Genomic DNA, 72,089 nt, shown 5'->3' with positions numbered 1-72,089 from the left:
GAGAAAGGGTGTTTTTTAAAATACATAAAATATATCTATATACCTATACAACAGTTCTATAATAATCTCCATCTATTAGTCTGTCAGATTCATGATAACTTAGTATTAGTAGGAAATAACTGAAATATATCTTAATTATTATAATTTTGTTTTCTATTTTTTATCCTACCTCAGACAGAATTCAGATTCTATTTACAAAATAGAGTATCTCTAAGGAGAATTGATTGTGTTTTCTGAGAAAAATTTTGGATAAAGTTATCAAAGAAATATATTTGCCTTTCAAATAATAACTATAATAGTAATTATAATTTCTCAAAGAATTTATCTAGTCTCAATTCCACAACTGCCAATAAGTGAATAAGTTGATATAAATAGTTGCATTAACTTATCAGTACTGTGCTCACTAAAATAGTCATACATCCTTTTTTCACTAAAACTAATGAATTTTATTTTTGTACTCATATAGCGAATTATGGAAAGCTTTTTAAAAAGACATAGCAAAATGAAAGTGAGATGCTACCGGGGAAGTCACGGACACACTCAGTAGCCGTCTCCCAGTCCTCTTTTCCTTTGAGTAAAGGTATTTCAGTGTTTCCATTTCACAGCCAAGGGGGAGGCGTTAGATCAAATGGAATGGGCTGACTGTATCTTGAACCTGAAACCCTAACAAGCAGTTCTAGAAGCGTATCGGGGAAAGAACTCTGCACAAAAGTTGTTTGATGTATGCCTTTTGCTCATGGCAGGGCCCCCTTTTCCTGAGTTGAATAAATACCCCTTTTCCACATCACAGATGTCCCTCAACTACAATGCAAAACGGTTCACCCACCTTGGCAATGAAGTTGGCTTCCCTGGGAGACTGGCAATGATGGCCCCTGCTCTGTTGGATCTTTTGGGCTGCGTAAGTAATAAAGAATCTCTGTTGTGTCTGAGCCTGTGTTCTTATGACACATCATATAGCAATGCACTCCACAAATTCAATGGGGAAAATGTATTGCAAAATATTTTTTAAATGCAATACAGGGTGCTGAAAATTTCAGAAACAAAAACTACTAGTTTGTCTTTCTGAGCACAGGGGTGATGGCCAGACACTGGGCACACCAAGGCACAGTCCCCACCATCTCTGGGCATTGGGGTGGGCAGTTCTCCCCTTGAACAAAGGGGTGAAAGTCCTGCACCTTCCAAGCTCCAGGGCAGACCCTCCCTTTCCACACACATAGGTGGGCTTGCTCTCTTAGCCTGAAAGAATATATTCTAAAGGGATATGTTCTATCCAGACCTCAGCTTCCATGGTTCCTCCCTTGAAGTCATTCTTTCTTAGATTTTCCTTCTCTGTTCCTTTTAGTCCATGCTGGCTGAAGTTCTGTTCATATAAATTCCATAACAAACCTCTTGGGCTTGCATTTAGTTTACAATGACCCAAAACATCAGACAATGGAGCCTTCCATAACTGTATTTCCTATCCTGATTTACCCTGAAATGACCGAATGATTCCCTGCTCAATTGAACCCTCACATGGGGTGCTGTTCTCTGGGGGTTCACTTTCCAGAAGCTCAGAATTTTCCAAACCATCAAGTACTGGTTTCTCTGTGCCCAGGAGTTCAGTTCTCAGCTATTCTTTCCTCTCACATTTTATTCTAAGCTGCAAGGAGAAACTAGGCTGTATTTCCGACATTTGCTTGGAAATCTCCTCAACTAAATATGCAAGCTAAATTTATCTCTTTCAAGTCCTGCCTTCATCTGACATCAGAACACAATTTTGCCAAGTTCTCTGCTACATTATAAGAAATGTATTCCCTCCAGTTTCCAATAGCATATTCTTCATTTCTGTCTAAGACTTCATTGAAAGTACCTTTAGCATCCCTATTTCTACCTACAGTCTCAAAGCAATTTAGGCTTTTTCTATCAAGCACTTCACAAGTCTTCCAGCCTCTAACCACTACCAATTGCAAAGCCATTTCCACATTTCTTTTGTATTTGCAATAGCACCATGCTACTCTCCAGGTACCAAACTCTGTTTTAGTTTCCTGGCTGGCTTAAACAAATACCATGAAATGAGTCTGGTTAAACAATGGGAATTTATTCCTGAAGTTAGGAAAAAGTCCAAATTCATGATGATGCTTTCTCCAAAAGAATGTAGCATTTTGGGGCTGGCTGCTGGCAACCCTCAATCCTCAGCTCGGCATGGCACATAGCACTGTCTCCTGTTTTTTCTGTTCTCTCCGGTTTACTTTGATGGTCAGCTTCTGACTGCTCCTTTTGGCTTTCTCTCTCTGATCTGAATTTCATTCCCCTTTTAAAGGACTTCAGCAATCAGATTAAGGTCATCCTAACTAAACTGAGCTGCTCATAAACTGAAGTAATCTCATTAAAATGGTCTTTCTCACAATAGGGACACACTCTCAGAAATGGATTAAGTTTAAGATCATGCTTTTCTTGTGTACCTACAGCTTCAAACCACCACACAACCTAAACAGTATATGATGTTTGAAACCTTCAGTGTCTTCAGCAAGCAACAATTCAGAATTTTATTCTCACCCACATTCTGAGGCAGTTCACTGCTGGACGATTTTATTGGCTAAAGGATTTCTTTTATAACCCCCTGTAACATCCCCCCATTAATTCTTGTTCTCACCTATGAATCCTTATATAAAAATAGTAATGCCCCATCTGTATGTTATATATACTATAACGTAATGCAATGTAATATAATGCACTATAATATGTAACATATTAGAAATATAATTCAGACTGTTATCAAGAACCCTTAGTTTCACTCTCTCCACTTCGTGTGATGCTGCATACCTCTTAGTTTGCATTTTCTCTTATGTTAATTTCACTTTGATTTATTTTTATAATGCTTTATACATATTCTTAGTGGAACTGAATGCAGTGTTCTAGTCAAGGGAACTTAGAATGAAATAATTACATATTACTTAACTCTCCATGAACTACCTAACACTACATGCAAAATATTATTTTCATGAAAAATTATTTTGGGAATGAAGTGCATGATTTTTGCCAGACTCCAAAAATACCAGATCCCTCCAACCCCAAATTGAACTGATTTCTAGGAGAGTAATCACCACCTACTAGATCTTCTACTGGAAAAACAAAATTAAACAAAAAACAAAAGGCATATACCTGTGAGCTATTTGTTTTCCTGGACCCTACATTATGCAGAATAGACTTTCTAAAACTAAATTATACTTAGTAAAATTGCCTATTATTATGTAATCACATCATTTTACATATAGTTGTACAAATTACTTGTACTTATAATTTATTTTTCATAAATTTTAATATAGAATTAAATATGTGGATACAAATACATACATATTGTGCTGGTTTGAAAGGATGCATATCCCCTAGAAAACCCATGTTTTCATCTAAATCCCATTTCATAAAGGCAAAATAATCCCTATTCAAATCTGTATGTTTGAAACTGTAATCAGATCATCTCCCTGGAGATGTGATTTCATCATAAGTGGTTGTTAATCTGGATTAGGTGATGACATGTCTCCACCCATTTGAGTGGGTCTTGATTTCTGGAGTCTTACAAAAGAGCAAACATTTTGAAGAATGAAGGAGATTTGGAGAGAGCAGAGAATGCAGCAGTACCATGAAGCAGAGAGTCCATGAGCCAGCGACCTTTTCAGATGAAGAAGAAAAACACCTCCTAGGGAGCTTCATGAAACCAGAAGCCAGGAGAGAGCTAGCAGATGACACCGTGTTTGCCATATGCCCTTCCAGCTGAGAAAGAAACTCTAACTGTGCTCGCCATATCCCATGTGCCCTTCCAATTGAGAGAGAAGCCCTGAACTTCATCGGCCTTCTTGAACTGAGGTATCTTTCCCTGGACACCTTTGATTGGATATTTCTGTAGACATGCTTTAATCGGGACATTTTCTCAGCCTTAGAACTGTAAAGTAGTAGCTCATTAAATTCTTCCTTTTAAAAGCCATTCCATTTCTGGCATATTGCATTCTGGCAGTAAGCAAACTAGAACACATATATATTAAAGGAACTAATATTCTTAAATATTATCACACATTACCATATCATATTTTCTTATCTCTTATTGTAAGTGGTTACTATTTTAGAACTACCTGTAAAAACTTGACATTTATTCCTATTATTCCATCCTTCCAGCATATCAGAAACTATTTAGAACAGTTAGTTATAATTCCCTGTTGTTGTCCATCCGCCTGAATAAATACGGCTACAAGAACTATATGGCCCTATTTTTTTATCATATTTAATGGGATATCATTAATAATATCATTCTGTATGAAGAACAAATCAATTACTTATAAATGCATAGTTATTCAGGATCTATTTCAAAGTATATATTGTTTGCTTTGGAGGATATAAAGAAAAATAATGCCAACAGGTTGATTTACCAAAGGGTTTACAGTCAATTTGAATAATATGGTAGGATGAGATGAATTATTGCATATTAAAAAATGAGTGGAAGTTTTATAGGCAGAAAATTGAAATTCAAGGACAGTTCTTTAACTTAATAGCTGTGTGGCCTTAGTCAAATTATTTAATGTATTTCAGCCTTAGTTTCCTCAGCTATGCAATGAGGATAATAATATCTTCCTAACACAGCTATAGTCAGGAGTAAATGAGTTCATCTAGGGGAAGACATTTTATGGCATTATAACATTATAACATTTTATAAAGTACTATGTCAATGTTAGTATCATTTTTAAGAAAAGTTCACAGATACATTTAATAAAAAATCATGAATGCTGTAAAACAGTTATACAATTCTTGTTTCAATATTGGATGGGCTTAAGTCTGTTTAGATAATTATGAATAGCTGAACAAATGATGTTTCTATCATTGGAGTTAACCCAGATGTGATGTTTTGATTGGTGAAATAAATATTAATGTATTTGGGGCATAGGCTTCTGTTTGACTGTAAAAGGTAATAGTAGAAGAGTAGGTTAGAAAGTTTAACATCTCACTTACAACATTATGGATATTATGTAAACATTTTAAAGTAATTTTGTAAGCCATAAAGAGAAGTCATCAGTTTTTAAGTTGGATTATACAAAGATCAATCTAGGATTGACTGAAATAAGATGTGAAGAATGGGAGAACAACTATGTATTAGGTCAAGGATAAAGTAATTCTAGGCTGAGTTAAGAGGTAATAACTTGAATGGAAATGATAAAAAAAAAAAACTCGAGACATTTTCGTTTGTTTGTATTGGATGATCTTCCAATAATAAAAATTATGTCCAAATTTTAGAAATAATATTCCAGTCGAATGAAGGCATAACAAAAAGTTTGAGTTAAAATACAATTTTAAAAGCATTAAATGGGACATAATATCTTAAATTTTGTCTATAAAATGTGTAGTCTATGGTAAGTAGGGGCATATCATGAAACTGTTTGCTCCAAATAAATAGCAAAATTCAGTTTAAAACAAAAACATGGCAGGCCACAGTGTCTCAGGAAGCAGAGTTCTCGCCTGCTATGCTGGAGACCTGGGTTCGATTCCCAGTGCCTGCCCAAGCAAAAAAAACACAATTAGAATCAAATTAAGCAATTAATAGGAACACAAAGGTAGCAGGAGATTGTAACACATCCTTCATTTTGGTTTGGGTAAATTAAGAAATTGAGGGTATGCAATATGGTGACATAAGTAGGTGTATAGACATGTAGAAATGAATACAAATAAATGTTCCTTCTTTCCAAAGTCTATTAAACGCTTGGAAAAATCTACCACATATCAGATAGCAGAAGTCATCAAATTAAAAAAAAAACAAAACACCTAATACAAACAACAAGGAAGCATAATAGAAGTAAAAATAAACACTCATACATTTGGAAATTTAAAAAAATAGTTTTGAAATGTTTTTTAAATATATTTATTGTGAAATCTTCACAGATAGACAGTTCATATGCTGAAGACAATCAGTGGCTCAAATACCATCTCATGGTTGTGTATTCATCACCATGATCATTTTCAGAACATTTGTATCACTCCAGAAAAAGAAATAAAAAGAGAAAAGAAAAACTCATACATTCCATACCCCTTACCCTTCCCTCTCTTTGACCACCAGTATTTCAATCTACCCATTTTTAACCCTTTATCCCCTCCCCATTATTTATTTATTTTTTAATCCTTATTTTTTTTACTCATCTGTCCATATCCTGGATAAAAAAAAGCATCAGACACAAGGTTTTCACAATTACATCCCAAATGTTTTTTGAAACAAAATATAAATTATATAATGCTGAACTATCTATGGCATAGTGATAATAATAAAATAAAAAATAAAGCAATAGGCTGCTACCAAATTTCCTTCAGCAGAATATATACAACCTGAAATACCTTTGTTTTATCTAGAAAAAATAAAAATAAATTAAAAAAAACTATTGACTGATGATAAAAATATAAGGGAATTAGAAATTATAAAGTAAGATACAAGAAGATAATTAATATCAAGAATAGTTTAAAAAGTCAAGCCACAAGAAGTACAATCAAAAAAAGAAGGGATAACACCCACAGCTATTGTGGTTGATGACTTGAATTAGTTTTAAGATAATTAGCACAATTCTTAAATAAGTAAATTAGAAAAAAATCTCAAAAATGTGTATTTTAGGAAAATACGAATAACTGAATTTGACTATAAAAGAAAAAAATACTTTATGTAGGTATCTGTATGGAGTTAAACAACAAAGTTTTTGGAGAAGTAGCTCCCAATTTATTGGAACAAGATATATTCACAGTTTAATTATCTTAATCCTTCAAGAATAAGATGAGGGCATATTTTATAAAATGCCCTGTTTTATGGAAATAGCTAAGTTGGTAAATCTTTTTTAAAGGGCAGCATAACCCTCATGTTAGCAGCTAATAAACTACCCTGAAAACAATAATAAAAAGTCCCTTTATAACGTAGGAAAATTTGCATGACACAAAATTCAGAAGTCATAAAAGAAATGATTGATATATTTATTACAAATTTTAGTATCATTCATAAAATATGCATAAACATGTAACATCTGCACATTACATTATATTTATCCTCTGCTTTAAAAAGGAAAGTAAATTTATAGAAAGATAAAACTGAGGCATTTGATATATATTCATGTCATGTATTGGATCCAACTTAATTTCAAGTTGTAATGGAACCTTAGACATCATCTAGTATAAAAAATACTTTACTTTGCAACTGTTAACACTGAGATGATGAAATGTTTTTTAAATACTCTCCCATGAAGATAATGGGAAATAAGAGTCTAAATGCAGAAGCAGGAACACTGATGCCAGGATTAGCCAGGTAGCCAGTTCACGTGGCCTATAGTAATCCAAGGTGAAAAGACACTGCTTAAAAGAAATACTTGAATCTTAGGTATATGATAATATCTTTTAAACATGCCTGTTTGCTTAAGACAAACTTATATTATGGACTGAATTCTTTTATTCTTACAAGGTAATTATGGCAGTCCTTAATCTCTTGGAATGCTGCTTCTGGTATTTGCCAAAATCCATCTGATCAGTCACCTAAACTTTCAGGTGGAATCCCCCTATTTATACACCAACTTATTCTATCACACAAAAAATGAGTTTTATGTGTTGAATATTGCTGGGTACAATACAAATTCAGCCCTCAGGGAGAACTGCACCTAAATGCACCATCTTCCTAAACCATGGGTTACAGAGTCAGAAAATCAATGGTTATACCAACATTAAGAATGTGGCTGCCTAGGTGATTTCCTATTGAATTTTGTCAGTACTAGCTTGTGTGGCATTCGTTGTACCTGGGAATATATATTCTTCTGCATGCTCTTTCCTAATCACAATTCACAAGTACTTATTTAAGTAGTTCAGCTATCGTAAAATAATTGTTCATAATACCACAGCATCAAATCCCTGAACTTTCTGAATGGGATATACCTCATTTATGTCAAAAAATTCCGGGACTTGTCTATTTGAAAATTTTAACACTTTTTTAAATTGTGAAATGTGACATATATGCAGAAAGGTGATAAATTCCAAAGTATAGTTTAATCAGTAGTTATACAGCAAATTTCAAAATATGGTATGAGTTAACAGCTCCACAATTTCAGGTATTTCCTTCTAGTTATTCTAATATATTTACAGACTAACAAGAAATATCAAAACAATGATTCAGTAGTCACAATCATTTGTAAAATCCTATCTTCTCTGTTACAACTTCTTCTTATTTGATCTTTCTCCCTCTTCAGAAATATTTGGGCAATGACCATTCTAACATTTTCTAAAAAAGATGTCAACACATTATAGGGTAAGGGGATGCAATTAGTTGATGTTCTTGAAGAGACTGGTGCTTCTGGGTTTCAGGGCTTATCTGGCAAAGGAACAATTTGTAGGTTTCAAGTTTCTGAAAAATAAATGTAGTGAGTGAAACTTTTAAAGAGCCTCAGATAGAGTCCTGGGTATTTTTTAGGGTTCTCAGGAAATTGAGCATTTGGTATATAGTACAACTTGCAGTATCTAGGTGAAGCTTGCATAAGAGTAACCTCCAGAATAGCCTCTCAACTCTATGTGAAATCTCTTAGCCATTAATATCTCATTTGTTATATTTCTTTTCCCACTTTTGGTCAGAAAGGCATTGCTGATCCCATAATGTCAGGGCCAGACTCAAAACTGGCAATCATATCCCACATTGCCAGGGAGATTTACACCCCCAGAAATCACATCCAACATTGAGGGTAGTGTAATGAGTTAGTTGCAGAGTTGGGTTTAGTGAGAAGCCACATTTGAGCAACAAAGGAGGTTCTCTAGAGTTGACCCAGGAATAATTATAGGTAGGCTTACTTTCCTTGTTAATAGAAATGTTTCATGAGAGCATGCCTCAAGATCTAGGGCTTGCCTATTAACTTGGGAGACCTTAATGCTTAAGAGAAGATCAAGAATTTCCTAGGTGGGGAAGTTTAATAGTTCCATATTTTTTCTCCAGATTCTCAAGGGACTTTGCCAATACCTTTTAATTATCTACCAACACATTCTGGAATGTGTCAGGGTATTACATTCCATATTCTACACTCTAGGTGTTTAGAACTGGACATGCAGGTTAAGTTAGATTGTGTGCTACAGAAAATTTAAGTTTTGAATAAAATGAACATCTCTTTCTTTGGTCTCACACTGAAAGTGAAATTCTAAAATACAGATAACATTCAGATTTACCTAGTCCCAACAACATCAGCTTAATTTTATCTCTAATTGAAGTCTGATTTCTTTTTTGGCTTCTTTAACAGCTGCTGTGTGGAGTAATGCTAACTTTCAGAGCTGCAGAAATCTACCTGTGAGTCTTAGGTATCACACAGTTATCAAAAGTTCCAAGGGAATACCAGATTATATCCACAAGGCACAGCATCTCAGAATTTAGAAATGACAAAGCTCAGGAATAAATGTGGCTGCTATAAAATCTTTCAATCTTGGCCCTAATTTTCTTACAAGTATTTTCTAAAAGAGACCATGTAATATTTATTCTTTTGTTTCTGACTTATTTTACTCAACATAATGTCCTCAAGTTTCATTCACCTCATTGCATACCTCCCAACTTCTTCCCTTTCTGTAGCTGCACAATATTCCATCATATGCATATACTGCAGTTCGCCCTTCTACTTCTCAGTCAATGTACCCTTCAGTCACCTCCATCTATTAGATAAAATGAATAATGCCCACATAAACATCAGTGTCCATATGTTCTTTGAGCCCTTACTTTTAGTTCTTCCAAATATATTCCTAGTAACATGATTGCCTAATCATATGGTGACTCTTCATATGGTGACTCTACATATAGCCTCCTGTGGATCCATTAAACTACCCTCTGGAGGGGCTGCACCATTATGCTACACTTCCAACACTGAATGGGCACACCGTTCTCTCCACATTTTCTCTAGCCCTTGAATCTTTCTGCTTATGTGTTTATTTTGAATCTGCAGATTCTGTTGAGATATATTCACATAGCATATATTCTATCCATTAAAAAATAAATCCCTCACAGCATCCTCAGTTGCACAATTATCATCACTTTCAATTTTAGACATTTTTCATTGCTCCAAAAACAAAAGTGAACATAGACAAACCCATGCCAAAAGGAAAACCCAAAACACTCCATAACTCTATCCTCCACCCCTTTATTTACCCAGGGTATTACTATGGTTCTAATGAGGTATTCCTGTTAAATACAGTCCACAGCATGCGAACTAGGTAGTTTTTTCCTATATACCACTCAATTATTAACTTTTTGTAAAAGTATCATACCTTTGAAGGAGTTCATGTGAGAACTTACTTTTATTTGTGGTGCTCACTGATGAGATATATGATTTTTAAACAACCCCTTTTAATCATATTCACCTTGCATATGTCACTATTGCTTATAATCTCACTAATATACTACAGACCCCTCTATCTATTCCCATACATTTAAGTTCAACCTCATAAACAAGTCTGCACATATTAGGTAACTGCTCTCCTGACTCTAGCTTCTGTCCATGTTTAGGTCCCTTGTATTCAACATTTTAAGACTCTGAATTTACATTTTCTCCTAAATGCTAGTAAAAATTTCTAGTAAATTCTAGTAACTCTAGTAATAGTTAGTGAAGTCATACAGTATTGATCCCTTTGCATCAATCTTATTTCCTCAGCATTATGTCCTCAAGGTTCATCCATGTTGTCATGTGCATTAGAACCTCATTTCCTCTTACTGCTGCTTCTGCATTTTGTCTATCCACTCATCTGTTGATGAGTACCTCATTGTTTCCATCTTTTGGCAATTGTATATAATGTTTTTATGAGCATCAGTGTGCAAATGTCTGTTTGTGTCATTGCTTTCAGCTCTTTTCAATATATACTGAGTAGTGGCATTGCCATGCCAAAGGAAAACTCAATATTTAATTTTCTAAGGAACTGCTAAACTTCCATATGGGGTGTACCATAATACGCTCCACTTCCATAGTAAATGTACCATAATACATTCCCATCAGCAGTGTATAAGTGTTCCAATTTCTCCCCATCCTCTCCAACACTTATAGTTTCCTGTTTGTTTAATAGCAGCCATTCTTATAGGTGTGAAGGGATATCTCATTGTAGTCTTGATCTGCATTTCCCTTTTAGCTAATGTAAATGAGCTCTTCATGTACTGTTTAGCCATCTGTATTTGCTCTTTTGGAAAATGTCTATTTGTATCTTTAGCCCATTTTATTGTTAGGTCATTGGTTCTTTTGTTGTTGAGTTGCTAATATGAACATCTCATAAACAGCATATAGATGGATCATACTTTTGAATCCATTCTGCCAACCTGTATCTGTTAATTGGAGAGTTAATCCATCCACATTAAAAGTTATTACTTTAAATGCAGTACTTGTACCAATCATCTTATCCTGTGGGTATTTATTTGTCAGATCTACTTTTCCCACTTCCTCTGTTTATCCTTTACATTACCTTTACTAATACTCACCAATTCTGTGCCCAGAACTCCCTTTAATATTTCTTGCAGGGAAGATTTCTTGTTAACATATTCTCTCAGCATTTGTTTGCTTGTGAAAATTTTAAACTCCCACTCACTTTTGAAGGACAGCTCTGCTGGATGATGCATTCTTGGGTGAAAATTTTTCTTTTTCAGAACCTTAAATATGTCATACTACTGCCTTCTCATCTGTGTGGTGCCCAATGAGGAGTCAGAACTGAGACTTATGTGGGTTCCCTCAATTGTGATGAATCAATTTTCTCCTGCTGCTCTCAAGAGTTTCTCCTTCTATTCAGCATTTAACAATCTGATTAGTATGTGTCTTGGAGTGAGTGTATTTGGATTTATTCAATTTAGAGTTCTTTGAGCTTCTTTGATTTGCATATTTATGTCTTTTAGAAGGGTTGGGAAGTTTTCCCAAATTATCTCTTCAAATACTCTTCCTAGCCCTTTAGTTTTCTCTTCTCCTTCTGGACATCAATTATTCTTATATTTGTGCACTTCATGTTGTCCATCACTTCCCTGACATCAAATCCAAATTTTTCCATCTTTTTCACCATTTGTTCTCATGTGTATTCACATTCAATTGTCCTGTCCTCTTGTTCATTTATTCTTTCTTCTGCTTCTTCATCTCTGCAGTTGGGTGTCACTAGTGCATTTTTAATTTGATGTGTAGTATCTTTTTCACAAGATCTGCTCTTTTTCTATTTACTCTTTCAAATTCTTTTCTATGCTCTTCTAGGATCTTCTTAATATACTTTATGCCTTTGACCAACTCACTGAAGTTATTTTGAAGATTTGTATGTACTTCTTTGATTAGTTGTTCCAAATTCTGTATCTATTCTGGCTTTTTATTTTGGTCACTTGATTTGGCCATCTTCACATGCTTTATTATTTTCAGCTTATTACTTTGCATTTGATTATCTTGCTAAGACTCTCTGGAAAGTTGATTTCCCTTGCTCACCTAAGATTTTGTAGTTGTTTGGGTTTGCATTGAAGGTCTCCTTTGGCACTTGCCTTATCAGTAATTCCCAGTCTATGCTAGGCCAAGGCCCCCCACTGGAGATGTAAGTCTATTTGAATATCTGCAGGAGATTTGACAGAATAGCAGTTTGTTAGGGTGCACTTTCCCTTTCTTTCCAGCAGATGACACCCTTTGGCCACCTCTTCCCCTCAAACCCACTTTTCCCTGAATAAGGCAGCTGGGTGGGTGGGGGCCAACCAGGTGGAATTCCAGATAACAGAGCAGGTCTTCTTGCTTGCTGGAGACCACCAGCCCTAGGGGTTTAGGGGTGTGGAGGTGTTGGTGCTGAGCACTTCAGCAGAGAACCTGCCTAAAGGTACAATAAGTCTGGTAATTCCCAAGCTACTGAGTGGAAAAACCTTGGACTATGGGGTTAAGAATCTCACTTTACCCAGCTCTCAGCCAGCTTGGAAGTGCCCTTATAGTCAGCAGCCTGCAAGATCCCTGCCTTCCATGTACTGGCAGACCACTCGGGTGGATGGAGGAGCTCTTGGTGATTCTTTGTGGTTTCCTTTCTAGTCCCTGCCTCTCCACCCATGCATGTTTTGAGTGCTGTGGGCTTCCATGGAGAAAGGACACAGACAGCAGAAAACAGAATGTTTCTATAGCCTGCTAATTTTCAGATTGGTTCCACCATGTTCTATGTCCCATCCTCCTGAGGAGATGGCCCATCAGTCTTTCCCCAAACCGGGTACCCACTGTGGCCTGCCTCAGGGTTGGGGGAAAGACACTACACACCACAGCAAGCTCTGTGTGTGTGCGTGGTTAAAATACCTGTTGATTCCCAAATTCCCATATGGGGGTTCATGGCTGTGGGCTAAGAGTTGACTCCCCAAATGATTGCAGAGATGGGAATGTGGGAGTGGATCAACTCCTCCCTCACGTACTCCGGTCTGGAGGGTAGCAGCCAGCCCCAGAGGTGATCATGATTAAATAAACTCAGTCCATCTTTTCAGTCATATTTTCTCTGTTCTTTTTTTTTTTTTCTTTTTTTCATCCAGGTCCTCCCTATATACTGTAGAAGTCCCTTTCTGGCCGATTGTATCCTGGAACCACTGCCTCAGTCATTTTCTGGCTTTTTCTCTAGTTATTCTGTAAGTTCTGTCTCTCTCTATTTGAATTTTATTCCCTCCAGTTGGATGAGAAGCTACAATTGAATAATTGAATATTGTTTTGTTTTAAGAACAGAACGATTTGAGGATATATGTGTATATATATATCTCCATTCATGTCATATATGGGATTATAAATAGTTTTGTATTACAATGGAACTTGGGTGGACAACATCTAATCCAGCCACTTTTATTGTACAGGTAATTACATAGAGAAACTACAGGCTGATTGATGCTCACTGACTAGCCTCATTTGTGTGACAGCCTGTTGTTTCCTGAAATTCAAATTGCATGTAAAATATTTGTTACTTTGAAAAAGAGAAGGAGAAGCTCATATCTTTTTGGTCTTGTATTCACAACAAATTTTTTCTTTTTGATATTTCTTTCCCTGTGGAGACTTTTGTTTAAACCTCATTAACATGGCCATTCTCCAAGCCATCATCTTAAACCAGCCTGTACAGCCTACTGCAAGGCTAATATCATGTGGTTGTGAAGTTAGAATGTAAATAGCTTTACTATTTTTACTAAATATCTTAATTTGCTTAAGCTTCCATTTTTACTCAGAAATCTTCAAGGAAGGAAACAAAAGGCAAACTGAATCAGGCTGAAATACCAACAATGCTTTGCAGTGCTAATTTAGACCCCTCCCTTCATGGGAAAGGAGGTGCTATCATAAATAAATCATACTGACACCAGAAATTCTGCTTACCTTCACCAGATAGGTCCATCCCTGCAAAAACTCTGTCTGGGTAGACTGCAGATTTATGATACCTAAGGGCACCCTGCCCCAGACAACTCACATAGCTCATATCCTTCTTGCCTCGCCTCCCCATTCCCCCATGCCCTTTCTTTCTTCTAAGCAAGGGCATAAACTGCTTCTTCATTACATTGTTTGCACAGTAACTTTCTTTTAATTCAACTCTCACATGTGTCACTCAGCTCAATAAACTTATTCTGCACTTTGTTTTTCAGAGTCTGTTTTCAACTTAGAGTGGTTTCAAAAGTGGGGTTCGAAGGTAGATGATGCTGTGATGGCAGGTAAGGGAATACCTTGTACAAGCAGAAAGCCTTTGTGTTCCATCGTTCCCAGATCTGTCATCTGACTCTCTTGACTAGCCCCTCTGGCCTATTTGAATTCCCACTGTGTTGTAGTTAAGGTCGAATACATTTGTTGAGCTGAATTCTGGTAAGGACCTCTGTTACAGCCTCTGTTATTTTCTTACCTTCAAGTAAGAGAATTTTCTCCTGTTTCTCTGACTTTGAGAAATAATCAGTCAGTCAATCTGTTTTTGTTGAGCAAATAGCCGAGTAAGGATTTTGTAGATTCATTATTGAACCACCAAGTAAGAACTCGGTTTTATTGACTCTATTTTGTTTTATTAAAATGGTTGTTTATTATATGTATAAGAATTCTAGTGTCAACAATTGCAACTATCCTAGTAAATGAGCTAAACTAACCTATAATGAGCCTAAATTTTTACAGTCCATATTTAAAATTAAGTTTGCTAAATAAAATGCTTTTAACAAATGACTCTTAGAACCTACTGAAAGGAAACAATGAGAAACTTAAAAATGCAAACTCATGATCTGGTTCAGAAGTCTGAAGGTAAGATCTGTGCTTCAGCTTTCTCTCTCATACTGTATGAACTCCTGTCTCTCTCCCTCTCTGCCTCTCTCTCAGTGCTGCCAAAATCACCTTTCCTCTTTTTTTCTCCCTCCATATACCCAACCTCCTGCACAGTCCCTGCCAGATCCTTTAAAACTAACCTGTCTAATCCTGCCCCAATGCCGTTCAAAATAAAATCCTTTGTTTCCTGGACCCAAGGCTTGAGTTAGGGTAGGATCCACAGACATAACCCTGGGGTGACCTGCTTTAAGGAGTTTTAAGGAGTCACCCAATTGCTTAACTGCCACAAACTTTCCTGTGAGTAAGGTGATGCCCTGAGAGCACCCCAGGGAATAAAGCACATGTTACAAAGACAAAAGCTTATGAAACACAATAAAGTATTTAGCATTATATTGTAAGAAGTTTAATTTTGATGGTAATTGTATGCTATACGGTCTTTACTTAAAAACAGTTTCCAGAATCATTTTGTTAACTTAAGTATGTGAGGTATACAGGAGGTTTTTGGTGTTTGTTTGTTTGTTTGTTTTATATGGGAAGGCACTGGGAATCAAACTGGGTCTCTGGCAAGCGAGAATTTTCCCACCAAGCCACCACTGGACATCAGGATTTGTTTTTATTAAAGGAAAAAGAAAGTGATTTTGTCTTCAATGACTGATTGTTACATAATAAGAAGGAAGAAGACATATAACAAAAGCTAAATAAATATAGAAAGTTCCAGAAAGTTCATGGAAAAAAATCTGATTTCTCATAGTCAAAGTTTGGTAAGATTTAATAAATCTATCTATACATTTTTTTAAAAGCCTCACTATCAAATAATGTATTGATGCAAACTGAAAGTTAGTTTTCTCTCTATTAAACTTAACGAAGTTTTCTTGAATTAGTAGTCTATTTTTAATAAGGGGTTATGAAAGGTTTTCTTGAATAATCAGTTTTACAAAAGCAAAAGTCAGTGTTTTATCAGAATAACTTCTTGAACTTTATCATGTCCTTAGTTGTTTAAGAAAATCTAGTCTTCACACTTTTAAAAGAGCTAAGTGTTTTCTTTGACCTTAGTTAAATTAGGAAACAAATACTGTTTCAAGCCTGAAAACTTTTAACATTTTGCTTTCTCAAGGTCAAATCGTAAAGGATATATTTTTATTTCAAAGAGTTGCAAAAAATGTATTCCTTCACCTTGTAAAAGATGAAATACTAAAATTAACTTCGTTCAGTATAAGTTGCTTAAGAAATATTTTTTAGTTGTTACACAAGTTAAGAGATTTTCTAACCTATTAGTTGCTGATTTGTATATATTGGACAATAATATAGTGCTGCTAGTCATGGCTTTACTTATTTTAAAGAAGTTATATGTCACAGCAACAACAAAATTTCCTTATCGGTCATAGTGATTTACTCTAATGTTTCTCTAAAAGTGCTTGCTTTCAGTTGCAGGTCAGAGCTTCATCTTCAACTAAAAAGACTTAAAAAGAAGCAAAGCAAGTGTATGACCTACATCCTACTCATAACCTAACATAACCCAAGTAGAAATATAAAAAGTAAATGGTGCTGTGCTGATGATTTAAGTCCACAGCAACTAGAACAACTGGGCACCATCACCTTGCCAAGTTGACACCTGACCAAACCACTGCAGTTGATCAGTTATGTAAGGTTGGTAGTAATGTCCCCTCTTGGATGTTTTATTGAGGCTATCTTTCAGTCTGTATCTCAGTGCAAGACAATGCTGCTTTCATTTCAGATAAGATTTCCACCACAAGATAATATGCCATTCTTTGATCTGTTGCACTTTGATAGTAGGATTAGTTTAATTGTGATAAACCTGATGTATTGGGACAGTACATACTGGGTCAAGTACATGTAATATTGCTCTACCAGCATCTCTGACTATTTCTTTTTGTAGTTCATAGTGTGACAAACCTTCCATTTGTGAAAGGTGTTTAGACAAAATACTTCATAGTCTTTAGACATCAAAGTTTGTTGGAATATTTTGATCAAATAATGTGCTTTAACTTAAAGACTCAGCACTCGTGATTTGATATACAATCATTTTGGCTATTAGATATTATTAAGCTTTAATGGTTGTTGTTTAGGGGAAAAAGGAGAAAGGCAATTAAACTATTTTTAAATCAGAATTGTTCTAAACTACATATGTCATAGAATCTTGAAGAAGGAAATTGACATTTCTGATTGAGATATGAATCATATGATAAAGTCTTTATTTCAAGTACTTATAATTACTCTCAGGTGGAACAAAGTAGATATGACTGATCCCTCTAAAAAGTCTGCTTCAATATTTATGAATCTCATTTAGATACAGATATCTAGTCATTTATGCCCCTCTGGGGTTTGTCAGTTCTTACTAACAGTTCATATTAAAACAAAAACAAAAACAAAAAAAAACCTCCCATTGTGTAAAAAGTGTTCAAGACTGAGCTATTGGGGTCTATTAACAGAAACCTCACTTATATGATAAAAATCATATACTACCAATGAGAAAATTAGATTTCAAAAGAGGAACAATAATGGTACTGAGATGAAGAAATAAAATAATAAAAAATAAAAACTTGAAATATTGCCCAGTGAACTGCATTGAAATTCACTAATTCTTAGAGATTGTTGTAGAGAGTAATAGTTAATATTGTAAATTTGAATTGCACAGCATGCTTATTTATAGTAAACTAGTACGTATCACAGAGCTTCTGCCTGAATGGAATATTTGTTGCTAGATTCCAATTTGCTAAGGAAGAAGGCAATATTTATCTAATTGGTATTTTATTATTTTGGCAGAAGCTACTTATTTTATTTCTGTATTCTGTATTGAATCGAAGGGCACTTATTTATTTCCTTTGGAGGTGCAGCATCCAGGAAGAGGGGCACTTTATAATAATAAATAAGGGAAGCATAATTTTGGTCTTATAAATGTTTATTCTAGATATTATTTATATCTGCAAGAGAATTGCTACCTTGAGAAATTGTAAGGTGGTGATTTGTAACAATGAATTTTTCAGGAAAAATGACAGTTACTCATATTATTACTAGAATATTTTTATTTAGCTTTTCTAAAGGAAATATTTATAACTAGAACTTAATTTTCTTACTAAAGAACATATTGAATACAACTGAAATATTTGTTATAATGTTGAGTATCCAGTCTCCCCTTTTTAATGCAGTAAAATCCTTGGATGTATGTATTCCCATTATTATTATTATTTTATTAAACTATATTTTAAAAATAATTTTATATATTTTAAATATTTTTTAAAATTTTAGAACAGTTTTAATTTTCAGAATTGTTGCAAAAATAGTACAAGGAGCTCCTTTACATTTCATACACAGTTCCTTTCCCTTTATAAACAACTTATATTAGTAGGATGCATTGTCAGAATTAACAAATATTGGAGCATTATTATTACATAGTGTCATAATTTGTTCAGATTTCTTTATTTTTCCTGATAGTCTTGGTTTTTTCCAGAATCTCATATACTTTTTGTGGTGACATCTTCTTAGGCTCTTCTTGGCTGTGATAGTTTCTCAGCTTTTCCCTATCTCTGACAACTATGAGATATTTGAGGACTATTGAGCATGTGTTTGGTAGACCATTCCTCAATCAGGAGTTGACATGTTTTTATCATAATTAGATTGTGGTAATCTGCTTTCAAAGGTGTCGATCGCATCCCAATCATATCAAAGGTACATACTAGGATATAGCATCATTGTTGATGTTAACATTAATCACTTGAAATGAGGTAAAGTTTGATAAGTTCTACACTCTGAAGTGACACTTTCTTATCCCTTTCCATGCTGTATTTCTCAGAAGGCAATCACTTTTCATGGCCCACACTTAAGAATGGGAGGTTATACTCTACCTGCATAAAAAAGTAGTATCTACACAATTGTTTGGAATTCATCACAAAAGGTTTGTCTATCCTCCCCGTTTATTTATTTATTTAATCATTTATTTATATCATCATAGACTTGTAGATATTTACTATAGACTTTGGATTATAATCTCATACCCTTATTTATTTTGCTGCTCAGATTTTCTAGCATGGATAGTGGGAGCTTTTTCAGATAGTTCCCATGTCCCTTCGAAACATATCCATCATGGTGAATTCCATTTTCTTTTCTTTTTCTGGCACTTCCTTATGTTTTGGCATTGCAAGGTGTTCCATGCTTATCTTGCATATTTCTTATCCCGGCCTTAGAATTAGTCATTTCTCTAATAAGGCCTAGGTACTTCTAAGAGAGAATGGTTTAAAAACTAAGATCTTGGCAATAATGTGCTTGTTGCTTGTGCGATATTTTTTTGCTTTTAAGCTCTTTTAGCTAAGAGAGCAAAGAAATATATGTGAATATACTAACCCATATATATAGACACATCTATGTGCATATACACATTTGTATGTATTTTTATATGAAACCATTTGTGTATGTATGCATGTAGCAACAAAGATGAAGTCATACTGACATCTCCAAGTTTAACTCATTATCATGGTGCTCATTCTAGCTCTCCACATTGTTAATCTGAAGATTAACTCTTCAGAAAGTTACAAATCTGACTCCCATAACCTGCCATCCATTCACTTTATTTTTCATTTCCAGCGTGCACTTGTAGTGGTATCTGAATTGTCAACCTGGTAAAAACTTGATCACATAGAGTAGAGCTCTTTTTGCCTGTAATCTCCTAGACTCCATTCATTTCCAAAGTTACTTATGTCAAGAAATTCCCCTTTATCCCCGTCAATGACCTTGTTTCATACATTTGCAATACATTTAGATGAGACTATATTCTGCATTCCATAAAGAGAACACCTTACTCCTTAAACGTTTTTTTTTTTTTTCAGTATGCATACAATGAGCTCTGTGCTTTGTGATATAAAATGTTATGGGTTGTTACAGATGCTCAATGTCTTATATTTGCCATTATAGTATCCGACAGAGTAGATTCATGGCCATAATATAATCTCCTCTGTCCCATATCCAATTCTCCCAGCCACAGCATTCCAGGGAGTCACTGATCTGTTTACCATCTCTATAATTTTTCCTTCACCAAAATGATAGGTAACTGGAATCGTATAGTATACTGCTTTTTTAAGATTGGCTTCTTTCATTTAGCAATATGAAATTAAGATTCATCCACGTATTTTGTGGTTTGATATTTATTTCCTTTATCATTGAATAATATTCCATTGCATAGATGTACCACAGTTTGCTTATCTCTTCACCTATGAATGATACCTTGCTTTCTCCCCCTTTATTGCAATTATACACAGTTACTTACTTGTAGGTTTTTGTGCTGATGTAGGTTTTCAGATGTTATTTACCTTTGATTAAGAGCATGACTGTTGGTTTATGGTTCAGATTATGTTTCATATCTTAATAAACTCACAGTATGTCATACAAATTTGTCATCTATGTATTCTCTATAGCGACATCTCCAGGTTTTTTCCCCATTTGTTTACTTTTTTTAGTTTAGTTTTGAGTTCACATTGTTGAGTTTTAAGAAATTTTTTTTGTTTGCTTGTTTATTTTGGTGTATTCTATGTACAAATGTTTTAGAGATATGTGTTTTGCAAATACCTCCTCCCAGGCTGTGGTCTGCATTTTAATTATTTTAATAGTGCCTTTCATAAGCATTTGTTTTTATTTTAATAAAATTGAGCTTACCATGATTTTATCTTATGGACTGTGCTTTTGTGTTGTTTCAAAACTTATCACCAAACCCAAGATAATGTAGATTCTCTCCTATGTTACCTTATACCAGTTCAATAGTTTTACATTTTATATTTAGATATATAATCTACGTAGAGTTACTTTGTGAAATTTGTGACTTCTATGTGTAGGTTATCTTTTTTTTTTTAGTATAGATTGCCAATTTTTTTGACACAGTGGGTTTAAAACACCATTCTTTTTTTCATGATTAATCCTTTAAAACTATGTTGAAACATTCTTTCATTCCTGGAGAATAATTTCAGTATTCTATAATAGTGGAATAAATATCTTTTGGTTTTAGCTTATAATCTTTTTGCATAGGACTCAATTTGGTAATATCTTGTGGAAGATTCCTGCATCTTTATTCACAAGAGATATTGGTCTGTAGTTTTGCCTTCTTGTGATATTTTTAGATAGTTTTGATACTATGGTAATGCAGGCCTAACAGAATAAGTTAATTTGTTCTATTTGCCAGAAAAGGGTGCACAGAATTGCTGTCATAGCTTCCTTAAATATTTGTAGAATTCACTGGTGAGACCTAAGTTCTGGTAACTTCATTTTTTGGAAAGTTATCAATTACTGACTTGTTTTAAAAATGGATGTCTTATTATTTAGGCTACTTCTTTTTTTCTCCTAGAATAAGTTTAGTAGTTTGTATCATTAAAATAATTGTTTCACTTTATCTAAATTATCAACTTTGGGGGCATAGAATTATTTGTAGCCTGTATAATCATAGTTTATTGCTGTGAGACTAGGAGTGATGAACCCTCTTTCATTTATGAAATTCAGTAGCTCTGTCTTCTTTCTTTCTTGGTTATCCTGGTTAGAGATCTGTCAAGTTTCATAGAAACACTTTTTGATTTTGTTCATTTTTTCTATTGTTTCCTTGTTTTATTTTTATGTTATTGATTTCTGTTTTAATTTGTATGATTACCTTCCACTTTCTTAAGACTAAAATGGTTTTTCTTTCTCCAGATTCATAAAGTAAAAGTTTATCTTATTAATTTTTTATCATTCCTCTTTTAAAAATATACCATTTAAAGCCATAAAGTTCCTTCTAATCACTGCTTTCACTTCATTCTACTAATTTTGATGTTATATGTTCATTCTGATTTGGTTCAAGATATAATTTAAATCTATCTTGAGACTTCTCTTTTGACTGGATACTCTAAAAGACCATGCTGTTTAAGTTCCAAATATTTAGCAATTTCAAGATATTTTTCTGATACTGATTCCTAATTTAATTTCACTGTGGTCCAATAACATACTTTACATGATTTCTATTCTTTTGCATTTGTTAAGGTGTGCATTATAACCCTGAATATGGTTGGTTTTGTTGAATGTTCCATGAAAGCTTGAGAAGAATGCATATCCTACTATTGTATGGAGGATTTGCAAACATCTATTCTATCAAATGAGTTGATAGTGCTATTCACGTCATCAGCATATTTATTGACTTTATGCCTGCTTGATCTATCAGTTACTGGCAGGGGGATGTTGATGTCTCCTACTGTAATAGTGAATTTATCTATCTCTATTTTCAGTTCAGTAACTTTTTGCCTTAAAGTTTTGAAGTTCTATTAATAGAGGTACCCATATTTAGGTTATTTATATTGTTTATTTTTATTTTCCTGCAGAGTTGCCCTGTAGTCATGTAGTTCGCATCTTTTTCCTTGATAATTTTTGTATTATTTTGTATGCTTTGTATGATAATAATATTCTCCTTTCATCCTTGTTTTAATTAGTGTTAGTATGGCAAATCTTTGCATCCCTTTGTTTTTGTGCTGAAAAATACTTATGTCTAAAGTAGGTGCTTGTGGACAGCACAGAGTTGATCTTATTTTTTTTAACTATTCATTCTTACAATCTCTGCCTTTTAATTGGTGCATGTAGACTGTTCAGATTTATTTTCAGAATAAGCAGGTAGAAAATTTATTGAAAACACATTAGAGAGGGAGCATGTGGGCACACTTAGAATAAAAGAGAGGTGAAAGGTGAGAGGCCCCAACACTGTGGGGCCATCTGTTTTTATTGATTTTTGTTCTATTTGTAATTTTTATTAACCATTTCACTACCTTCCACTTTCCCCTCATCTGTGTATGCTTGATGGTACATGACTCAGGTTATTTGGCCCTGGATGCTGTTTATTGCTGTTATTCTCAGAGCTATCTTTCTCTGAGGCCTGACAGCTTTTGGGAATGTACCTCTGTTCAACCAGTTGCCACTTTAATCCTAACCCTACCTCATTACCCTCTCAGAGGTTTACATCTCCCTTAATCTTAAGGTATTTTGAGCTAATTGTCCATCTACTATAACTTCTCCAAGCTATGGGTCTGCTTCCCAGGCCCTACCTCTGGGAGCATAGAAGTCTCTGGCTATGTTTTTGAGGGTGGCTGGTTGAGTGTGGGGAACAGCAGCATAGCCTCTGGGAGTGAGAAATTTGTCATAAAGGACTTTTAATCTGGAAGAAACAAACTGTATGCAAAATTATAAACATGGTTTAGACAGAAGCAGAAACAACATAGGGCTCAGAGTCCTTTTTAAAGTCTTTAGGATCATGGTTGGGGCTTGGCATACTCTGGCAATTTGTAATATTTCCTCGAAATCTGCATAAGAGTAACTTTTAGTGTGACTTTTCAACTCTATTTGAAATTTCTTAGTCACTGGAATTTTATTTCCTTTTACTTAATTAATTGTATGATACTTATCTTTGGGAGTCATATCTCACATCCCTAGGGAGACTCATACTCCTGGAAGTCATGTCCCAAATAGGGAGGAGGTGGTGAGTTTATTTGTAGATTTTGGCAATAAAAGAGGTTCATTGGGGAAGATTCTTGGGCCTAGATTTTCCATTACAGAGATGAGTTTTTAAGGGTAAGCCTCAAGGTCAAAGGCTTGACTTATTAAAGTGGAATAGCAAGAATTCTCCAGATGGGTAAGTTTGATAGCTTTATGTTTTTATCTAGTCTTTTAAGGGATTTTGCAAATATTTTTATTTTTGATTAAGATTTTATTTTATTTTTTTAGGTTCCATGTCAAATAAAGCTGAATTAGATTTTTTATAATCTGAAACCTTTTTGAAGAATAACTAAAACTATGACTAACAGCATCATATTATTCTCTAACATTATATAGATCAGTAAATAGTACAATGTCATGTGGACAGTGAGAACATTGTTAAATATGTAAGAATTTTTATATAATTTCTAAATATATGAATAACATTTCACCTATACAAATTTATCTAACTGAAGAACAGAAAATCCTTTTCAATTGTTGTAATACTTTCCAAACAATTTCTATGTAATATGTTGAATTATTTCAGAACCTCACTATTACAATAAAAGAACATATCCTTTGCAGCAGTTTTCCTATAAGAGTGAGAAGACTTGACTTTGAAACAAAGGATGAGAAGTTCAATATAAACATTAAGGATATTATTCTGATATGATACAAAATCATTGCCTTTTAGACAGAGCACACAGATGGTTTAGAAAAACCTTATAACCTTTCATTAAGAGCACTTTAAGAGAGAGCAGCATTGACTATAACTGACAGAATTCATTTTTATAAACTCTATAACTTCTTGTAGTCAGCAGTGACTACAAAAAATACTTTCTCAAACTCTTCATAACTTTTCACATCCATCCATGGCCTGTATTCAGCAATGGCTACACAATTCACTGTGTAAAACCTTCTTCCACTTTCCATACCCATTAAGGGCTTATAGTTAGTAATCACAAAATTCACCTTCTCAAACCTTCTGCAACTTTCTACATCTATTCAGGGCTAGTAGTCATCAATGATTATAAACAGAATTTACTATCATACTAGGAATATGTTAGTTCACAAAGTTGACACTTTGTAAGGTTGTGCTCTGAAGCAGTTGGATGTCAGTAAGATCTGCTGCTCAGGCATTCTTAAATGTATAGGGACTATTTTGAAACCCTTGGGGGCAGCACTAAGTGAGCAAGAATTTTATTCTTAATTACTTGCTGTTCAAAATCAAATAGGGATTTAGAGTCATGGTGAAGAGGGATATAAAAATGCATTTTAAGATCTGCTTTAATGCAGACAGGGGCTACCCAGGGGGCTCACCCCAAGATGTTTTCCTGCCATAAGGATGGGTTTATTTGCTTAAGGATCTCCTTAAGGATCTCCAATTAGTAAGAACCTTAGGGAAAATAAAGGAGTAAACACTATCTGGGTTTACTAGTCTTACGGTAGCCCCAGGGAGTCAAGAAAATCTCTCCCTAAAAGGAGGGTGGAGCATTTAGGGACCATTAGAAATTGATGGGACACTAGAATGTCTCCAAGCTTACAAAGGAGATGAATACTGAAGGTTCTAGTTTTGATTTTGCTATCAACTTCCGTAACTAGCCTAGTCTGAGTGGAGATAGGTCCAGAGTGGCAGTTCAGAACAGAGTAAGTGGCTCTATTATTTAATTAATAAACTTACCACATTGAATGTCACTGAGGCTCCTCTAGGTTGATGGTCAGATGTAAAATCAGCAGAACCATAAGTAGTCTTGGGCACAAACGTCTACTTCACTTGCCATGAGCTAGACTTGAGGGCCTGCTGCATCCCTTTCTGGAGACAGTGCAGTCCCTGGGTCCAACGCTCATGTTGGTGGAATCTGTGGCAAGGCTGCAGTAGGCCTCAAAGTTGAGGGTTATCTTAAGGTTTCTGGCACTCTCCCTGACAGTGACCTTTTGATTCACAGTTTCAGAAAGGCCTTTGAGGCTTTGAGCCATTATTTGGGAAAACTCTAGGTGGGGCAGAGCTCTTTCAACAGCAACTGCAATAAGCTGAGCCTGTTTTCTGGTCTGTTGTTTACCTCTCCTTGTCTTCTCCTCCACCTCAGCATTGTGTTGACTGTTTAAAACAGCCTAACAGACCATTAGCGGGAAGTTGTAGGCCTGAGGAGAGCTTTTGCAGCTTTTTCCAAATGCCAGGTGCAGAAGGACTCATGAAATGAGTGTCCAACAAAGTCTGAAAATCTGACTTTCCTTGGAATTTGGGTTTACATTAGTATACCATTTTAGGATTCCACTAATCTCTACTGGCACAAAGTTGGGTTTTCCTCTTTCTCCTGAATGATTTCCCTTAGCTTATAACAATGAACTGGCTTGGTGTTACAATTTCTCATGCCTTTAAGCAAACAGCTTTTAAAAGGGGATCATTAAAAAGATCCCCTCTAATGGAAACTGAGACATGGACATACATAAGTGACAAATTCTTCTAAGGCCCTTGTTTTGATAGCTATAAACATCCGGGCATAGGGAACTTTTGACTACTTTCCATGTCTTTTATAGGCTAGAGGATGGTACTTAAATCGTGGGCCCCATTGGAGGCTTTTAGCTTAAATTGTGGTCACTTGGCTGTGCTTAGGGAAATGATCCTAGTCCTATTTCCTCCAGTAGAAGGAAATAGAGGAGCCTCACTAGCACCAGTGTGACTCTGGGACATCCTAACATGTCAGAGTTGGACATTTCCTTTTTCACTAGACCAATCTCTTGAGAACACGAGGAGTCCAGTCATCGGGTGTCCCTGGGATACCTCTTCTGAGAGATGTCTGGACCTATGCTTCCTGGGGGTTCTGAGGTCTTGTCCAGAAGAATTACAGGGCAATGCTCTCAAAGAGTCTTCCTTGTCTGTTGGCACAATCCCTCGGGACCACAGGCAGTAAAGTCACTCGGCATTCCAGGACATGGTGTGGACATCCCTGGAATGTTTCTCCCTGGGAGATGTCTAGACCTACACTTCTAAGGTGGGGAGCCAATTCCACCTAAGAGAAGTCTTATTCAGGGCTCCCAGGAATATCTTTGTTCTCTATGTTTCCTGTTTCCTGAAGGCTAAAAAGCAAGCATGCTTTAGAAGAAGGGGAACTTTATATTCAGCCAAAGTGTACCTCAACAGAATCTAAATGATCAGGGCCTGAAAGGGAGACACTCTCATTGGACAGCACCCAATTCTCATGGGCCTAGACCAGAGATGAATGTCAAAAGCAGCACCTTGTTTAGCACAAGAATCCTAAGCCTAGAATCCTGTGTTATAAAGGATGGAATGTTTCAGAAGTCATTGAAAGCCAGACAGAGGATAAAGCAGGAGTCTCTCATGGAGGCAGGTGTGGTAGTTAGATTCAGTTGTCAACTTGGCCAGGTGAAGGCACCTAGTTCTTTTGCTGCAGACATGAGCCAATGGTGAACCTTATCTGTTGCTTATTACATCTACAGTCTGCTAGGAGGTGTGCCTGCTGCAGTGAATGATGTTTGACTTAATTGGCTAGTGCTTAAATGAGAGAACGCAATGTAGCACAGCCCAAGCAGCTTGGCACACCTCATCTCAGCACTCGCAACTCAGCCCAGGCCTTCAGAGATGCAGAAAGGAGTCACCCCAGGGAAAGTTGTTGGAACCCAGAGGCCTGAAGAGAAGGCCAGCAGAGATCACCCCGTGCCTTCCCACATAAGAAAGAACCTCAGATGAAAGTTAGCTGCCTTTCCTCTGAAGAACTAACAAAATAAATCCCCTTTTATTAAAAGCCAATTCATCTTCGGTGTGTTGCATTCTGGCAGCTAGCAAACTAGAACAGCAACGAAGAGGAATTCTGTTGAAGATGTGAAAAGAAGAACATATTCAGCAGGAGGAAGGGTCTTGGTTGCCAGAGAGGAAGAAAAGAGAGAGTGGGGTTAAGTCTTGGAGAACTGAGAAGAGAAACAGAGACAGATAGGGAGAGAATGAGAGAGAGAGAGAGAGAGAGAGAGAGAGAGAGAGAGAGAGTGAGTGAAAGAGATAGGGACTAGATTTGGCTTCCATCAGACTCATGCTCAACATAGCCTCCAATCAGGATTCAAGGACAATATCATGTCCCACTCTGAGTCTCCTTGGATTTGCATGGTGTGGAGATGGGCTCCTGCCACCTCTCAGGAGGGAGCCAGAAACTCAAAGTAGATGAAGTTTTTGTCCTGAGGAAGCTAGATCAGAGCCCCTAGATTTATAGAGACACAGAGCTGCATAATAACAAAAAAGAGGAAAACAATGAACCAAGCAGGAAGAAAAAGCAAAGACATGTGGCTTAGCTTCTGGTCAATGACTTACCAGTCCAGATGGTCAAAGAGAAGTTTCTCCTGGCTGGCTTGCTGAAATATGTGCTGGATTTGTTCTACATTCTTGGCCATGATGTGAGAAAGAACTCAAGGGCACTGCACAGAATGGAGTAAGCAGGTAGAAAATTTGAGAACACACAAAGAGGGAGCATGTGGGGACTCTCACAAGAAATGAGAGGTGAGAGGCACATTATATTTAAAATGATTACTAATATATTAAGATTAATATTGATCATATTTGTAACTGTTTTCTATTTGTTCCCAGAGGCTTCTTTTTAAAGCTTTTATGGTTTTAATAAAGAATTTTATATAAATAACTTTACCTCCTCTTTTAGTGTATAATTATGTGCCCTTAAATATTTTTATTGATTGACATCTTAGTTTCCTAGTGCTTCTGTAGCAAAGTACCATAAAATTTTTCACTTAAAGTGGCAGAAATTTATTCTCTCACAGATTTGGAAGCTAGAAGTCTGAAATCAAGGTTTGGGCAAGCCATGCTACCTTGAATTCTCTAGCAAGGAATCTATACAGTTCCTCTTTCTTGGCTTCTGGTGGTGGCCTCCAATCACTAGCATTCCTCGTCTTGTCATTCCATGGCAGCTTGACTCCATTCTCTGTCTCATATTTGCATGTCCATATTCTTCCTGTGTCTATGTCTCTTCTCTCCATTTTCTAAGGGGGATATTGGATTATGTTCCCAACACACCCAGTATGACCTCATTTTCATTTAACTAGTTCTATCTGCAACTACAGTATTTCCAAATAAGGTCACATTTAGAGGTACTGGGAGTTAGGACTTCAAGATATTTTTTTCAAGGGCCCAATTCAACCCATAGCAATTGCCATAGAGTTTACTATATGCATTATTTTTTAATCTTAATCTTCTTCTAAATAACACTATCTGGTTTCAATCCTTTCTTCCTCTCTTTGGGACATTGCTGCTATTCATTTCACTTATCCATATGCTATAATCACATAATATGTTGCTACTATTATTACTTTAGTTATCTTAATGATCAATTAAGAATATAAAAAAAGGAAAGACTTTTTTCACCTTCATTTATTACTTCTATTACATACTTCTTTAAATAGATCTGAGTTTCTGAGCTAAATTATTTTTTTCTGCCTGAAGAAAACAATTTAACCTTCCTTGCAGTGCAGGTATACTACCGATGAATTCCATCAGATTTTATATTTCTGAGAATGCCTTTCTCTTCATGCCCTTTTGAAGAATAATCTTGCTGCATAAAATTCTCTTCTGGTTTGAAAGTTTTATGATGAGAAGTTTGCTATAATTTGTATCCTTGTTCCTCTCTATATGCAATATCTCTGACACATACCCAGCTTCTTTCAAGAATTTCTCTTTGTCTTTAATCTTCTACAGCTTGAATATAATAGGCGTAGGCATGGTTTTTAGCATATTTATCCAGCTTGTGTTCTTTGAGTTTCCTGGACCTGTGATTTGGTGTCTAACATTAATTTTGGAAACTTCTTGGCCACTATCACTTCAGCTATTTTTTCTGCTTTGTTGTGTCTTCTCCATGATTTCCATTTATCTGTCTCATCTTTGATAGTTTTCCATAGTGGCTGTACTATTTTACAACTTAATAAGAAGATAAATACCAACATAAAAGGGAAAACAACTTTGAGTAGTAACCTGAGAAAACAGGTTACAAATAACAAATAAGCACATGAAAAAATAATTTCCATCCCAGAAACACAAATTTAATTTAAACTCACAGTTATATTCCACGTCAAGCTCACTATACTGACTAAAGTTAAAAAGATGGTAAAAATGGTAAAGTTACCATGCCAAGACTTAAAGAGGGAAGTAGAGCAACTGGAAAACACAAGCATAACTGGTGGGAATAAAAGAAAGTGCAATCACTTTGAAAATAAAATAGAAGTGTATTATAAATTTACACATGCTGCTAATATACAACCCACCAATTTCATTCCTAAGTAATTATCAATAGAAATTGACACATATGACAACAAAACTTTGTGCATGAGATGTTCATAACAGCAATAATAATTAAAAAAACCTTGAAGCAAATCAAATGTCCCTCAACTGAAGAAAAGATAAATGGATTATGGTATATGAAAATTATAAAGTGCCAATCAGACATAAAAAGCGATTGAATATTAATATGCAGAAATATAGGTAGATTACAGAAAATTTAAGGTAAGTGAAAGAAGCCAAACACAAAATACAATAAATGAATTGATTTGAATGAAATTTTAGGAAAGCAAAACCCTAATGACTGAAAACAGATCATTGGTTGTGCAGGGTTTTAGGTGAGAGGTGTATTGATTGCAAAGTGGCAGTAGGAAACCTTTTAGCTTAGGGAACTGTTCTTGATCTTGATTGTGGTATTGGACACACAATTCTAGGTAATTATTAAACATTGCCACACTACACATTTAAAATGTGTGAATTTTATTGAATACAATATACCTTAATAGGGAAAAAAGGGGAAATTTTGTCCATTATATCTCATACATGTGGAAAGGTAAATTGTGCTTAAATATCTTAGAGGTGCATACTTCACTTGGATCTATATTTAAAAGGGTCAACACTTATTTCCCTTCCTGATTTGGTCACATATTGAAAAGCTAGCTTCACCTATGCTGTGGAACAGAATTAATAAGACAATTAACAAACTTCATCCTTGGTAGTACTTTATATTGAATTTGATTTAAAAATGTTTGTGGCAGACAAAAATCAGTCTCTGTCTCTTATTGTCTTAGAACTTCTCTTTCATTACAATAAAAATTAATCAAAGAACCCTCTGGCTTAAAGAGCAAAGTTAGCTCCGATTTTGCTGATTGTAAATCAGATACACAATGTAGCCAATTTGGGGACCTGCTCAAATATATGAATATTTTTGGTTGTAAAAGGGCTCCCTGATTTTTTTTTAACTTGAAACATTTTATGAAGTTCATTAGAGAATTTATTTTACAATTAGAGAATTGATAATTGAAAATATGGAAAATTAAAGATTTCAAATAATATATAAAGATGAACCCACAAAAGTTTTTTGTCTCAGATTTCTTCGATAATATTCATGTGATTGGCAAAATCTGAATTTGATTTTTGCTTTGAGATCCTCTGTTAAAATAATTTGAGTTCTTTATTTTATTCATATACTAGTATTTAGACTTTATAATAAGCTATTTTTTATTTCACTTGCATATATATTTGTGGTTTAGTTGTATTAGTTTTGCAGTGGTTTTTGTGTATTGCCAGTCTTCTTTAGCATTAAATTCTAAGAACCACTTAGAGATAGAAAACAGATTGGTGTGTATTCATGTTGCAGCATGTCTCAGAACTTCATTTGTTCCTACACTTAAGAGTAACACTCCACTGTCTGTATGTACCACATTTTTTCTAGTTTTAATTCTACTCATTCATGTCTCTGTGTGTGTTTATCATGTGGTTAGATCTCTATATTGATCACAGTCAAGATACAGAATCACAAGGATACCTCACCTACTCTTTTATAACCACACAATACCACTTTCCCATCCTTGAATTCTAAGAACCACTAGTCTGTTTTCCATCTCTCTAAGTTTGACATTTATAAAATTTTACGTAAATTTTGGAATCAAACAATTCAATTGTAGTTTTTCTTATTTTGTATTTTTTTCATTTGGCATAATTTCCTTGAGTTTCATCCATGTTATTTTATATGTCAATGATTGGCTTTTTATTTTTCTGTAATATTCCATGATATTGATGTAATGCAATTTAATCAGCCACAGAATCACATCTAGCTGTTTTCAGTTTTTGGTTGTCACAAAGAAAGCCACTATAAATATTTGTTTTCAAGTTTTTGTTAAAACATCAGCCACCTATTTTTGTAAATAAAGTTTTACTGGAGCACAGCCATTCATTTACATACCACATATGGCTCTTTTCACACTACAGCTCTCTTTATGGCAGAGTTTGTGATTGATACTGTGTGACCTGAAATATTTACTATCTTGCCATTTAAATTTTTTTTCTGAACCCTCATCAAAAGACTAAAATAAAAAAAGGCATGTTGACTAATTAATTTTATATTTTTTACTTAAAGAAGTGATTTTTCTTTCAACCCAGGATCAATAAATACAGCTTGTGGACCCATTCTGGTCCATGGGATTTTTTCATATAGTGTCTTTTGAACTAAAAATAGTTATTACATTTCTAAAAGATTGCAAAAGATGAAGAAAGAAGGTGTCATGGACAGGCTCATGTGTCAACTTGGCCAAGTGGTGGTACCTGTTTGTCTGGTTGGGCAAGTGCTTGCCTGTCTGTTTCTATGAGGACATTTCATGGACTTAAATCATGATCATGTTGGCTGCATCCACAGCTGATTGCATTTGCAGTCAGCAAAGGAGAGTGTCTTCTTCAGTGAGTGATGTTTAATCTAACCCCTAGAAGGCTTTTAAGGAGGATTCAGAAGGGGTAGTCACTCTTTCTGCTTCAGCCAGTGAGCCTCTCCTGAGAGTTTATTCAGGAACTTCAACAGGGCTGCCAGCTTGCAGCTTGCCCTACAGACTTTGGACTGTACATCCCAGCGGTTATGTGAGACATGTTTATGATTTTACATTTATGGATATCTGCTGCTGATTCTGTTTCTCTAGAGAAGTCTAGCTAATACAGGAAAGATAGAAAGAGAGAGAGAGAGAGAGAAGGAGAGAGAGAAAGAAAGAAAGAAGGAAAACATATGGTCTGTAAAACCTAAAATATTTATTATTAGGTACTTTATAGCAAAAACTTAACTGACTGCAAAGAACTGCAATATCTCTACTGTGAATGTAAAATTTTATGATATTTATAGTAAATTTACAAATCTAAGCCATAAAAGAATACCAGAGAGATGGACATAAATGAAAGGGTGTAGATAGCATTGTTACATCATTAGTGTCATGTTCATTCGAAGAAACATTTTTGAAGAGTCTGTGACTTGCTCAATATTATACACTGCATTAGAAACAAAATTTAGACAAACTAGGTGTATGATCAAATACTTCATGCTTTTTTCACTAAAATTGAATTCCTTTCTATGAGAGTATCTCTTGATATTTCTTATTTATTTGTCATTTAAAAAGTAAGGCATAAATTATTGAGATAAGCAGAAGAGATAAAACTGAAAGACAATAAAATCGTCCAAATAAAACAGTATGAACACAGACCTGCACTCCAAAAAAAAAAATATATATATATACACAATTCGAATGTGCTTATGTATGTTATGTATGCATGTACTTCTAAAACATGCATTTGTTGTTCATTATGCTGGGATTCTTTGTTGATTGATTAAAAGTCAAGTTTAGTTCCAAAAAGAATGAACCATGGATAGAGAGCCCTTAGGGTCTTGGGAGAGTTTTGAATGCAGAAGCTTAGCAGAGGGATCAACAATTTGGAAACAGAAGACTGTGGATTAAAACTACATATCTAAATGAACACTTTTTTTTTGACAGTTAGAAGGAACTTGAAACCAAATGGCAGTTTCACCATATTTCATTCTGAAATTGTATAGATAATGTATTGGAAATAAGGTAAAATAAATTTTTAGGATTTTTTTTTCCAAACCTTTAATTTTTAGATTCCAAATACCCTCATGAAAACGTCCTTTTTAGAAGGATTTATTTCTTATACGTTTTTGTTGGTGTTGTTTCAATTCTTACTTCGTTCTTAACTTTGTTCTTGTTATTTGTCTGACATGTTACATCAGAAGTTTTTCAAATGCATTGGAATTGTACTTTTTCAATTCTTACTTGGTTCTTAACTTTGTTCTTGTTATTTGTCTGACATGTTACATCAGAAGTTTTTCAAATGCATTGGAATTGTACTTTTAAAATTCTTTATTATTCAATTATCTAGAAGAGTTATCTTTAATGTTGCGAAAGTTATCTGGGTAGCACCTTTTTTCAATTCCCTAAATTGAAACTAACTAACTAAAGAGAAAATATGGTTAGGTTTGATGATTGATTATTTGATGTTTAAGGGAGGGTATTTGAAGGGAAATGACAGTTGTAATTTTAATTTTAAAGTTTTGTTGTTGCCCACATTGAACAAGAAATGTTTACATCAATAAAATTATGCAATTAGCAATATTTCAGGTTAACATTAAATTGTATTGCACAAAGCACTCTTTTTATAATACAAAGCTGTTTTTTAATTGAGGCATAATATACTCTATAAAACATCATTAAATTATCTCTCTATGGTACCTTTTCTGCCTTGATTCAGAGCAAGATTTATTTGAAAATTTAAAATTTGGAGTTTTTTTAATAAAATGGTAAAAGAAAGCAGTGAAACTGATAATCTGTGTGAGAGTTAAATGAGTGAAATATACTAGAAATTTGATATGTATATCAAGAAACTTTTTCAGAGATCCAGTGAATTATCTTTATGCAATCCTCTTTAATATCTTTTCATCTCACTCTATTTTTATGCATTTTATGAGGATTAACTGAGTCATTGATGTATAATTCAATGATCAAGAAAAATAGGTCTCTGGGAGGGTCAGCTAAAAAATCTTACTTCTTTCGGAAAGGAAAATATATCTTCCATTTGGCTAACATAAAGAGGACAGTAGATAACAACCAGCATTTAAAAAAGGGAGACGAGAGTAAGCTGTTGAAGTTTAGCCAACTCTGGAGAAGTATAATTTTATTTGGCTTCCAGATTAAGCACTAGAGAAAACAACATTCCCTGTAACTTCTTGAGCCCTCCATACACTGAAGAGAAACAGCAGTTTCTCCTTTATACTTTTTAAATCTGGTAGGTAAATTAGAGTAAGCAATTTATCCAAAAGACTCTACACCCCCAGATATTATATCATCATCTTGATGAAATAATCACCATTTTATTGGTGAAATTTGTATGAAAAGAACATATAGGCTTGTGTTGTTTTTTGTTTGTTTGTTTATTTGTTTTTTTAAATGGGCAGGCACCAGGAATCAAACCTGGGTCTCTGGCATGGCAGGTGAGAACACTCCCCGTGAGCCACCGTGGCCCACCTGGGCTGAAGATTTTAAAATACATTATAAAGTCATATATATCGGCTCTTTGAGAAATCTATCTCCTCTTTTATATGTTTTGTGGCCTTAGAAAAGTTATTTAATATGGCTAATCTCTCAGTTTCCTCATTCATAAAGCTGAAATGAACTTGGAGGGATTGTTGAGAGAACTACCATTTTATTCATATAAACTTCCAAGCAGAAATAATTCAATACAACAAGAAGTTAAATATTCCTTTTTATTAAGCTGCCTTTGAAAAGATTGACTCAATGACACTGAGTCTATCTATGGTTAGGATTTCTGTACACATGTCATAAATGCAACTCTAAATTGGAAACAAAAAAATAAGTAAAATCTGTAGCATAAAACCTGTGAGCACCTCTATTGATTTCAAATTGCTGAGTGTGAAACTTACTAGCTATTTCCAGTGAATGGTGTTCTCAAGTACATTTTTTATGTCCACATTTCTCTATCCCTTCACACCTGCAGGTTTTGCTTCCAAACTAAACACCCACACTATATCCTGCTTGATTACATTTTTCTTAATTAAATGGTGTGTACAGTTTGCATTTTCAGTTAACACAACAAAAAGGAGCCCGCATCCTCATAAGTCATTTTTATGAGTTAGGCCCCTATCATTTTAACATGGCAATTAATTAAGTACTTAATAAAACTGTGCTTTATTATAGCAAAGCCTAGTTGCATGAGTCTACTTATGGATGTGTCAGCAATTCTGCTACTGATTCCCTTTTTTTCCTCATGTAATTGTACTATAAAATTTGCTTTGGGTACGAATTTTGAAATGGTTTCAATTTTAATAACAAGCTGTTCGTCAGATGGAAAAACAACCAGTGTTGGATGTATCCCTAAGTATGAAGAGATGGATAACTGAATTAATTTCTTAGTTCTCAGGAGTATTGATTGCATAACATCAAAGTATATATCTTTGAGCCTATATATTGATGATATTTTTATCATGTTGACAGGTTTTCTTAATTCCTTTCACTGAATGTTTGCACTACTAATGAAAATACATTCCTGTATAAGATGGACTTTTAAATACAGCGTAGGTGTAGAATTAAAATATAATACATAAAGAAATGTTCTTATGGAAATGTTTTTCAATTAAAAACAGCGAAAATACAGTAATTACATGTGTTACATTTTAAGCATCACATTCTGTGAAACAGTTCAGAAAACAGAGATGCCCAGAAAAAATATTTACCTAAAAGTTACTGTTTCCAAAGATAGTCTCTGGTGTCATAGTGCTTGCATCTGATGATATAATATGATTCAAAATGTACAAAATTTAACTCTCTGATTTGAATATGTAGAAAGATGTATTTTCTATCTCAGTATGCACAATTTAATAAAATGTTGGGATTTTTAACTAAGGAAGACTGGGAGAAGAGCAAAGAATGCATTTACATTACAAGCTAGTCAAACTTAAAATTCTTTCCACTTTTCTGATACAATTGAATCAAAGTGTTACACTTTTGCTTCACAGAGCCATCAGTTTTGGAAGGAGCTTAAACAGAACAGGAGTGCAGAAATGATCCAGTGCATTTCAGAACATGTGTTTATTTTCTTTCTCCCATTGTGGAAAGCCCTCAATTGTGGTCGGGTATGCATGGAAACATAAAATAGGTTAATTGTGCACATAAGAAGATAAATAAAACTCAGAACAAGAGAAAATTTACTGGAAATACCCAACATAATATATATGAATGCAGGTATTCAACGGATGCTTCTACCAAATGAGTGTAGGCAATATGCAATATCAACCATAATATAAAGAACTGGACAAAATACATGGATAGCAAAATATGGATGCTAATAAAACATTTTGGAAAATTCCTCAAAGTTTCAAACCCTGGGCCCTGTTTCCCAATGAAGTGTTTAAGTAGGTAATTCGATTTCAATAGATTCAGATGCAAAAATCTTGTATGAATTCAACTAGCCATTATTCTCATGTCCATTTTATGACTGAGTGAGCCCAAGCCCTGTGAGTTTGTAATAGTTGGTAGATGCTTATAACATCGTAGGCTAATGAGGCATGAGGTTTGAATTTAGAAGTTCAAACCATTATCTTTATACTCACTAATAATTTAGATTTTTCAATAACATATGCAATATAATTTGCAATGAAATATTTTCAAAGAGAGAAAGAAATAAAAATGTAAATCAATATTTGGGTATTCAAATTTATGTAAAAATCCCAGAAGAATAATATATTCATTCTGCTAAATAATTTCAATATTCAGTTACAGTATGTTTCTCCAATAACTATCAAATATCTAAATCCACAATGATGTTATAAATTTAAGATGGAACAAAAAGAAAACAAGTATCAAACCAAATATTCAAACAAACAAAATATTCTCATGATTATCAGAAATATTTTAAAAATTATTTGATGCAAACAATTTAGAGACTTTCAAAAGGGTGCTGTAAAGAATTGAAAATTATTTAAAAAAAGAAAAAATGCAGAAAATCTATATTGGTGAAAGTAGGAGCTGACAGTAACCTTTAAGCACAGTATCTGGAAGTGAACAGAGTAGTAAATGACTTAGCACAGTGAGTAAAGTCCGGTGAAGAAATACAATTAGAAACAAGACTGTTGTCCTTAAAGAATACTTGAATTATGCAAAAAGTTGTACTATGAGGTATTCTAGAGGTAGGCATGAAACCTGGCACCAAAAAGCCAGGAGGTTGATTCAAAACCTGTTGCTAAGAAGATAGATAATCATTTTGATTGTCTGATGGCAATTTTAAAGAAATTATATACAATAAAAATAGAACCTGATTATTTGATTAATTGAGATATTATTTTTTTCTTCCCCTGAGCAATTGACATCAAGTTTGCCTCCATTTTGTTCCATTTTCCTGCTAATAGATTAAGGCCCCTCAATGTGCAAGTTTGGGAGATGCATAAGACTTTTCTATGGTTGGGTTGGGTTGCTGTGTATTAAAGTTTGCACGTATTAATTTTACTATGTACTTACTGCTGCAGCCAGCTGTCCTCATAAAGCAATTTTGTATCACCTTGTTTAATTTACATTCGATGGACAGCATCATCATTCCATATATTGCTAGCCATTCAAATTCCCCTTTATATGTGGTTTATGTATCAATGTCTGAATTGAAATCTTAAGTTTTGATGCAAAGTCATCTACCTTAATCCTTTTGATTCTTGACATTTAAGGGAAAATTCTCTCACACTTTATTCTTTTACTTTTACAATGTTATAAATCACGTTTAGCTAAGATTTAGGGATAGAAATGATAGTTTTCTTTTGGAGAAAACCATTTTCTTTGTTTTTTGTTATTCTTTTTTGCATGGGCAGGTATTGGGAATTTAACCCGAGTTTCCAACATGACAGGCGAGAACTCTGCCCGCTGAGCCTCTGTGGCCTGCCCGAAAACCATTTTCTCTGAACTGGGCATTAATACATCGTTTTATCATTTATAATAAGGACATTATTTTCATAAAATTTATCAGGAAACAGATTTGATTTTGAGCCCTCTATTAGGTTCTGTCAGGCTCTTTGCTTTTTACTCTTCCAATAAAAGAGTGTTTCATTAATATAATTGTGTACTAGTTCTTCATATATGGTTAGAAATTTTTATTTTTTAAATTTTCTTTGTCTACTGTTTTTTAACCTCCAATTGAGTTTAACTGTATAATAAAAGTTAATGTGCCATATTAATTTGAGAATAAATGCCTTTCTATGTCTCCTCAAATTACTCTCACAATATTTTCCTGAAAAATATGTTGAATATACACAGGAATATGGAAAATAAAAAATGTCTATATTGGATTTATGGACAAAATATTTTACAAGGCTACCCAAATTTGGGATATTTATCCATTTTTGTTTATTTTCTAAATCAATTTTGATTGTGGTGACATATATAAACTCAAAACTTCCCATTTTAATCATATTCGAAGTGTGCAATACATGTATCAATGACATTCACATGTTGTGCAATCATCTCCATCATCCTATATGTACATTTTTCATCACCTTAATCAGAAACTCCATACCACTCCCCTTTTCAGGACCTGGTAAACTGTATTCTAACTTCTTACTCTGAATTTCCATATTCTAGGCTATTCATATAACTTGAATCATATAATACTTATCCTTTTATATCTGACTCTTTCTTTCAATATTGATGTCTTCAAGATTCCATGTTTAGCATATACCATAGCTTCTTTTTTGGCTTAATAATATTCCATAGTATGTATACATCACATTTAGTTTATGTATTCATCTGTTGATGGATTTTTGGCTTCTTTCCAATTTTTTTTTTTAAATTTTTTTTATTAATCAAAAAAAAGAAAAGAAATTAACACAACATTTAGAAATCATTCCACTCTACAAATGCACTCAGTAATTCTTAGTTTCATCACACAGATGCATGATCATCATTTCCCAGTACATTTGCATCGATTTAGGAAAAGTACTAGCAAAACAGCAGAAAAAGATATAGAATGCCAATATAGAGAAGAGAATTAAAATAATAATACTAATAATATATATATATATATATATAAAGGAAAAAGAAAAAAACAAAAACAAAAGATACAAACACACAAACAAACAAAAACCCATATTTCAGGTGCAGCTTCATTCAGTGTTCCAACCTAGTTACATTACATTTAGGTATTATTGTGCTGTCCATTTTTGAGTTTTTGTATCTAGTCCTGTTGCACAGTCTGTATCCCTTCAGCTCCAATTACCCATTATCTTACCCTGTTTCTAACTCCTGCTGGTCTCTGTTACCAATGATATATTCCAAGCTGATTCTCGAATGTCGGTTCACATCAGTGGGACCTTACAGTATTTGTTCTTTAGTTTTGGGCTAGACTCACTCAGCATAATGTTCTCTAGGTCCATCCATGTTATTACATGCTTCATAAGTTTAGTCTGTCTTAAAGCTGCATAATATTCCATCGTAGGTATACGCCACAGTTTGTTTAGCCACTCGTCTGTTGATGAACATTTTGGCTGTTTCCATCTCTTTGCAATTGTAGATAATGCTGCTATAAACACTGGTGTGCAAATGTCCGTCTGTGTCTTTGCCCTTAAGTCCTTTGAGTAGATACCTAGCAGTGGTATTGCTGGGTCGTAATCCATTCTGCCATTCTATGTCTTTTGATTGGGAAATTCAGTCCATTAACTTTTAGTATTATTACTGTTTGGATAATATTTTCCTCTACCATTTTGGCTTTTGTATTGTATATATCATATCTGATTTTCCTTCTTTCTACACTTTACTCCATACCTCTCTCTTCTGTCTTTTCGTATCTGACTCTAGTGCTCCCTTTAGTATTTCTTGCAGAGCTGGTCTCTTGGTCACAAATTCTCTCAGTGACTTTTTGTCTATAAATGTTTTAATTTCTCCTTCATTTTTGAAGGACAATTTTGCTGGATATAGGAGTCTTGGTTGGCAGTTTTTCTCTTTTAGTAATTTAAATATATCATCCCACCGTCTTCTAGCTTCCATGGTTTCTGCTGAGAAATCTACACATAGTCTTATTGGGTTTCCCTTGTATGTGACGGATTGTTTTTCTCTTGCTGCTTTCAAGATCCTCTCTTTCTCTTTGACCTCTGACATTCTAACTAGTAAGTGTCTTGGAGAACGCCTATTTGGGTCTATTTTCTTTGGGGTGCGCTGCACTTCTTGGATCTGTATATTTAGGTCTTTCATAAGAGTTGGGAAATTTTCAGCGATAATTTCTTCCATTAGTTTTTCTCCTCCTTTTCCCTTCTCTTCTCCTTCTGGGACACCCACAACACGTATATTTGTGCGCTTCATATTGTCATTCAGTTCCCTGATCCCCTGCTCAAGTTTTTCCATTCTTTTCCCTATAGTTTCTGTTTCTTTTTGGAATTCAGATGTTCCATCCTCCAGTTCACTAATTGTAGCTTCTGTCTCTTTAGATCTACCATTGTAGGTATCCATTGTTTTTTCCATTTTTTCTTCTTTGTCCTTCACTCCCATAAGTTCTGTGATTTGTTTTTTCAGATTTTCTATTTCTTCTTTTTGTTCAGCCCATGTCTTCTTCATGTCCTCCCTCAATTTATTGATTTGGTTTTTGAAGAGTTTTTCCATTTCTGTTCATATATTCAGCATTAGTTGTCTCAGCTCCTGTATCTCATTTGAACTATTGGTTTGTTCCTTTGACTGGGCCATATCTTCAATTTTCCGAGCGTCATCCATTATTTTCTGCTGGTGTCTGGGCATTTGATCAGATTTCCCTGGGTGTGGGACCCAGCTGGTTGAAAGGTTTTTCTGTGAAATCTCTGGGCTCTGTTTTTCTTTTCCTGCCCAGTAGGTGGTGCTCGTGGCGCTCGTCTGTCTGCACGGCAGTCGGCCCGGGAAACCGCGCGTGGAGGGGTGGGTCGCTGGCCACCGCGGCTTGGGGGAGTGCCGGTCCTAATTGCCCAGCTGGCCCGAAACGCCAAGCGTGACAGGAGGGCCCCGCTATCCAACGTTCCCAGTCAGACCAGGGAGCCACGTGCGTGGAGGGGAACCCAATCGCCAGCCGCCCCGGCCGGGAAAACGCGCGCCCCTCGGGTATCTCACCGCAGCAGATTCTCCCTGCCCGTTCAGCTGTTCCAGAATGGGGTACGCTGTCTTTTTGGTCTCTGTCATGACTCCGGGAGCTGTTTCGTATTGTTTCTGTTTCTTTAGTTGCTTTTCTGGAGGAGGAACTAAGACCCGCGCGTCTTACTAAGCCGCCATCTTCTCCGGAAGTAGACTTCTTTCCAATTTTTGACTATTGTGCATAATGATGCTATGAAAATCGGTCCATAAATACCAATTTGAGCGCCTATTTACAATTATTTTGGTTATACACCTAGAGGTGGGGTTGCTGGGTCACATGGTAATTCTATGTTCAGCTTTCTGAGGAACTGTCAAACTATTTTCCAGAGCAAGGAGTGCTACTTTCCATTCCTACCCAAAATGTCTGAGAGTTCCTGTTTCTCTGTATCCCTGCCAACAATTGTAATTTTCCCTTTATTATTTGTTTTGATGATAACCATCTTAGCATTTGTGAAGACGTTTCTCATTGTGGTGCTGATTTGCATTTCCCTGATGCTGAACATTTTTTCTTGTGCTTAGTTGTCATTTGTATTTCTCTTTGGGGGGAATTTCTAGTCGAGTCTATACTGATTTTTTAATTGGTCTTTTTGTTGTTGAAATGTAGAAATTTCTTTACATATTATGGCTATTAAACTCATCATTATATGATTTGTGATTATTTTCTCTCATTCTGTAAGTTGTATCTTCACTTCCCTAATAATGTTCTTTAACATACCAGAGCTTTTATTTAAGGTTGATTAAATCCATTTAAGATATTTTTTCTTTTGTTGCTCATGCTTTTGGTGTCATATCAGAGAAATCACTGCCAAATGAAGTCATAAAAGTATTCCCCCATGTTTTCTTCTAAAAGTTTTATGGTTTAGCTCTAGTTCAGGTCCTTGATCTATTTTTACTTAAGTTTTATTTACGGTGTCAGGTAGGGTTACTGCTTGTGAACATTCAGATTTCCCAAGGGTGTTAATTGAAGAGACTTTTTCCCCATTTAATGTACTTAGAACCATTACTGAAATTCAGTTGGCCGTCTATATATGGGTTCATTTCTGGATTCTCAATTCTACATCATTTGTCTATATTTCTATCTTTACAACACTACCATGCAGTTTTGATTACTATGGGTTTATATTAATTTTGAAATCTGGAAGTCTGAGGCATCCAACTTTGATTTTCTTTATCTAGATCAATGTGTCTATTCAGGGGCTCTTGTGATTCCACGTGAAATGGAGGACTGGCTTTCTATTTATGCAGAAAACTTTATAAGATTGCATTCAATATGTAGGCCATTTTGGGTAGTATCAGTAACAATATTAAGTCCTCCAATCAATGTACATAAGATGACTTTCCATTTATTTAGGTCTTTATTTATTTATTTATTTATTTTTATTGTAGACTGTTAATGGCGGAGGTCACATTTCATTCTTTTTCCATGTGAGTATCCTGTTATTACAGCACCATTTGTTGAATTTTTGTGTGTCGGTTTTCTTCCTTTGTTTGCTTGTTTGTTTTGGGAAGTGCATGGATCAAGGATCGAACCCAGGTCTCCCACATGACAAGCAACAGTTCTACCACTGAACTACCCTTGTACCCTCAACTCTTTATTTTTTTTCAGCAGCATTATGAAATTTCCAGTGTACAAGTTTTTTATCACCTTGGTTAAATTTATTTCTAGATAACCTATTCTTTTAGTTTTAAGATAAGTGCAATTTTTTTCTTATTTTTTTATTTTAGGTCAATTATTACTAATATGTAAAAGCACAACTAATTTTTATTCATTAATCTCACACTCTGCACTTTGCTGAATTTGTATGTTAGCTTAAAAATTTCCCTGTAGATTCTTGGATATTTTCTACAAAATAATATGTCATCTGTGAACAGAGTTAATTTTCCTTCTTCCTTTTCAATTCATATATCATTTATTTCTTTTTCTTGCCCAATTGCTCTGGTTAGAACCTCTAATACAATAGTGAATAGAAGTGATGAAAGTGGGCATCCTTGTCTTGTTTTTGATTTTAGGAGGGAAAACTTTCAGTCTTTTAATATTAAGTACAATATTAGGTGATGAACATACCCTTTATCATCTTGAGAAACATTTTTTCATTTTCAAATGGACAGACACCAGGAATTGAACCTGGGTCTCCAGCATGGCAGGCAAGAACTCCACCTGCTAAGCCACCATGGCTCGCCTGAAACTTCTTTTTTAATTCTACTTTCACGTGTATGTTGGTAATGTAAGTGTTTTGGATTTTATCAAATATGTTTTCTGCATCAAATGAGATAATCATGTGGTTTGTTTTCCTTTATTGTTTTAATGTGCTGTTTTACACAGATTGATTTTCTTGTGTTGAACCATTTTTGCATTCTTGACATAAATACCACTGGTTCAGTTGCACACTTCTTTCAATATCTATTGGATTTGAGTTTTATCATTTGTGGAGGATTTTTGCATCTATATTCATAAGGTAAATTGGTCTGTATTTTTCTTTTCTTGTGATTTCTTTATATGACTTTAATATCAAGATAATTCTAGCCTCTAAAATCAGTTTGGAAGAGTTTCTTTCTTTTAAATTTCTTGGAGGAATGTGAGAAGAATTAGTGTTGATTCTTCTTTTAATTTTTGGTAAAATTCACCAGGAAAAAAATATTATCCTATACATTTTTTTGTTGGGAGGTTTTTGATACAATCTCTTTACTGGTTATAGATCTGTCAAGGTGATCACTTCTTGAGTCAGTTCTGGTCATTTGTATATTTCTATGAGTTGTATATTTCCTCTAGACTTTATGATTTGTTGTTGTGCAATCATTCATAGTATTCTCTTATAATCCTTTTGATATCAGCAAGATCAGTAATAATGTCCTAATTTCACTTCTGATTTGCTTGCTATTTTTCTTCTTTTCTATTTTTGGTCAATATTTGCTAATTTTACTGATCTTTTCAAAGAAACAATTTTTGTTTCAATGATTCTCTTAAGTGTTTTCATGTTCTCTACTTCGTTTATCTCCACTAAAATCTTTATTGCATCTTTCCTTCTGTTAATTTTAGGTTCAGTTTGACATTTTTTAGTTCCTTAAATGTTATGTTAGGTTACTGATTTTACCTTTACCTTTACCTTTTTAATGCAGGTACTTAAAGATATAAATTTCCTTCTGAACACTGCCTTTGTTTCAACTTAAGAGTTGAGATATATTGTGTTTTCCTTTTCACTCATCTGTTAAAATTTTCTGATTCTTTGCCCATTGAATATATATGAACGTATAGTTTAATTTTCACATGTATGTAAATATTCTAGTTTTCCTTATGTTATTGCCCTCTAACTTGATTCCTTTGAGGAAAAAGAGAAATTTTCACATGACTTTAATTTTTTAAGTTATTGAGATTAGTGTTGTTTTCTAACTTAGAGTCTGGACTGGGGAATTGCTCATGTTCAGTTGAGATGAAGGTGCTATGACTAGTTTATAGTATTGTTCAAATCTTCTGATTTCATTATGTTTTTCTATCTAAACACTTTATCCATTAATGAAAGTGGAGTATCGAACTCTCTATTACTGTAGAATGATCTAAATTTCCTTTCAATTCTGTTAAAATTAAATTATTTTGCAGCTTTTTTAGTAAGTGCATCTTCTTGGTGAATTGACCCCTTTATTAATATGTAATGTCCATTTTTGTCACCTTTAACAATTCATGATTTAAAGTATTTTTTCTTATATTAATTAACATAGGCATCTCAGCTCTATTTTGTTTATTTGTGTGAATTATTTTTTATACCTTTTCATGTCTAACTATTCTGTCTTTAGGTTGTATTGTAACCAGCATATAGTTGGATCATGTCTTTTTATCCATTTTGCCAATCTGTATCTTTTAATTGGAGAATTTAATCTATTTACATCCATATTAATTTTGATGAGACAGGACTTACTTCATGCATTTTGTCCCTTGTTTCTTTCATCACTGCCTTCTTTTGTGTATGGTTGATCTTTGGTAGAGAAGTAGCTTAAGCCCCTTTTCATTTCATTTTTCTGTATATTTTTTAGTTATTTTCTTTGTGCTACCATGGAGTTTGCATTCAATATCCTAAATCTATAACCATGTAATTTGAATTGATACCAATTTAAATTCAATAGAATTCCAAATCTCTATTCCTGTACCCCTCTGTTCCCCCTACATATGTCATTCTTTTAAAAAATTACATTATTGTATTTTTTGTGCCCCAGAACAAAAGTATTATTATTTCCACATTTGCATTTCAGATCATTAAAAAATAAAATGCAGTTACATACCAAGAATTTAATAATACTGGCATTAATACTTATCCATATTTATCTTTATTGTGGGTTTTTATTTCTTCATATGGCTTCAAGTTATTTTCTAGTGTCCTTTACTTTCATCTTGAAGAGCTCCTTTTAACATTTCTTATAGACTAAGTCTAGTGACAACAAACTCCCTTGGTTTTGATTTATCTAGGAATATCTTAATTTCTCTTTCATTGTTGCAGACTGAGTTGCTGGAGGTAGAATTATTGGCTACTGAGTTGCTGGAGGTAGAATTACTGGCTGACATTTTTTTTTCTTCCAGCACTTTACATATGTCATTCCATTTCTTTTGGACTTCATGGTTTCTGATGAGAAATCGAGACAATTTTATTGGGGTTCATTTTCACATGATGCATTACTTCTCTCTTGCTGTTTTCAAGATTTTTTGTCTTTCATCTTTAACAGTTTGACTATAAAGTATCTTGGTGTGGGCCTCTTTATCGTATTTGCAGTTCACTGAGTATCTCGGATGTGTATATTTACATGTTTCATCAAATTTGGGAAATTTGTGGCAATTTCTTCAAATACTCTTTTTGCCTTTTCTTTCTCTTCTCCTCCTGAGATTCCCTTGAAATACATGCTGGTTTGCTTCCTGGTGTCCCATAGGCCCCCTCGGCTTTGTTCACCTTTTTCATTCTTTTTTCTTTCTGCTTCTCAGACTGAATAATTTCAGTTATCCTGCCTTCAAACTTAATGATGCTTTCTTCTGTTGTCCAAATCTGCTGTTGAACCCAGCTAGTGAATTTTGTGCATGTGTTAGTGTTTTTCATCTATGAAATTTCTGTTTTGTTCTTTTTAAGCTTTATAATACCTTCTTTTTGTTCAGTAGAATTTTCCTGATATGCTTTAGCTCACTGAACTTATACAGGAGAATTGAGTTAATGTCTTTGTTTAGCTAGTTCCAATATCTAGGCTTCCTCAGGGATAATTTCTGTCATCTTACTATTTTGTTTTAATTGGCCTTCTCATTTTTTTTTTTTTTTTGAATGCCTTGGACATTTGAATACTTCAGTGTGTAAACTCTGGAAATTAGATTCTCCACTTTCCCCAAAGTTTATTTTATTATTATTTTTTTAATCGTTGAAGATGGAGATTGGTTCTGTATGGACGCCCAACATCAGCACTTATCTCAGTTTATGTTGAAAGCATTGATCAGACCACTACAAATAGTTAAGGTCTCCTCAGAACTTTTTCAGCATAAATGTTATCCTGGGCATGCAGAGTAGCTTCAGAAATTCCACAGCATGTCTAAGTGTTCTTGAGTGTTCCAAATTCCCATCCAAAATATATTCTTTCTACCGCCTTTCCTAGGGTGCTAGGCACTGAACTTTATGTCTCACCTGCTCTTTAGCCTCAGGAAGCTGTGGTGTGTGGGCTCTAGACCATCTCTCTGCACTACGCCTCTCCTTCTGGTGATTCCCTGGTTAGGCCACCCAAATGAACACCTTGGAACTTTCAGAGAAACAGCTGGGGTCCTGATACAAATGCTAAATTTGCACTCTAGTGTGCTAATAACTACACACCAAGGATCCACACTGGAAACATGAACTGCTGCTTTTAGGGATATCGGTTGCCAAATGGCTGTCTGCCCCACAGCTTGCTGTCCTGAATAGGGGTGAGGAGGAAGTCCAGGGCAAATGGCCCATAGTTTTCTTTTCAGTTTTTGGTTCTTTTTCCTGATTCACCTTTTACATGGCTGTTGTTCACCCTTAACAGTCTTCCAGATTTTAGGGAAAGTTGGTTTTAACAGATTATACTTGTTTTTCTTTTCTTTCTTTCTTTTTTTGATATTTCTGTGTATGTGGGGAAGGCTGGGAGGTGGGGGGAGTTCTCAGCATCTTACTCCACCATCTTACTGACATCAGGGACTGCAGTTCACAGTTCACACTGGTGGTGATCACTGTCGCCTGTGGACACTCTTGTCCCACCAACCTGAGAATTGACTAACTGGGGGAGAGCTGCTGCCTCTTTGGGAGCCTGTAGTGAAGCTGGCTGTCTTTGAGGGAAGAACCTGGATGTTTGATGCTATATGATACTTTTTTCAAAGACTATTTAACTTATCCTCAAAAATGACGGTTTCTCCTCCAAAAATCAATGCCAGTTATCAGAGTGAACAAGCAATTTTTAATCCCATCTGGCTGAAAAGACAATGAAAGAAGACAGAGGTGTCAATAAAGATAGTCCCAGGCAAAAGAGAATGTAGATTCATTGTGTAAATTCTCACTTTCAGCATTTGTTTGTTTGTTTTCATGAAGAAAGATATCTTTCTTATCTTTATTCAAAGCATCATATAGATTTAAGACTTGACTGATTTTATCCAATCTCTCTCTCACCTCAGTCTAAGCTATGGCCAAAGTCCTGTTTTGTTTTGTTTCTCTATGTTTTCGGATAACTTTGAAATCTTGTATGTTGCTTCAAGATAGTCGATATGTATTTAATCATATAGCGTAAGTCAGGTATTTGTTATTTTACATGTTTGAAAAAATATTTATTATGAAACAAATGAGTACTTTAGGTGTTAAACAAATAATAAACTAAATTAAATAGTAACTCACCAGTGATTTTTAAGCATAAAATGTATAGTCTCTTATTCATAGTTCAATAATTTATTTTAGATTTTAGAAGGTAAATTTGTATATATAAAAGTTTTGATAAAGAAAACTGATAACATAAAGAGGTAGTGTAATGAGGAATGTAAGATTTTAATATAGTCCACAAATATTATCTTGTAAATATAAGTAACATTTAATATAATTAGAGTTTATTTAACTTTACAAAAGTAAAAATATTTATTCTAGTTGAGATGCTAGATTTCAATGATCACATAATAGATTAAAAAACAAGAGAGCATAATCAACATAATAGCTAGTGGACATTCATTTTTTAAACATAGAGAGATATTTTTCCAGAGAAAGGGTTTAGCTTATAATTAGGATTTTAGGTGTACAAAATTGCACATGTAAAGAAATAGGATAATTTTCAGAAGTATGGATAAATTGCCTGCTACTACTGGAAATCACTCTAAGTCTTTGTGTACCTTTCTATGAACCTAAATGATTACCTGTAATTGCATGAACCACCTTTCATTAAATTCTAAAGATTAAGATGAAAAAGTACTTTGCATAATCACAATTTTTCTTGGACTAATTTCTGCTTTCTCATTAGCATACCTATCCCCTCCAATTTGTATTCTCATTTGTACCTTGTAAACAGTTTTTAATAGTTCCCTTTTCTTTTTCATTTGAATACTGACCTTTGTAATCCGAAAGGAAATTAGTAGTGGAGAAAGCTTTTTTATCCTTCACAAAGCAGAGGCCAAATGGTTATTTAGCTTACATTGTGAACATTTTTCTCTCTTAGTTCACATTAACTTCCATTCACATCTGACTTATACTTTTAATCCCTTAACTTTTATAAAGATGTTCCTCTCAGTTTAGGAGATAACACTTTAACTGTCAAACTTACTTGGAGGGAGGATAATTTCTCTTGTTTGCCACTATTTTAAATATAATCGCTGTTTTATAAGTTAAGATGACATTCTTTAGGTTTCAAACTAACATGAAATAGGAGAAAAAAGTCATGCTGTGAGAATAAATGACTTATTACCACAATTAATTGAGTTAGACATAAAATATTGGCCTTGCTCTTCTATTTTGACACATAAATTTTAATTAAAACAGAATTAATGCCATTAAATTTGCTTTAATTCACAGTGATAAGTACATATCTTTAAGTCAGTCACTTATATGGAATTTGGTTTCTACAATGTTCAGTTGCATTTTTAATGCATTTTTTCTTGGCTGCAATTACTTGATTTTAATTTGGAAACATTTTCATGTTAATTCTACTTTGACAACAGTAAAAATACTACCAAGTCAATAATATCTCTCAAAAATATGGTTATAGTAAATGGAAGGCAATGTATTAAAACTGTGTTTTTTTCAATAATTCATAATTTCTAAAACATTCACATCCATCACCTCAGTTTAAAAGGACAATCTGTCTTCATAACACTGTTGGAAATATACTTATTTGTTTAGACAGATGGGCATGTCCTGCGGTCCATTCCTTAACTTAAATGCGCAACTGGCTTTGTGCTTTTGAAAAGAAACTGATGAAAACAGAATATACATGTAATAGCTTGTTTGGGAGCTACAAAAAGGGAGACAATTTAAAAAATCATACAGTAGTTATGAATCTTAGTCATGGTTTTTAATTCATAATAAATTCTTAGAATTTAATTGTAATAATTAAACTAAATTAAGAAATTAACACATATAACTAAATTTTAAAATATTTTAATTGAAAAATCTTCATACACATACAGTCTATGTATGGCATATAATCAATGGCTCAGAATATCATCACATAGTTGTGTATTCATCACCATGATGATTTTTAGAACATTTGTATCACCCCAGAAAAAGAAATGAAAAAGAAAAAAGAAAATACTCATATATCCCATATTTCTTACCCCCTCCCTCTCACTGACCACCAGTATTTCAATTTACCCAATTTTTTACTTTTTATTCCACCTATATTTTTTGTCCTTAATTCTTTACTTATCTGTCCATACGCTGGATAAGAGAAGCATCAGCCACAAGGTTTTCAGGATCACACAGCCACATGGTAAAAGTGATTTTGTTATGCAATCATTTTCAAGAAACAAGGCCGCTTTAATACAGCTCAACAATTTCAGGTATTTCCCTCTGACCACTCAAATACACCATAAAGTAAACAGGGATATATATATAATGTATAAGAATAACCTCCAGGATAATGTCTTGACTCTGTTTGAAATCCCTCAGCCACTGAAACATTATTTATTTCATTTCTCTCGTCCCCTCTTCTGGTCAAGAAGCCTTTTTAGATCCAGGTGCTAGGTCCTGGCTCATCTCAGGAGTTCTATCCCATGTCACCAGGGAGATTTACACCTGTAGGAGCCATGCTCCATATAATAGGAGAGAGCAGTGAGTTCACCTGCTGAGTTTGCTTAGAGAGAGAGAGAGAGAGAGAGAGACCACATCTGACCAACAAAGAGGTTCTCTGGGGGTGACCCTTAGGCATAATTATAAGTAGGCTTAGTTTCTCCTTTGTAGAAATAAGTTTCATAGGGGCAAACCCCAAGACTGAGGGCTCAGCTTATTGATTTGGTTGATCCCACTGCTTGTGAGAATATCAGGAATTCACCAAATGGGGAAGTTGAATATTTATCCCTTCCTCCCCAGTCTCCCAAGGGGACTTTCCAAATACTTCTTTATTCACTGCCCAAATTACTCTTGGATATATTAGGGTATCACAGCAACCTGTACAAAACCACAAGTTTTCATACCGTTCTCATAACTCCATGTACTTTTGATGATCAATTAAACTGACCATACAAGTTAAGTTATGTAATGTGATGCTCAAAATATAAATTTTGAACCAAATAAACATCTCCCTTTGGACTCACACAGATGTTGAAATTTTAAAATTAAAAAAAATATATATCATTACTTACCCTGTATTCTGATTTACCTTGGTCCTATCCAGATCAGCTTCATTCATATCTCTAGTTGAAGTCTGATCATTTTTTCAACTTTTTAAATTTCCTGTATGGGGTAATACTGATTTTCATAGCTTCAGAGCTCTAACTCAGAGTCTCAGGTGTGAAATAAATACACAAAGTTTCTGGGAATGATGAGGTTATATACAAACAGCTGAGTATGTCAGAATTTAGAAATAATAGTTACAACACCTGAATATATATGATTGCTATAAGAGTTTACAATCTAGGACCCTTTACAATAAGCCCGAACATGACAACCCATATTTTCAACTTCAATTCAATGAGTTTGCATATTGTAATTAGTTCATATCAGTGAGGCATGATAATATTTGTCTTTTTGTTTCTGCTATTTCATTCAACATACAGTCTTTACATTTCATTTACCTAGTTGCAGTGCCTCAGAACTTCATTCCTTTTTGTAGCTGCTCACTAGTCCATTGTATGTTTGCACCACAATTCTCCCTTCTTACCCTCAGTCACTGTATCCTTAGGTCACCTCCATCCATTATGAATATCAAACACTGCCACCATAAACACCAGTGTGCAAACGTCCATTCATGTCCCCACACCCAGTTCCTCCAAGTATATACTGAACAACAGGCTTGCAGAATCATATGGCAATCCCACCACTAGCCTCTTGTGGAACCACCGCACTGCCATCCAAGGGGCTGCACCTCTCATTTTCCCTACTAACAGTGAATAAGTACATCTCTTTCTCCACATTTTCTCCAGCACCTATTTCTCTCTGTTCATTTTTAAACAGTTTTATTCACACATCATAATCCAATCTAAGTAAATAAACATGCCTTTTCCACCATACTCCATATGAAGTTATTTCCTTTTCTTCCACAAAAAATCTATGCCCCCCACCCCACCCTAGGCTCTCCACTTGTTGACATTTAGTTCTGGCATTATGCTTTTGTTACATTCAGTGGAGGTATATTACAACATTACTGTTGACTATACACTAGCTTGCATTGATTGTACTTTTCTTCTATATACTATCCATTTTCAACATGCTGCAACATTGATATTCATTTTTTCTCCTTCATGCAAAAATATTTTTTGTTTGTACATTTATTCACCATCATTGTCCATTCTATGCATTCTTAAGTTATACCATCTCAGTCTTTATTCTCTATCTTTCCTTCTGATTTTATACATGCCCCTCACCCTTCTCCCTCAATCATACTCTTATTCAGCATCATTTAGTATACTTATATGATTGTGCTACAATCAGGTAGTATTGTGCTATTTCTGAATTTTTTCCAATCTGTCCTGTTGCACAGTCTCTATTCTTTCAGCACCAAATGCCTAATCTTGACCCTCTTTCTATCTCCTGATGACCTGTGTTCTTAACATTAACTCTCAAAATTCACTCATTAATGTTTATATTAGTGAGATCACACAGTGTTTGTCCTTTCATTTCTGGCTAATATCACTCAGCATAATATCTTTAAGATGCATCCACACTGTTACATATTTTATGACTTTATTCTGTCTTACAGCTGTAATATTCCATCAAAGGTGTTTATCAAAAATCAGTTGTCCATAGATGAGATAGTCTATTTCTGAACACTCCATTCAATTTCACTGGTCTGTACCTATCTTTGTGCAAGTTCCACATTGTTTTGACCACTGTAACTTCATAATAGGCTTTAAAGTCAGGTTGTATGAGATCTCTCACTTCATTTTTCTTTCTTAAGATCTTTTTAGCTATTCAGGGCACAGTGTTCTTCCAAATAAATTTGGTTATTAGTTTTTCTATTTCTGCAAAGTAAGTCATTGGTACTTCAATTGTTATTGCATTGAATCTATAAATCAGTTTGGGAAGACTTGACATCTTAGCTATATTTAGTCTTCCAATCCATGAACATGGTATGCCCTTTCATTTATTTAAGTCTTCCATGATTACTTTTAGCAATTTCTTGCAGTTTTCTGTGTATAGGCCTTTTGCATACTTAGTTAAATTAATTACTAAGTATTTGATTCTTTGGTTGCTACTTTAAATGGAATTTTTTTTCTTAATTTCTTCTTCAGATTGCTAATCACTAGTATTTATAAATACTACTGATTTGGGGGCTTTAATCTTGTATCCTGCCATGTTGTTACACTAATTTATTTGTTCTAGTATCTTTGCTGTAGATTTTGGAGCTTCCAACATATAGTATCATGTCATCTGTAAACAGTGAAAGTTTTACTTCTTATTTTCCAATTTGGATTCCTTTTTTTTCTTTTTCTTGTATAATTGTTCTGGCTAAAACCTCCAGCCCAATATTGAATAACAGTGGTGACAGTGGGAATCTTTTCCTTTTTCCTATTATTAGAGGAAAAGCTTTCAGTCTTTCCCCATTGATGGTAGCTGTGGGTTTTTCACATATTTCCCTTGCCATGCTGAGTATGTTCCCTTCTATTCCTATCCTTTGAAGTGTTTTCATAAAGAAAGGATGTCAAATTTTGTCAAATGCCTTTTCAGCATCAATCAAGATGATCATGTGGTTTTCCCACTTTGATTTGTTGATGTGTTTTATTACATTAATTTATTTTCTTATGTTAAACCAGCTTTGCATACCATTAATAAACTCCACTTGGCCATGGTGTATAATTATTTTAATGTGCTGCTGGATTTGATTTGCAAGTATAAAAGATTAGTCTATGATTTTTTTTTTCCTGGTATATTTGTATGGCTTTGATATTAGGGTGATGGTGGCTTCATAGAATGAGTTAGGTAGATTTCCCTCCTCTTCAATTTTTTGGAAGAGTTAAGCATGAATTATACTAACTCTTTCTTGAATGCTTGGTAGAATTCACATATGATGCCATCTGGCCCTGGGTCTTTCTTTTTTGGGAGCTTCTTTGATGACTGAGTCAATCCCTTTACTTGTGATTGACTTGTTGAAGTCATCTATTTCTTTTCAAGTCAATGTTGGTTGTTCATGGCATTCTAGGAAGTCGTCCATTTCATCTGCATTGTCTAGTTTATTAGTATATAGTTGATCATAGTATCGTCTAATTACACCTTTTTTTCTGTGGGGTCAGTGGTTATGTCTTGTCATGCAGTTCTGATTTTATTTACTTGCATCTTCTCTCTCTCTCTCTCTCTCTCTCTCTCTCTCTCTCTCTCTCTCTCTCTCTCTCTCTCTCTCTCTCTCTCTCTCTTTTCTTTTGTCAACCTCACTAAGGGCCCATCAATGTTATTGATTTTCTCAAAGAACCAACTTCTGGTTTTGTTGATTTTTCTCCATTGTTGTTATATTCTCAGCTTCATTTGTCTCTGCTTTAATCTTCATTATTTTTTCCCTTTTTATTGTTTTGAGGTTAGATTGCTGTTCTTTTTTTAGTTCTTCCAAGTGAACCATTAATTCCATGAAATATCTCTTTCTTCTTTTTAATATAGTTATTTCCGGCAACTAATTTCATTGTTCAGCACTGCCTTTGCAGCATCCCATAAATTTTGATATGTTTGTGCTTTCATTTTCATTTGCTTTGAGATATTTACTGATTTCTCTTGTAATATCTTCCTTGATCCACTGATTGTTTAAGAGTGTGTTGTATAGCTCCAAATATTTGTGACTTTTCTGGCCCTCTGCCCCTTATTGATGTTCAACTTCATTCCAGTATCAGAGAAAGTGTTCATATGATTTAAATCTTAAATTTACTGAGACTTGCTTAGTGACCCATCATATGGTGTGTCCTTGAGAATATTCATAAGCACTTAAGAGAAAATGTATGTTCTGTTTTTGTGTGGTGTAATATTCTGTAAATGTGTTATTCAAAATCTGTTTCCTAATTGTTCCTCTGTTTCCTATTATACCTTATTCTTTCATTGATGAGAGCAGGGAACTGAAATCTCCAACTATTATAGTTAGAGGTGTCTACTTCTCCTATCAGTGTTGTAAGTATTTACATCATGTATTTTGGAGCACTTTGGCTCAGTTCATAAATATTTATGATTGTTACGTCTTCTTGTTGAATTGTTCCTTTTATTCCTACATAGGATCCTTCTTATCTCTTTTAATTGTTTGACATATGAAGTCTAATTTGTGGTTATTAGTAAAGCTATGCTTGCTTTTTTCTGGTTGTTGTTTGAATGAAATATCTTTTCCCAACTGTTCTAGTCTGCCAAAGCTGCCAGAATGCAACACACCAGAGATGGGTTGACTTTTAATAAAAGGGGATTTATTTAGTTAAAAACATATAGTTCTTCAGATGAAAGGCAGCTAAATTTCAACCGAGGTTCTTTCGTACATGGGAAGGCACAGGGCAATCTATGCTGGCCCTCTCTCCGGGCCTCTGGGTTCCAACAGCTTTCCCCAGGACGAGTCCCTTCTATATCTCCAAAGACCTGGGCTAAGCTGTGAGTGCTGAGATGAGGTATGCTGAGCTTCTTGGGCTGTGCTGCATTGAGCTCTTTCATTTAAACACCCAACCAATTAAATCAAGCATCATTCATTGCAGCAGGTATGCCTCCTAGCCAACTGCAGATGTAATCAGTGACAGACGAGTTTCACATGCCTTGGCTTATGGCCACAGCAACAGAACTAGGCACCTTCCCCTGGCCAAGTTGACACCTGAACCTAACTACCACACCAACCTTTCACTTTCAATCTGTTTTTGTCCTTGAGTCTAAAGTGAATCTCCTGCAGACAGCATGTAGATTGGTCCTGTTTTTTAATTCATTCTGACAGCCTATGCCTTTTGATTGGGGAGTTTAATGAATTAACATTTAATGTTATTACTATATGGCAGTACTTTATTCTACCGTTTTGTCTTTTGGATTTTATATGTCATATCTATTTTTTTCTCTTTTATCTTTACTTATAGTCTTTATTTCTACACTCTTCTGCAGCCTTCTCTCTCCTGTCTTTTCCTATCTGTCTATAGTGGAATAAGGAACAAAATTTTTATGCCATTTACAAGTTACTGCTAGGCAATGATGCATTTCAGAGTATTGTGATCAGAAATGAAGTGTTTGTAAAGCCCCATGAGGGACTGGGGAAAATACAACTATTAAGATTACCCACTTGAAGAATCCCTGACATTTTCTTAAGCAAGAGGGGCTCCCAATTTAATAAGCCAAGGTCTCACTTTTGAGACTTTCCCTTATGAAACTTATTTCCATAATTGTACAATGAACCTACTTATGATTAGTGACTAAGAGCCATCTCCAGAAAATCTCTGCTGTTGCTCCAAAGTAGTCTCTCTTTAAGCTAAACTCTGAGCTTCCCTACTATGTGGGACATAATTTCCAGGTGAGTAAGCCTGGCACTGGCAGTGTGAAACATAACTGGCTCTGGTATTGTGGGATATAACTTGCCCTGGCATCATGAAACATAAGTTCCAAGGATCTTAGCCCTGGCATCGTAGATAAACTGACCAAAAGGGGTAAATAAGTAGATTTTCAATGGCTAAGAGATTTCAAATAGAGTTGAGAGGTCATTCTGTAGGTTACTCTTATGTAAATTTCAGCCAGATATTGTAAACAGTCATAATACGGCAACCCCCAACCAATAGTATTCCTGGAAACCCTGAAAGATGTCCTGTACTCTATAAAATTTGACTGATTAAGTTTGTTTTTCAGAGACTTGAAACCTCCATATAGTTCCAATGCCAGAGAAGCTCTGAAACCCAGAAATACTGGACTCTCCAAGAATAACAACCAGTTTCGTTATTTCATCCATTTTCCCCTTTATAGCAATACCCCTTTTCAGCCTTGAAACAGAGAGTCACTGCCCAGATATCCCTCAAGATTGAGAGATAATTATCAAATGAGAGGGATGAATTGTAACTGAGAAATTAGGGTTTAAGGGATGATTTTGATTACTGAATCATTATATAGATATTCCTTTCTACTTTCTGGTATATTGGAGTAGACAGAGGGAAATTCCTGACATCTCTAACTTGTAATCAGCTGCCTTGATCACTGATAATGATTGTTTAACCCTTATCTTCTGCCCCTGTGACTGTAAAAACCTCATGACTAACCTTCTTTTGTACCCAGTTATACAGTTTTTCAACTTTAAAGTCTTCTAATCACCAAAGACAGCCTCTAATGTTTATTAACGAAGGGCCTTGGATCATCCCAGAACTAACCCACCCCAAATCTAAAGTTATCTTGATAACTGAGACTGGATCTGTTCTAGTTTGCTAGCTGCTGGAATGAAATATGCCAGAAATGGAATGGCTTTTAAAAACAAGAATTTAATAAGTTGCTAGTTTACAGTTCTAAGGCCAAGAAGATGTCCCAAGAAGTCTATAGAAATGTCTAATCTAAGGCATCCAGAGAAAGATACCTTGATTGAAGAAGGCCAATGTAGTTCAGAGTTTCTCTCTCATCTGGAAAGGCACATGGTGAACAAAGAGTTTCTCTCTCAGCTGTAAGGGCACATGGTGGACATGGAATCATCTGTTAGCTTCTTCTCCTGGCTTCCTGTTTCATGAATCACCCTGGAAGGCATTTTCCTTCTTTGTCTCCAAAGGTCACTGACTGGTGGACTTTGCTTCTCATGGCTATGCTATTCTGCTCTGCTCTCTCTGAATCTCCTTCACTTTCCAAAATGTTTCCTCTTTCATAGGACTCCAGAAACTTATCAAGACCCACCCAAATGGGTGAAGATATGTCATCACCTAATCCAGCTTAACAACCACTCTTGAGTAAATCATATCTCCAGGGAGATGATCTGAATACAGTTTCAAACATACAATATTGAATAGAGATATTCTACCTTTATAAAAATGGGATTTTGATTAAAAAATGGCTTTTCTAGGGTTCATACATTCTTTCAATCTAGCACAGGCTCTAACAAAGGAGGCCTACCTGACATGCACAGTAACTTAGACTTTAACCTACAAGGCACCTCTACCTCATTCCTCCATTTTCTTATAAAGGTTATTTGACTAAGTATGTAATCAATGTGCATGTTCAATAATCAAATCACCTCTAATTACATCATCTGGGGCCACTGTGCTCATTATCTTAAACCTTTGCTTATCTTTTCTCTAATAAAACTACCCAAATTATTGCAGTTTGGGGAGACAGATTTTGGGCTGCTTGGTCATCTGCTGTCCTACTATGCACCTAGTAATTAACTCTTTCTCTCTCTGAAAAAAAAAAAGCAAAAACTAAAGGATAAATGGTTGAAATAAATACCATGTTTACAATAATAATATTGAATGTTAACGCATTAAACTCCCCAATCAAAATTCACAGAGAGGCAGAATGGACTGAAAACTACATATGATCTATCTATATATTGTCTATAAGAGATTCACATTAGGACCAAGGACACAGGTTGAAATTTAAAATTTGGAAAAAGATACCATGCAAATAATAACCAAAAAGGAGCTGTGATCATAATATTAATATGTGTTGTGCTGGTTTGAAATGATGTATGTCCCCTAGAAAAGCCATGCTTTAATCAAAATCTCATTTCATAAAGGTAGAATAATCCCTATTCAATACCATATGTGTGAAACTATAATCAGATTATCTCCCTGAATAAGTGATTTAATCAAGAGTGATTTTTAAACTGGATTAGGTAGAGGCATGTCTCTATCCATTTGGGTGGTTCTTGATTAGCTTCTGATGTCTTATAAAATAGGAAACATTTTGGAGAATGAGGAAGATTCAGAGAGAGCAGAGAAGAACGACATAGCAATAAGAAGCAGAGAGCCCACAAGCCAGCGACCTTTGGAGATGAAGAAGGAAAACACCTCCTGGGGACCTTCATGAAAAAGCAAGCCAGGAGAGAAAGCTAGCAGATGACACCTTGCTAGCCATGTACCCTTCCAGCTGAGAGAGAAATTGCGACTGTGTTTGCCAGGTGCCTTCTCACTTGAGAGAGAAACCCTGCACTTCATTGCCTTCTTGAACCTAGGTATCTTTCCCTGGATGCCTTTGATTGGACATTTCTGTACATTTGTTTTAATTGGGACATTTTCTTGGCCTTAGAACTGTAAACTAGCAACTTATTGAACTCCCCTTTTTAAAAGCAGTTCCATTTCTGGTATACTGCATTCCAGCAGCTAGCAAACTAGAACAGATTTTGGTACCAGGAGTGAGGTATCGCTGCAGTTTGCAAATACCAAACATGTTGGAATGGCTTTTTAAATGGGTAAGGGAAAGAATCTGTAGGAGTTGTGTGGACCTTAGTAGAGAAGGTCTAGAAGGTTTTGAAGAGAATCTTGGTAGAAATGTGGGCTCTAAAGATACCTCTGACCAGGTTCTAGACAGAAATGAGATGTGTGTCATTACAGACTGGAAGGAAGGTGACCCTTGTGTTAAAATGACAGATAATCTGACAAAGTTAACTAGTGGCTTTGGATGGAAGGCAGATTTTAAAAGCCATAAACTTGGATATTTAGCAGAAAAGATTTCCAAATTAAATGTGGAAAGTGCAGCCAGGTTTCTCCTTGCAGCTTATAGTGAAATGTGACAGGGAAGAGATAAGCTGAGAACTGAACTCTTGGATATAAAGAAACCAGAAGTTGATGTTCTGGAAAATTCCAGGCCTCCAGGAAGGGAGACCCTAGAGAACAGTTCCCCACATGAGGTCTTGGTCAAATGTGAAACCAGTCAGCCATTTCAGAGAAAGCCAGGATTGGACATGGAGTTATCCAGGAAGGATTTGTGGAAACTCCTTATGTCTGATGGGCATGAGCCAAGGCTACAAAATAGAAAGCCAATGAGAGTGCTGTTGTAACTATATAAACACAGCTGCTGCCAGTGTGGACTGGGGGGTTCAGAAAAGGGACACACTGGAGGAAAAATAACTTCAGAAGCAAAACAATGGAGGCTGAGTTCTGAAGTGAAGAAGCCTTGGGCCAGGAGAGTGGGCCCACTCAAGCCCATGGAGAGGGTGAGTTTGCCCCAAAGGCAGAGGATGGGCCTTCCACCTCATTGCAGTGGAAGAATCATGCCTCCTCAGGCCTTGGAGAGGGTGAATCACATTTCTTGAGGTTTGGGGAGACGCTGGCTGCCACCACATGGAGGGGTTGAGCTTGTGCCCCAGAGAAGGCTATGAGCCCAGGTGCAGCCCCAATTCTTGGAGAGGGTGGAGCCGAGGATAAGGTGGTCTCCCCAATGTCCTCCAAGGTTGCATTCGGAGAGAGAAAGGCCCCTGCGTAGGCCCTTGGAAAACGTGGGACTGCCGCTCTCAAAAGCCCCAAAGATATATGAATCTCAGACTTTGAAATCTAATGGACTTTGTCCTGTGGGTTTTAGAAACTGCATGGGTCCAGTGACCCTGTGTTCCTTCCTCCCTATGGAAACATGTATATGTAGCCTCTGACTGTTCCTCCTTTGTATGTTCGCAGCAAATAACTTCTTATGAGTTTCCAAAGGTCCAAATCCAGAGGATAATTTTGCCTTAGAACAGGCCATGCTTGTAGCTAATTTTGATAGGAGTTTGTACAATTCTAACTGTATTTCATTTATATTGCTACTGAAATGATTTAAGTTGCCTTGATATTGTTATGGAATGAATGTATTTTGTATATGGGGAAATCGTGTCTTTTTTAGGGTCCAGAGGGTGGAATATGTTGGTTTGAAAGGATGCATGTCTCCTAGAAAAGCCATGTTTTAATCTAAATCCCATTTCATAAAGGCAGAATAATCCCTATTCAATACTGTATGTTTGAAACTGTATTCAGATCATGTCCCTGGAGATGTGATTTAATCAAGAGCAGTTGTTAAGCTGGATTAGGTAATGACATGTGCTTCATCCATTTGGGTGGGTCTTAATAAGTTTCCAGAGTCCTATAAAAAAGGAAACATTTTGGAGAATGGAGGAGATTCATTCAGAGAGAGCATAGAATGCTGCAGCACCATGAAGCAGAGAGTCCATGAGCCAATGACCTTTGGAGATGAAGAAGGAAAATGTCTCCCAGGGAGGTTCATGAAACCGGAAGCCAGGAGAAGAAGCTAGCAGATGATGCTGTGTTCACTATGTGCCCTTCCAGATGAGAGAGGAACCCTGACTGTGTTCACCATGTGCCTTCTCATTTGAGAGAGAGACCCTGAATTTCATCAGCCTTCTTGAACCAAGGTATCTTTCCCTGGATGCCTTTGATGGAACATTCCTATAGACTTGCTTTAATTGGGACATTTGCTCGGCCTTAGAACTGTAAACTAGCTAACTTATTAAATTCCCCCTTTTAAAAGCCATTCTGTTTCTGGTTTATTGCATTCCATTCCAGCAGCTAGCAAACTAGAACATGGGGTAAAATGGACTTTAAATGTAAGACTGTTATAAAAAGCAAATAAGGATACTATACATTAATAAAAGGGGCAATCCCCCAAGAAGAAATAACAATCATGAATTTTTATGCATCTAAGCATCCTGTCCCAAAATAAATGAGGAAAACATAGGCAAAAATGAAGAGAGAAATAAACACCTCTATGATAATAGTTGGAGATTTCAATACATCACTCTCATCAATAGATAGAATACCTTAGACATAAAATCAATAAGGAAAAAAAAAGAATTTTAATGATATAAATGAATGAGACTTAACAGATATATTTAAATCATTGCATCCCCAAACAGCGGGATATATATTCTTTTCAAGTGCATGTTGATCAACCTTAAGTGTAGACCATATATTGGGTCACATACAAGAAACAATGAATTTAAAACATTGAAATCATGCAAAGCATCTTCTCTGAGCATAACAGAATGAGGCTGGAAATCAATAACCAGCAGAGAGCCAGAAAATACACAAATATATGGACAACAAATAACAGTCTCTTTAACAACCAGTGGGTTAAAAAAATAAATTGCAAGGGAAATTAATAAATATCCTGAGATAAATGAAAATGAAAACAAACATATCAAAACTTATGGGATGCAGGGAAGGCAGTGCTGAGAGAGAAATGTAAAACTCTAAATGTCTACATTAAAAAGGAAGAAAAAGCTAAAATCAAAGACCTAAGTTCACATGTGGGAGAACTAGAAAAGAAGAGCAAACTAATCTGAAAGTGAGAAGAAGGAAAGATTGGAGCAGCAATAAATGAAAATGAGAATTAAAAAAAAAAAAAGAATCAGCAAAACTAAAAGTTGGTTCTTTGAGAGGACCATTAAAACTGACAAAACCTGACAGAGAAAAAAAGAGAGGAGATTCACATAATACAATCATAAATGAGAGAAGGGACATCACTAATGACCTCCAGAAATAAGTATCTTATGGGGTGTTCCAGTTTGCTAGGTGCCGGAATGCAATATACCAGCTCAAATGAGAAGGCACATGGCGGACACAGTCAGGGTTTCTCTTTCATCTGGAAAGGCATGTGGTGAACAAGGTAAGGGTTCCTTTCTTATCTGGAAGAGCACATGATGAGCATGACATCATCTGCTAGCTTCTTCTCCTGGCTTCCTGTTTCATGAAGCTCCCCGGGAGGCATTTTCCTTCATCTCCAAAGGTCACTGGCTGGTGGTCTCCTGCTTCTCGTGGTTGTCATTCTGCTCTGCTCTCTCTGAAACTCTTTTATTCTCCAAAATATTTCCTCTTTTATAGAACTCCAGAAACTAATCCAGACCCACCTGAATGGGTGGAAACATGTCATCATCTAATCCAGTTTAACAACCACTCTTGATTAAATCCAGCTCCAGGGAGAGGATCTGATTACAGTTTCAAGCACACAGTATTGAATACGAATTATTCTGCCTTTACAAAATGGGATTTTGATTAAAACATGGCTTTTCTAGGGTCTATACATCTTTTCAAACCAGCACATGGGGATACTATGAACAACCCATATGCTAAGAAATTAGATAACTTAGATGAAATGGACAAATTCCTAGAAACACACAAACAACATACACTGGCTCTAGCAGAAATAGAAGACTGAAAAATACCAATTACAAGTAAAGAAATTGAATCAGTCATCAAAAACCCCCCAACAAAGAAAAACCAAAGACCAAATGGCTTCACAGGTTAATTATAACTATTCATTGCAAGAAGAATAAATAACGATCCTGTTCAAACAATTTCTAAACATTGAAGGGGAGGAAGCACTACCTAAATCATTGTATGAAGCCAACATTACCCTAATACCAAAGCCAGATAGATATACCACAAGAGAATAAAATTAAAGACTAAATTATCTAATGGATATACATGCAAAATCCTCAACAAAATACATGCATATCAAATCCAACAGATCATTGAAAAAATTATATACCATGAACAAGTTAAGTTTATCTTATGCAAGGGTGGTTCAAGACAAGAAAATCAATCCATGTAATATGTCACATTAACAAATTAAAGGGGAATAAACACATGATCATCTCGATTGACACAGAAAAGTCATTTGACAAAACCCAGTCTCCTTTCTTGATTAAAAAAGTTTGAAATATAGAAATAGAAGGAAGCTTCCTCAACATGAAAATGGGCATATATGCAAAATCCATTGCTAACAACGAAGTCAGTGGTGAAATAGAGAAGGCTTTCCCTCTAATATATGAGAAAGACAAGGATACCCCCAGTCACCACTACTATACAACATTGTGCTAGAAGTTCCAACTAGAGCAATTAGGCAAGAAAAAAAGGTATCCAAATTGGAAAGGAAGGAGTAAAACATTCCCTATGCGGATGACCAAACACTATATCTAGAAAGTCCAAAAAATATACAGCAAAGATAGTAGAGTCAATACACAATTTCAGTAATGTGACAGGATATAAGATCAACATGTAAAAAGTAGCAGTATTGATTTATGCTAGTAATGAGAAATCTTAAGAGAAAATGATTAAAAATATACCATTTACACTAAAAACTAGATGAATCAAATATGTAGGATTAAATCTAACCAAGGATGTAAAGGACTGTGTATTAGGTAGGGTTCTCTAGAGAAACAGAATCAACAAGAAACATCCATAAATATAAAATTTATAAAAGTGTCTCACATAATCATGGGAACATACAGTTCAAAGTCAGTAGGGCAGGCTGTGAAGCTAATGACTCTAATGGAGGGTCTGGATGAACTCCACAGGAGAGACTCACCAGCTGAAGCAGAAAGAGAGCCTGTCTCTTCTGAACCCTCCTTAAATAACTTCCAGTGATTAGATTAAGTATCACTCATTGCAGAAGACACTCCCCTTGGCTCATTACAAATGCAATTAGCTGTGGATGCAGCCAATGTGATCATGATTTAATTCTATGAAATGTCCTCATAACAACAGACAGGCCAGCACTTGCCCAACAAGACAAACAGGTACCACCACCTGGCCAAGTTGACACCTGACTATGACTGACTGGTAAACAGAGAACAACAAAACATTGCTAAAAGAACTTAAAGATCTAAATAAATGGAAGGATGTTCCATGTTCATGGTTTGGAAGACTAAATATCATTGAGATGTCAATTCTACCTAAATTGATTTATAGATTCAATGCAATCCTGATCAAAGTTCCAATATCCTATTTTTCAGGAAAATAAAATCCAATTATAAAATTTATATTGAAAGGTAAGGAGATCCCATTAGTGAAAAAGATCTTGAAAAAGCAGAATGAAATTGGTGGAACACTTTCTGACTTTAAAGCACATTATAATGCTACAATGGTCAAAACAGCATGGTACAGGCATAAAGACAGATATATTGACTAACAGAATTGGACTGAAAGAGAAATAAACCCTCACATTAATATTAGATGAGAACAATTGATATTTGACAAGGCTGCCAAGTCCACACATCTGATACAGAATAATCTCTTCAACAAATGGTACTGGGAGAACTGGATATTCATGTCCAAAAGAATGAAAGAGGACCCCTATCTCACACCTTATACAAATTTAACTCAAAATGTTTCAAATACCTATGTATAGAGCCAACACCATAAAACTCCCAATAGAAAATGTAGGGAAGCATCTTCAAGAACTTGTGCTAGGCAATCGTTTCTTTGACTTTACATCCAAAACTCAAGCAATGAAAGAAGAAATAAACAAATGTGATCTTTCCCAAACTAAAAGCTTTTGTGCTTTAAAGGACTTGTCAAGAATGTGAAAAGGCAGTCTATTCAATGGGAGAAAATATTTTGAAACTGCATATCTGATAAGGGTTTAATAGCCAGATTATATAAAAAAAAAATCCTACAACAAAACAATAAATAGACAATCTAAATTTAAAATGGGTAAAAGACTTAAATAAACATTTTTCCAAAGAGGAAATACAAATGGGTAAAAGCACATGAGAAGATGCTCATCTTCACTAGCTGTTAGGGAAATACAAATCAAAACCACAGTAAGATATCATTTCACACCTACCAGAATGGCCACTATTTAAACACATACACACACATATACACACACACAGAAAGCTGGAAGTACTGGAGAGGATGTAGAGAATTAGGATCACTTATCCACTGCTAGTGGGAATGTAAAATGGTGATGGCTGTGGAAGACAGTTTGGCTGTTTATCAGGAAGCTAAGTATAACATTGCCATATGATCCAGCAATCCTGCTACTAGTTATATACCTAGAAGATCTGAAAGCAAGGACTCAAACAGAGTGAGTGTAATTAGCAGCACTGAATTATGCATGTGTATGTGGTTGAAAGGGGAAGTTTTGAGTCATATATGCTACTAGAAGGAAGGTTAGAGGATAAAATATTGGATGTGTAACACAATGGATACAGATGTGGATTATAGCTTTAGTTAATATTACAAATATAAGAATGTTCTTTCATGAATGTACATCACTATTACAAGGTGTTGATAACAGGGTGATGCATGAGGAAAATTAAGCCTAATGAAAACTATGGATAATAGAAACATTCTTATTTTAATATTCTTTCATCAACTGTAACAAAGGTACCATGCCAATGCCAAGTGTCAACAGTAGGGGGGTAGATGGGGACATTTTATTTTTTGCATGACTTTTATGTAAACCTACAACTTTCTAATTAATAAATAACAATATATTTTAAAAAAACATTATGTTAACTTAAATAAACCTGACTCAAAAAGTACTACATATTATATTTTTCCATTTGTATAAAATGTAAATATAAATAAATCTATGGAAACAGAATTAGTGGCTATGTAGGGTTGAGGAAGTATAAAGGGACTGAGAGGTGACTGCTAATGGGTATTTGTGGTTCTTGTTTTGGAGTAATGCAAATGTTCTAAAATTGATTTTGGTAATGCATGCATAACTCTGTGATCATATTAAAACCATGATTTTACACTTTGGTTGGATTTCATGGTATATGAATATATCTCAGTAAAACAGCTTTAAAATCAATTAATCAATCTTCACTTCAGATTAATGAACATTTTTCTTGAACACATTTTTCTAGGATTTATTGCTAATCTAAGGGTCATTTATTTAAAATTTCCCTTATTCGATGGGAATATTACATATTTTAGAACTGATGCTTTGTTTCATATTCCATGCTTGACCATACACATCTACATTGCCAAAAGAGCAATTTTAAAGGCAAATGCCTTAAAGTATTTAACATAATTAATTCCCTGGTTGATATTAATATATTCTTGATGTATCTTTTCATGTAATTCACTAAAAATAACAAAAGCATTCATTTCCATATTGACTTGCACTTGACATGGGTCTAATAATGGATATGGTGGTAGGAGCTATGAATAAAAGTTACTCATAATTTAAGCAAATGAGTGCATTTTCTAGAAAAATCACTGTTTTATTAGAATCATCATAATGGTCAGTACCATTAACTTGGTTAGATTCTATTCCTTATTGAAAATACAGTAAAAATACAGCAAATATTTGTCTAATTATCACAACCTGCAGAAGCAGTATTCTTCTTGTTGAAGTGTCCAATAACTCTTAAGTAAAATTTACATTGTTTTCCATCACAACTTAAGGGAAATATCTTTTTGGCTATGGATTTTTTCTTAGAAATGTTTTAATGATCTTGGTTCTATCTCATACTTTTTCCAAATGCCCTAGCCACACATACTTATTTATAGCACAGAATACCAAAGCATTATCATTTCTGACAATGAGTCAACCTCAGTCCAGTATACTTCAGGAAACTTGTGGACAGCATCAGTATCTAACTTTTCATGATCATCCATGAACACTCCTCATCAATTGGTAATATTTAAAGCATAGAAAATATACCATATGATAGTATAAAGTGAATTCTTAAGGGAAAATGTCCAAAAATTTGGTAGGTTTCTTTGCTTCCATGACACTTCCTTGGATAAAATCAAGGGTATTCCAACTTACAGTGACAATATGTGGGCTTCCTTCACATTTGGACTTAGAGGATGAATCACAGTCCAAGCCACAAGTGAGTTTATTAATCTTCATCTACACACTACATTTGATTTTAACAGAGTTCAAGATTATTAACCTATAAAATTAATTCCTCTTTTGCTGGACCCATATCATGTCCAGCCACTTCTCACTGCACTTATATCCACAAATTATACAGTACGTTGAATGCTCTACCTATGTTAGGTGTTGATAAACCATAACCCACAGGCATAATCCAACCCATAGCCTGTATTTGGATGACCCATGAGGTAATAAATTTTTTTGAAGGAGTGTAAAAAAGCAAACAAAGCCCAACCAACCTCAAAGAACAACATGCACAAGTGACCATATGTGGACTGTATATGGCCTGCGAAGTCTGAAATATTAACAATATCTCCAATTATAGAAAATGTTTGATCTTGCTCTAGGTGGTAGTAAACTATTCACTACAGACTGGTCTTTCACTTTGAATTACTTTCAAATTTTCTATGGTTGCTAGCTGGTTCAGAAATAAAGACTATAGCCAAAATATCCAATAAAATATTGGCTATTTAATTTATATTCTAAACATTGAATTCTCTCTTAGCTGACATTAATGCTGCTCACATCTAATTTCTACTTTCCACCACATACCTATGATAAAAGTGCTCCCCTCAATTCAGAGAATAACTCTCTCACTATCTTTGCTATGTAGAGTCTGAAGAAAACTCATAGGACCTATTTTTTTTCCAATTTTGCCTGATTTCATTTTAACTATTTTTAATTTCTCATAGTAAAGGCAAACTCTGGTCCACATATATGACTATCTATCTATCTACTATCTATCTATTCATCTAATTCATCTTTCCATATTTCTAATCTGTATCAGTCTATATTTATATTCCTATGCCTTGGAAAGCAGGAAGGTATGCATCCTTTCCCATCCAAAGCATCTGTACTTTGATTACTGGGGACTGATGAACAAAAAAACTTCTTTCAATGTGATGTTTTTCCCCATTTTTCTTTTATTCCTTAGAGATATTAAGGACTAGGTACATAGACTAGAACCAATAAATGTGTAATAATGCGTTTGTTGCCATATCATTGATTAGCATTGATTGTTCCATAAAAGGTCCTAAGTGTTAAAGACCCTTTCATTCTTATGTTAGACTTCAGAAAAAGGGGATGTAGAGTGCTAACTATATTTATTAGGATTGGTATTATCAAAAATGGCTTACAGAATCCAGTAGGCTTGATTCTTGATGATGACTGTATAAGTATATAGCTTTTATAGTGGGACCATGAGATCCTGAAAACCTTGTGACTGACACTCTCTTTATCCAGTTTATTGACTGATGAGTAAGAAAATAAAGACTAAATAAATAAATAAATAAATAAATATTGGGTGGGGGAAGATAAGGGGTATGGGCTGTTTTAGGAATTCTTTATAATTATATATTTTTTTCATGGAGTAAATAAAATGTTCTAAAATTTATTGTGGTGATGAATGCACAAATATATGATGATACTGTGAGCCAATGATTGTATACTTTGGATGGATTATTTGGCATGTGAATATAGCTCAATAAAATTGCATTAAAAACACCAGGAGGAAGACATTCAGTTTTCCATATTAAATATGATGTTGGCTATATATTTTTGTTGGTGCATTTTATCAATTGGAGAAAGTTTTCCCAGTTTGGTGATATTTTAAAACCACAAATGGCTTATGAATCTCTTCAAATGTTCTTTCTGCATCTATTGCAATGATCATGTAGCTGTCTTCTCTCATTTTACTAATATGGTGAATTATATACTGAGTTTTTGAATGTCATACACATCTTAAGTTCCCACAATAAACACAATTTGTTCATGATGCATTATCCTTTTCACATACTGTTGGATTCAATTTGCTATTATTCCATTCAAAATATTGTTGTCTATAATAAAGAAGAGTACTTCTCTGAAAAAAAATGGTTTACATATTTTAGTTCAATTGTATCTCACAACATTCCTGCAAGCATCATTATGTGTATTCAACAGATGAAGAAATGGAAGTAAAGTTTTATAAATGCCTTATGCTTCAAATCTTCCTAAAATACAAAACAAAACCAACAAACAAAATTTCTGGGAATAAATGATGAAGCCATGAAATTATATGAGTGAATTAATGAAGTAACCTGGATGACTTGAAGGGAAGGAAATCTTAGAAACTTATCTGCTAACCTTAGCTGACAAGAAATATATGGATGACTTACTTCAAAGCTCATTAAGACTAAAAAGTAAATGAAGCAGAAGATCTCTTCGGAACGCAAGAAACCATATGAATTCAAGAAAAATTATACCATTCCCACTTAGAAGTATTGCATCTTAGGCCCATTTTCCTTGGAAATAAACAATGAGGCAGACATTTGTGGCCTCATTTTTGATCAGTTTAGGAAGACTGCTATTAAGAGCATAGTAGGAAAATAAGCAAACAGCTTTGGAGAAAGAGAGAGAAATTGAATGCTGACTCAGTACTCCAGACACCTCAGAGACACTAGAATGGCCCCTCGGAATTGCTGAGAATTAAAATGAGACCCAGGATATTGTATCCTGAATCACCTATTCACTGGGTTTGGGCTGCTCCCAGGGAGGGGATGTGACACCTTCATTGAAGGACAATGTCCACAGTAGGACTCAACTGAAAGCTATAGCACTGTGGTAGTTAGGTTCAGGTGTCAACTTGACCAGGTGATGGTGCCTGTCTCTATTGCTGTGGACTTGAACCATTAGCATGTGAAACTCATCTATGGCTAATTATCTCTGCAGTTGGTAAAGGGAGTGCCTTCTGCAATGAGTGACATTTAATTTAATTATCTGGAGGCTTAAAAGAGAGAGCTCAACCCAACACAGCCCAGGCAACTCAGTATACCTCACCTCAGCACTCTCAGTTTAACCCAGATGTTTGGAGATTTAGAAAGGAATCACCCCAGGGGAAGCTGTTGGAACCCATAAACTGAGAGAAAAGACCAGGATTTATTGTCCTGTACTTTCCTGTGTAAGAGAGAACCTCAGATGAAAGTTAGCTGCCTTTCCTCTGAAGAACTATAAGTTTTTTTTTTTTTTTTTTTTACCAAATATATCCCCTTTCACTAAAAGCCAGACCAGCTATGGTGTATTGCATTCTGGCAACTTTGGCAGACTAAAACAGCAGCCAACATTCTTTATGGTTGGGAATGGGTGCCAAGTTCTTATAGGGGAGAATTTGTTTGTCATACCAGCCAGCCTACACTATAGCACACCCCCACCCCCTTGTTACACACAAATCAACTTGCTGTGGACAGTAATTTCACTCTATCTGGGAAAGCAACTTTAGAATCCAGTTAGTTTCTTTTCCTAGGGAGATTATATGAGGTAATTTTATGAAAAAAGGCAACATCCACCAATGCAACTGAGGCTGTAGTTCTGATTTCTCATCATCTATTTTCTCTTATCCTCTACTAATCATTCTAGATCCCCCTTACCTTTGTCCAGCATCTTTTTGCAGGTCTATGCTGCTTAGCTGGTGGTGTGACCTAGACCTTCAAGTCTTAGAATTCCAAGCACCTGGTTAATATGAATTATCAAGTGGCTGAAGGCAATTGTGCCATTAAACGATTATGATCCCTTGCCCAGTGTCCATATGTGAGTTAGCTCTCAGATCTAGAAATCAATGACTAAATGAGAGGAGATAAATTATTAAAAATCAGTTTTAGTTCATTTTGTGAAGGGTCTTCAAATTTTTTCTAAAGGGACTTACAGCTCTTATTTGGGTGATCATACATTGAGGATATAGGAATATGTAGGCATGTTGAGAAATTAATAACACCAAATCAGAGATCCAAGAAGCTCAGATAAAAAGTCACAACATATTTTGTGTTAATAACATGAGTAAAATAAAATATATGACAACATTAGAGCAAAATAGGGGAAAGAGAAATTGGGAGGAAAGTGTTGTAAAGTCCCTTCTCTACACATGAATGAGTATATTGCTATTGGAAGGGAGATTATTTTTAATTAAAAATGTATATTTTAAACCCCAAGGTACTGAAAGCATTTTTTAAAGAAGATATAAATAAAAAATCAGTAGTAGAGAGAATGGGATAATAAAATATGTTCAATTAATCCAAAGAAGGCTGATAAAGAGGAGAGAAGAAACAAGAGCAGATGGGACAAGTAGAAAACAGCTAATATAATGTTAAATATTTCTCTGAACCTAGCAATAATCACATAAAGTGTGACTGCTCTGAATACACTGATTAAAAGGCAGAGATTGTTGGACTAAAAGAAAAAGAAAGACTCAACTCTATGTGATCTA

The sequence above is a fragment of the Tamandua tetradactyla genome, chromosome 4 (genome assembly GCF_023851605.1).
Source record: "Tamandua tetradactyla isolate mTamTet1 chromosome 4, mTamTet1.pri, whole genome shotgun sequence".
NCBI lineage: Eukaryota > Metazoa > Chordata > Mammalia > Pilosa > Myrmecophagidae > Tamandua > Tamandua tetradactyla.
Note: the sequence above shows the minus strand (reverse complement) of the source record.